The following is a 60,120-nucleotide window of genomic DNA, read 5'->3' on the forward strand; positions in this document are numbered from 1 at the left end:
GAGATAATCATGTTTTTTTGTACAAAAAACATATTCTTAGCAGAAACAGGAAAGATTTAGCGCTGTCAAACTCCATCTATCCTTTTCTAAGTTATTTCTTTTTCTATTTTACAGGCTGGTTTATCACAAGTTATAAACTGCACACTCTCTAGTTACATCTGCACAACAGATTCCATAACTTGAACCCGTATGTAAACAGCCATATCGATGATAAAATCCTACCTCACAAGAAAATGTTTTCCCCTCTGTGCAGCAGGTGTGTGTCCCTGCAGAACTAAGTTGATTTTTTCCACTGAAGAGGATTGTCAGGGAGGTACAGAGAGGGAACAGTAAGCTTCTTAGTAGTGTTTAAGCTGTGACTGCTCTGCTTTTACCTCCATGGTTTATACGTCGCTGCAGCATTACCTGGAAAGTTACATTTACAGTCTAACCCAATACACATTACTGATTCTATATTTAAATATCGCTTGGAATACCTGAAACTGCATGATAAAATATTACTGTACATTGCCTCCTTGTTGTAATAGAAACTGAAAAGATTACAGAGGGAAATCTAAAAGGGGGCACTTTATCAGTGTTATAAGACAACTATAACATATTCTTTCTGCTTTTTGTACAAAGTTGCATGTTCATGTTGTAATCAGATTTGTGTAACCCAATCGAATGTAATCTATTACATTTAGCTCTGATTACCTGCAGTCTTTAGGTTTTGTACTGTCACTAAAATAGCAGAAATTGGACAGTTTCACCTCTGAAGAAAAAGAAAAATGAACATACATCTCCTCCAATACAAATACCACTGATTCAGTGTATTTAACGGCCAGACATTTGGTAGTATAGTTTTTTGCTACTAATAGATTTCTGAGTGTTCCTTATTTTTTACGTGACTGAAAGTATCACATTTTCACAGAATAAATAAATAAATAAATAAATTAATAAAAAAAATCACAAAAACAGAAATAATCTCTCACAAACAGTCCGATAGTGCTGAATTCTTTTATTTTACTTTTACAGATTTGACAATTTATTCCAAGTTTCTTAGTTTCTTAACGGTGAACACATTCACTAAGCACAGCTACCAGAAACTACCAACAGTCCAGTTTGTCAAATGTACACATGGGTCAGAGAGGAAACATTTGGTACCGGCTTCAGCATGTTCACACCAGTACCACAACAGCTGGGGTGATGATACATCCTTTTGTTTTTAACATTTTTTTAAAATGGCACAATCAACGCTAGTGCTGATAAGAACAATGGTAGTTTATAATGTCTACGTCGTATCATACAACCAACTCTCTCCTTAATGTAAAAACGCAGAGTGAAGGACTGACATTTTCTCCTGTTTGAGAGCCCAAGAGAAGCCCAGGGGAACAAGACGCCGCAGCTCTACTCAACAATACGAACCAATGAACATGGCTTTTTTTTCTCTCCTCTGAAACCAGGCCAGCCTTCCCACTCCGCACTCTCAAGTGTCTGAGAAGGCTGGTGCAATTCACAAGAGTGTGTCTTCTTACCTGTGGCTTGCATTAATTGTTTTAATAAAACAGCAAGAAAAAAATATATCACTGATTAAGAAAGTGAAGCGCCCACTCACACAGGGAACGGGGTAGAGGAAGCTTAATGGGCCACAGTTCATTAAAAAAGCGGTGGGAGTCAAAGGAAGAAAGGCTCTTGAATGTGAAGTATTTCGTCTTACAGTCCACATCCAGCTATTATTTATCTGACTTCCTCAGCAATGTCTAAAAAGTGCATTTTGACTGATGGCTAAACAGTGCATCCCATCTGTGACACCAACTGTAGCACAAAAGGACACCTTATCAAAATTAAAAATGATCACATTTAACAATTCATATTCATTTTACAGTGGAAAAAAAAAATACTACACTGACAGAACAAAAAAATGCCACAATGTTGATCATGTGTTTAAGTCATTCAGATAGCAAATCATTCAGATAAGGCTTTGTCCACAATGTGCAGCTAAAATCATGATACACTTCATTAACAATTTTAAACATTCATATAGTTAATTAATTCCTTCAGTTACTGTCTCTCTTGCCACAACCTGCCGATATGTACTCTTTACACAAACCATACTTTAAACTACCCATTAATCCAAACCATATAACAAAAGGCAGATTGATAACGTGGTCCCAATGAGAGCATATGGATATCAAATTATTTTAAAATACAAGTGCAGCACAAAACAACTTACTACACATACTAACTTCTCTTTACTCCACTTACAATTTGTTTTCGTCTGTAGCTTGTTCCTGTCAGAGTGACAGTGATCCGCTCAATGTGGCATTTAATGAGATACTTCACCTTGGTAAAATATTTTTATTTCTCAGCACGTACTGTATTTTCACCAGTACTGCAAAACATTTTGATCTATGGTTCCTCGGTTGGTCGGCTGCTTCAGAAGAATAATTTTTAGACTAAACAAAACATTAAATCAAAAATGGTTCTGAGTCCAGTTTTGGTGACCATTCCCAATCTCCAACATAGGTAAGCACCTTAAAAAAAGAGAAAGAAATATTCTATCAAAGTGAAATATCTGGTTGAAAGGGTAAGGTCATTAGGCAAAAATAAGGTTCTCATGAGGGCAAGAGGCAAATTTGGTTGACTGTTAATACTAATAGCACAACCGGAAGTAAACAAGCAAAGGTGCTAAACACGAGGCAGTGGGGACAATGTTAATGCAGACAAAGGACTTTTTGTAACAACATGAGCAGATTTCCTAACACTTATCCAACAACTCAACCACACCGAAGTTTCTTTTTGTACAAAACAAACAAACCAAACCAAAATAAAACAAACAAACAAACAAACAAAAAACACAATAGCATGCGGGTTAATTTCTGATAATGGTAATGCTGGTAAAGCCAGGCCCATGCAGGTTAGATGAGGGCAGCAGCAGCAATGCATGCTGTACAGTTTTTATACCACGCTGCAGCCATACTGAGTAATGGGTGTGGTGCACTATCACCCTCAGACTTTGAAAGCAAGTAACAAATATGTCTGGATATCTGAACCAAAACAATCTGTACACCAAACAGAAAAGTCAAAAAAATAAATTTAACCCTGCGGTTGCAAGTGAGAGCTCCATATATTCTGTTGTTTTTGGTAATAAAAGCCCATGTTGTGCTTTTTTGGCCACTGAACAGGAAGGCAGAGGTTGGACACGAGAGGAGATGAGAGGATTCGCTCCACAATGCTGCAGTTAGTGTTAGTGTGGGAATAAAGCAGAAAACATTGTTGTAAAGCTGTCAGAGAAACCTTCTCCCTCCACTCTGCTCAGGGATACATGGCTTTACGATATATATAACTTTGATACATATGAAAATGACAATACTGAAATAAATAATTCCACACTGATAATAGTAAAACATTTTCAAAGCTCTGACTGGAGCTGTGACCAGAGAAGACAAGTAGAGAGGAGAAAGAAGCGTTAGGAGTGCAATACTCCCAGTGATACAGCAGTAAGCAGAGTGTAATGTTGTGTGTACATCTGTGTGAATATCTTTGTGCCAGTGTTTGTTGTGACACTCACCTCTGGTCACAGCTGTAAACTGACTGTGGCAAGTCAAACCCTTGGCAGAGTTTGAACCTCGCACCTTGTAAATCTCTGAATCCGTGCTACACTTCATCTGCCAGAAATGCAGGATAAACATGACAAAGCGACATCTCTAAGTTAAGACGTGACCTAACAAATAATCATATGTGCCCAGCACTCCTTAAACTATACTACATCATTTACCTGATATTGACATAAATAGCCTACACAGTGGAACTAAGACTAAAACTGTCCTTACAAAGCTGTTCATTTTGGGAAATGATGGTCCCATCCTTCATTTCGGACATGTATTTCTGCAAAGAGAAAGCTTCTAATCCAAAAAGGGAGGGTGGGGACGGAGGTGAATGCAATAAATAAAATACATGATATATATTATTAATATTTATATATATTTATATATATGTATAAATAATATAGTACAGATGATGAGTTCTGTCTTGGCTTGACTATGTTCAGAGAGTAAAATGACAACATCCAGAACGAAGCCTGGTCCAGGTTTCCTCAACATGGGATGGACAGAGCTAACTTTAGAGCGGTATCACTCATCTGGCTTCATACTGGGACTCAGAATTCACTTTGCCTTTTAAATAGAGACCCAACATATCAAGGTAGACTACAGCTTATCAAGTTGTTCCTCTGTGAGGTCTCAACACATCCTTTTGGGCCTGCTCTCGTGTTTCGGTACCTACATTCTCACTGGAGAACGAGACGATGACAGGGAGAACTATCTTAACAACTAGTTGAAACACAGAGGAGGGAGAGCTGGGGTGACTGGGGTCAAGACCACTAAGACAGACCCATGTGTCGGTGGAGAGCGAATACTGGAGGCATTGATCTGGTCCTGTGGCTTCTCTAAAGGCAGGCATTTATACAAGCGGTGGATGGATGATGGCGTTTTACAGCCAGATTTAAACCAACGGCGGCCACTGTGGGTGCTGTGTGTATCTGTGCGTTTTGTAAGAGACAAGGTGCACGTGAGTGTAGGCGTGCATGTGTACGTTCAGAGGATGTAAGTATTGTACAGATGTATGTTGAAAGTTCAGCATGTGGTGGAGTTTGTGTGTTTAATTTTGCATGTTAAGTGCGACCAGGGATATCTTAAATAACTGGATAACGTGTTTCTTTGAGACTTTTCAATTCATTTTTGGACAAAATTGCTCAAATTGTGTTAATACAAATCCTAATTTTGTAAAGTTTGTGACGCTCAGAATTTCTTTTTATTTCTCTTGTGATGATTGCGTGTGGGAAAAAGTCTTTTTGGGCCTGCAAGTGTCATGTGACTTGCAATTCCAACTGTGGCCACTACATCAAAATCGCTGAAGGGTTCAGAGCCGTCCTGTGGGGCCTCGGGTTTAGACACGGGTGAGGAACCCCAGGTTGAGCGAGCTGGGGATCTGGATGGTTTCCAGGGCAAGGGAGGAAGGGCTGAATGGGAAAGTGACCGGATAAATCATCTTCGTGTCCATCAACAACTGGGGGCTCTCACAACGGTCTCGCAAGCGAGTCTGAAGGGAAGAAAGAGCAAATGAGATGGAAATAGTCAAAAAGCAGTTAAATTTCATTTGCAGAAAAAAAATCTTCATACATAACAATAAGCATTATACCTGCTTTAATCGTTATGCAAGTATACTATATTATACTAATGCAGTTGCCGATTGAGCCGATTGATCTGAAATGTGCGCTATTTTATAACTAATGTGAGTTGGTAAAATGCATGGAAACCAGTGACTGTCTGGAAGGTAGAAAAGTACATTATAGTACAATATAGAACCATATGATCTGTTTAGGAAAATGGTGGTTAGAGTAGAGATGGTCCACCAATTTTTGAAGTTCTTGAAAGTGTTGAAGTGTTGAAGTTACTCAATATCAAATTAAAATGATAAAATTTAGATTAAATTTGTGCTATAAATTGGAAGGTGTAACTTTTTTAAGTGGTGTTTTCCAGGAGCATTCATGTCCTTAATGTTTATACTGGAGGTGCACAAAACAGTAAGTCCAGAAAACAGTGTTGTATTGATACATCTGGAGTAAATTACCTGTATGGTTCGTATGAATGAAACAGACACTCTCTCCTCAAACTCGTTGACTGGAGTGTAAAGGTTCAGGACCTTCACGATCTGAAAGAGACATAACATAGAAAGGTTATTACAACAAAACAAACATTTTAGGTTATGGCTGGGTTTTCTAAGCTTTTAGACAGACAGAGGTTGGTCGGGCTTATCTGAATGTGGTGTAATGAGTGACAGGATGGTTTACCTGAGCAGTGGTGAGGGCCAGGCACATGGAGCAGATGGCCTCGGCATCCTCGTCAGTCTTTTTCTTCACCTGCAGCAGCTGAGCAGCCTGGATCAGAGGCTCCAGAGTCTCCTTGGCTCCGCATGTCATCAGACCTTTGTCTCTGAGCCACTCCTCCAGCTGGCTCACATTGTACCTGCACAAAGACACACATCACAACAAAAATGTTCACAACAACAACAAAAAAAAATCTAAACATAGGGGACAAATACATCAAACAAACCAGCCACACTCCAGAGCTCCCCTCTGAGCAGCGACATCTCCTACCTGATCTGCATGCCTTTGCTCCAGGAGCACATGTCTTTGCGTAGCAGCAGGTTGTTGAGGGTGACGGCTCCGATGATGTAGAACTGCTGCTTCACCACCTGCTTGATGAGCTCGGGGTCGGTGCCGTGCTGGCACATGGTGGAGTGGAAGGCGCTGAGCTGCCGCAGGATGGAGTCCAGGGTGTAGGTGCCCTCGTCAGCGATGCTAGATGTCCGCTTACGGAGACCTGTGGGCTTCACCCCCGACACGCCCTGGATGGTCTCGTGTTCCAGCATGCCAGAGACTGCAGGGTAAGTACACACAGTAAGTACTTGTATCATGCACATAAACAAACACAAAAAAGAGCATTGCTTATTATCATTACCGATACAGATCGATACTACAATAACATTAGCTTGTATGAGCTCACATCCACTCAGACATGAACATGCACACACCTATCATGGGCTGGAGGATGTTCTCCATGCATTTGATCAGCTGCTGGTAGATCTGGATGGCCAGGTCACTGATCACCTGTCTGTACTCTGCCAGGTCGAAGTTGGACAGAGTGTGTTCGTTCTGCCTCTGTGTATTGTACTTCATGAAGGCCTGAGACACACACACACAGGCAGGTACAGGTTCAAAAAAGAAAAAAAGGATAGGAAATATTTTGTCAATCTTTATCCCCAACAATTCAATTAAAACACTACTCCATATCAGCAGTGTATAAACAGTGGCTGGTTTGGAATAATGAGAATTTAACACAAAAAACAATGACTAGATTGACTAGAAGTCTAATGAACCCTTTTTACGAATGTGTACATATTTGAATGAGACAGTTTCTAGGTTTGTGTGTCAGTCTCACCTCGTCTCCGCTGTATTGTTTAAGACAGTGTAAGAAGCGGCAGGTGTTCGCCAGCCAGAAGGAGACCGTCTCAAAGTCATCTCCTCGTTTCTGACAGGAAGAGGAAGAACAAACTGGAGTCAGTAAACCAGCTGGTAATAGTCATACTGTAACTCTATCAGACCCTCTCAAACTCAAACATCCTGCAAATGAATCATTATTGCATTTTATATGAACACCACTGCCACATACCGAACACACAGACACACATACATATACATACCTTCAGGATCTTCTTAATACTGTTGATGGTTGAGGTGAGCAGAGTGCGGACCTTCTGGTCATCGTTGACATAGTCTGCGTGTCTCAGACACATGAACAGGATGTAGGCTGGTAGACCTGGGATCAGATTCACGGCTACACCGCGAGGCTTCAGCTCTGGAGAGACAAGAAGAGGAATGAGTTCAGTAGCAACTGTGAATGAACCCTTCATTTTTTACATCACATTGATTAATTTTTAACTAGAATTACTTCCCCGCAGTTGTATGCCTCCGCCAACCAGTCAAGTTGTAGTTTACATCCACGTCTGTCCAGACTCATATAATATACTGTATGTATTTTGTTTTCTCCTGCCATTTTTAGATGCAAAGCCTCTCTATGAGCTATAGGTGAAACTCACTCACTCACTCACTCAGGATCATGATTAGCTAGGCTCCAACACACTGCACACTACACGTGATTCCAATACGCTTGAAATTCAGAATGAGGCAGGAAGTGAACGGCAGAATGGACGAGATATAGGAAAGCCGTACTGTGCTAATTATTGCTTACTCATTGTGTCGTCCCAGTCAACAGTCAGTGTGTGAAATCTGGAATCGCCTAATTCATTCTTAAATTATGTCTATAACCCTATTTTGACGTCACAATGACCTTTGACCTTTGAGTCAAAAGTGTCACCTATTCAGTGTCCAACCAACTGTGAAATATGGTCACAATCTCCCCTTCTGTTCCTGAGTTATGGTGTTGAATACACCATAACTCAGGAACAGAAGGGGAGATTGTGACCAGAAAAGTGTTTTTCCAGGACATTATGATGTCACAGTGACCTTTGACCTCTGACCACCAAATTCTAATCAGTTCATCCTTGAGTTCATGTGGACGTTTGAGCAAAATTTGAAGAAATTCCTTCCAGGCGTTCCTGAGATATCGTGTTCACGAGAATCGGACGGACAATCCAAAAACAAGGGCTTCACGCCACGGCCATAGCTGGCGTGGAGGCATAATTACTTAAACAACCTCTTTAAAGTTTATAGATATTTGATTATTGATTATATATATTTTTTTGATCTAATTTTCCACCTGTTTAGAATTAGTTCTTACCCAGGATGAGGTTCTTGACCAGTTTGAGCTCATCCTCCTTCTTGTACTCCAGCATCCCTTGGAAATCTTTCTCCCTGCGGGGAATGTTGACAGGGTGAATCGGCTCGTCCACCGTCTGTCCTGGAGAAGTCTGGCCCTCAGTTTGACCCGCTGGGAGACACACAAGACATGACAGTCAGGCAACATACTGTACTGTAGCACTCAAACACACATATATTCAGATTCTCATTCCCCCTCTGCTGATTGATGATTTCTCTCGTACCTCCCATCTCGCCAATCCTCTTGGAGTAAACCTTCAGCTGCTTCTTGAGCTTGCGTATGGTTCGGTCCTGCTTCTCCAGCTGCTCCATCAGATCCTGAAACAGGCCGAGGGATGGCGTGATGGAGAGAAGAGAAAGAAAAGAGAAAATAGTGAGGACAAATGGCCTCTGACTTCTAAGACTGCTTCACACTGTCGCCCTCAAGTGGTGAAAAGGAACACTCCAACACTTTTGTAAATCACTTGTTTGCATTGGGCAAAACGCAAGTCTTGGAAACAAATAAACAGACAAACACACAGGAGGGGTTTTAAATCAACATGAGAGCTTCTGTGCTGATTGTTTTTTCAGAGGAAGAGAAGTTACAGGAGTCGCTGGCTGTTAGAAAAGAGAAAGAGGTGCCGAGCTGCTCCGCTGTGAGTTAGAAGACACTGCTGTGGAGAGTTAGAGCGACACTCAGCGCTATTTCATTCAAAACACACACCTCAAGTTAGTTCGAACACATGCAAACACACACATGCATGCACACACACACACAAACACACACGCCTTGTCTCTACATACAACCATCCGTCGTAAAATGATGACTCGAGCCTCTTGGGACGCTGTGGGGTCATCAGCCATGAGTTCCTGTCAGGTGACACCAGCCGCACAAATGAGTATGCGTGACACAGCACTGAAGTGGCTGTTTCAGATTTTGTATGGGCCAAGTGGAATTGAAACCACCAACCCAAACAGCTTTAGCAACATAATCCACACTTCATTAATGCACATCTGTAGGTCAGAACCATCTGGTAGTTTTTCACAGGAGCGATTCATTACTATTCTTTGGCAGAAATGCTGTATTCTGGATGCAGAGTAGAACAACACAGCACTTCCCTTGAACCTGAAATCAATAATTTTTGTAATATTTTTTTCTTAGATGCCATCTGTATGAAGTACTATGATAAACACTAATCCTGCCATATCTGCACAGTTTGGTCCCCAAAGTCTTCATGCTCTTGAGAAATGATGATCAATTTGTCGGTTCACACAGTCCTGGCTGTCAATGCCAGTTAAGTAATACATCTGAATTCAGGTTATTTTGTTGGTTGTTGACTTTTCACTCTGGGCTTAATGGCTCAATATAAACAACAACAACGTGTGATGATGCAACGAGCATCACTTTCTTTGCTGTAAGTTGAAGGCAATAATATGTGTAACAGATTTTCCTGTTTTATTTTGAAATACTCTCCTCATATGTCTTGTAGTTTTACTTCCTGTCTTTGTTTGCTTTTCTCTCCAGTTTTGATTGTCTGCCCTGTCCTGATTAGTTGCACCTGTGTCTAGTTATGTTTCACCTATGTTTAGTTGTCCTTCCCTCAGTGAGTATTTAGTCAATTTCCCCTTTCTTTGCCTACACGTCAAGTGTTCCAGCCTTAGTTTTCTGTATTCATTCTTTTTCTCTTGACCTCGCCTGGATTTAGGACTTTACCTTGTCGGACTTGTTTACCTGTCTTGGTCTGCTTTATCTGGTTTGACCTGTGCCTGCCTGACTTCCATAAGCCTTTCAGTATTTTTTTTACCTTTGTCATTAAAAATCATATTTATTGCATCAGCTCTGCCTCTGTGTCTGTGTTTGGGTCCTTTTTCCTTGTGTTCCTAAGTTCCCTGCTTGACACCGTAACATATACCCCCCAAAAATCTATCTTGTAGCAGTGAAGGGACAAAAACAACAAAACAAAATACTTTTCATGTTGCTATTCCTGCCACTTTGGTTTCCACTGAGGGACTCTAGTTTCACTACTCTAGTCACACTATCTAGTTTCTTTAAATCTGTTATTGTTGTTATATTAAGTTTTTTATTTAGCCTCAGTCATGTTGTAATAACACTCTTACTTGCATGTATGGGATTCTGCCTGTGTGTGTAGTTGTATGTGTGGGGTCTCACTATTGTGTGTCTGATGTGTAACTGTGCTGAGAGTCTTTGTGATGTATACTTTAAATAAAGTGAATTTGAAGTTACTACTTTCCCTCAGCCTGTGTGTATCTGTGTGTGTGTTGCAGCATACCAGGTTCTCATTGGTGAGCCGTGTGATCTCGTGTTGCAGACTGGCTTCGATTCGGGCCTCTGGAGGCAGCTGGAGGTTTTGGGCCAAGAGCTGCTGCTGACGATTGTTCTCCTCCTTGACATTTTGCAGCTCGCCTCGCAACGCCTCCACCTCGTTATCATAACTTTTCCGCTGAGTCTGCAGCTGGTGCTCCAGTAACCTGGGGGGTGGGGGAGAGACAGAGATGAGACCAGAGGGGGGAGAAAAAGGGAGGAGGAGGAGTAGAGTGCGAAAGACGAAACAAGGATGGGGAGTAGATGGGAGGTGAAGGGATGAGGAAAAAGGAAGATGTATGTGGCAGGTGAGAGGATGTGAGGGAAGATGGAGTGAGGGAGAGGAAAGGTTTGAGGTGTGGGGAAGAAAGAACAGGGAATAATGAGAAAGGGCGTGAATAGGAGAAGGAGAGGAAAATAAATCAGCATTATAGTGTGCGTGAAAAGAGTTGAGGTTTCCACCACAGTGTGGAGACCCAGGACACCAGCATGCTGTGCAGACAATACCAGCAGCCCAGAGCCCAGCCTCTCTGAACACCTCTGCTGAGTCATTTAGCTTCACTTTCTTGAAAAGCTGAACCGAGCCAACATTGTGGTCAGAGGTCAGGCTGAGCAACGGAGCAGGTAGAGCTGATAGGAGGTTCGGTTTCTTGCTTCAGCGGGTGGATGGACCTGCTTCCCAAACTGTTCATGGATCTCTTCACACTAGTTTGGTAACTTCACACTCAGTGTCAGTCAGTTATGTAGGTCATGTGGCAATTAGTTAACCAGCATTCAGTAAGACTTGCACCTATTAATAATACCATAGCAGCAAGAAAATTAAAATGGCTGTCTAAATTCCAGTGCTTCCCTCCATGAAGGAAAAGAGTAAACACATGTAATAGTTTAAGATGAGCACTGACAGTCTTCAGTCATGAGATCTAAGTCAAATAGTGTTTGTGAACAATTCTTAGGGTTTGTTTTAAATATCAGGAATAAAGAACTTTTTCTCACTTTGCTTACATCAGTAAGTAAGCTGTTAATGATCAAACACCACAACAGGCTGTCATTAGTGAGTAAAACAAGGTTAGTAACAGGATGAAGACAAATTCTGCTGCACTATGTTAGAAATAAAGTGGGAAAATCAAACCAAAACCTTGTATAAAATTACTATATATTATGCATCTTTTATTCAATCTAATGAGCCCTGGGGCAATATTCATAAAACATAAAGTAGGCTTAGAGTAGTGCCTATATGGCGGTTAAGGAGAAAATAATGGGTGTGTCAGTCCTAATTTTAAAATGTATATGTTTTTGGTTTATGAATTTGTCACTAAAAGGGCTCCTAAACTTGTAAAAAGTTCTGATTAGCCGAGAGGACTTCTAAGTCACAAGTTACGTGTCCTAAAACTGTCCAGCTGGATAAAATAAATGGAAAGACAGATGTGAGAGAAAACTCAGAGGTTGATAAAGCGTGAGAGAGGAAAGTTAAAAACAGCAGCACACATCCTTTCCTGTGAAAAGGCAAACATATCATGTTCAAAAATCACACTTGTGTTGAAAACACAGTTACACCTGATGGTTTCCTTTAAGCCCTGATTAACCAGCCACAGCTCTCCGTCCTCATTCAGCTTATGGAAGTCTGGAGCGGCAGATCTGACCGACACACAACACAAAGGAACATGAACAACACAATGACAAAAAGAAAAATGTGGGATGGTTGGGTAGGGAGGAAGAGGTGTGCAAGACAACAAGAATATGTCTACCTTCATCTGAGGTTTCTGTACATGTGCAAGGTAAAACCACTGTCCTTTATTCATGGACTGTAGTAAATTTGAAGCATATTATCTGGAGTTTGAGGTGTACTGAATGTCTATTGTCTGTGTGTAGCCTGCTGTGTACTAAATATTCTATACTGTACACTCTTATGTCAGTGTGTGAATAAAGAAGGTCACAAGCTACAAAGGGAGCAACATGGGAGAAACAGAGGGATAAAGGCAGTGATGCACAGTGCAACTCTGATGAGTAACAATGAGAAGTTTCCCTCAACACTTTAATTATATTGGAAAAACATTGTTGCTTAGAAAGCAATATCCAATCAAATATCAAGTGTATATCAAGTGTGTGTTCACTTTGACAGCATTTTGAGGCCAATGAGATGAGCAAAACTGGCTACAGAAGGAAATACATTTTAAATGTATTCCTCGGAAAATTATTTCTGTGCATCATCATTCAATTTCTTAACACTAGAACTGCCAACGGATAAAATTTACCCGCTGCTGTTCTTCCGATTGTATGTAACTTTGTTTAAATGCAACATTCAAGTCTCCCAGTCTTTGACTTTTCCTAAAAGTGTGTTGTGTAGCGCCCCCTATTGTTAAAAATTGTCAAGATGAAGCCAGATTTTAAAAATGGGCATTTATACCTATGAGTGCCAGCGGGTAAAATTTACCCCGATAGAGAACGCAGTCATTTTCATCCTATAAATTTTGCTATTGGCACCTTTTGTCTACTACTATGTGTGACAGAGCTGTGTCAAGTCATAGGATAACCTTCAATTTAGATAAGAGAAAGAATTATGAAGTTTTTGTATGTGTAATTGTTTGGATGCACCCCAGTCCGAAACAAACAAGCAGGAAGAACACCTTAGATTATTATTCTACATTATTATTATTATTATTATTATTATTATGTAAGCCTATAAAAAGTGCAATAGTCAATTATATGCTGCATTTGAATTCAGACTGTGTGTAGAATATAACTACAACAGCGCGGAGTGGATGGCATCAAAAGAGCCTCCACGCGTGGACGTGCCCTTCACAGGTGCAGGAGAAAATTACCTGTATAGTGAATGCAAACACAATAAAACATTCTGTAAATGCATGAAGTGCTGTAATGCTGTTTGTGGGAAGTGCACACCCAAGGTGCTGAATGTCTGGGCAAAGTGTGTTTGAGCAACGTGTCGCAGAAATAATCACAAAATCAATGCATTCTAATAGCGGGTAAATTTTACTCGTTGGCAGTTTTAGGTATACAGCGACACCTGGCGGTTCTAGTGTTAAAAGTGTGCTGTGCATCTCTGCTTTAACAAATAAAAGAAACAAGTGGGCTTTCATGCAGGACTGATGCCAAACTCATTCCATAAAGCTGAGACAGGAGGCCTCCTACAACAGCATCAAACCTCATCACTGCTGAATAGTCAGTGTGTGAGGAAGTCATGTTGTAAATCTATGTGTTAATAAAGGTTAAACTATAACTGAAGATTACATACATACCCTTTTAGCTCAGACATTTCATGCTTTCATGCCACACATTTTGTAAATACTGCATTGTGAATATGGAGGTCTGCAGCATCTCCAAAACCAGACCAGAGCTGTTGAAGCCACTGAAAACATCCTTGTATGTTTGTTTTGAGGGAAAACAGAAACTATTTTGAGTCACCTTCAGTTTAACAGACTCTGCTGTTGTTCATGCTGAACTATTAAAACCCCATGCAGACCTACGAATCCTAAAACTTGACTCCAAAGCCAAACACACATTCCTTGACTTCAAATACAGGTAAACACAGTCTGTTAGAGCATGAGTAAGACCTAAACTGTAGCTAGAGCTACTACATTATTCGACATGCTGTTAGAAAACGCCACGCAAAGCTACCCAAGCTTTCATCTGCACTACAAAGTAGAGTCAGCTGTTTTGGCTTCAGTAATATCAGTCATTTGTGACATTTTCAACCCTGTTTGGCATCAGCGTGGCCATGCATGCTCTGTTCCATGATGCATAGGCCACGTCTCATTGGTTACCTCAGCCTACTCAGGAGATCACTGACTTCCAACGGCTTACGCATGAACCTAGGAGATCTGCATAGGACAAGGCAGCGTTCACAAACACACATTTCTTGCACATATCACGGTAATATTAATAATGGAACAAGAGCTCGGTAAGATACAAAATGTGGACAGAAGATAGATGATGGAGTGAGGGCTCGGAGAGAATTCAACACTGACGAATGTGAAGACACGGAGATTGGGAGGCGTACTGGCTGCAACAAAGTACCTGTTGGTGTCTTTGAGGCCTATGCATGCTTGCTTGAGTTCATCGGCGTCCTTCAGTTTGGACACATCGCCAACATAGACAGACGGCTCGGTCATGGTCTCCTAGAAAAATAAAAAAATAAAAAAAGTACAGAAGAATTAATGAGAAAGAGTAACGGCACATTTAGAGAGTGACCCTGCTGCTTCAACTGCTTGTGAGGATGCATCAGGAACCACATCATCACCACAACTGGGATTTTCAGCAGTCAGCATGTTGACACTGAGCATCAGTGCAGCTGCTGGCTACGGCTGTCCTTTTACTTCTACAGTCATTAGCCAGTCGGAACCGTGGGGCAGAAACAGTGACAGCTGTCGATCTACGGGTAACGTCATGTCACAACAGTGAGCCTTTTCTTCTAGCTTTCAAAAGACAAGAGGTGCTGTTGTCGAGCCAGACAGCACCGACAGGAGAGCGTCAGCTGATAAGTAACCAGGGGTTTGAGGTCACTTGTGATCAAAGTGAGCAGGGTTCATGTGACCGCTGTGTTACAGTTTGATATGAAGACAAGGCTCACTTTCTTAGCCTGAAAGAGCAACACTGGGAGCCAGAATATCTGTACATCTGTGTAGCTACAATATAATGCAGCAGACAAACTGTCACACAGTTTATTTCTTTAGTGAGTCAACAGCAAAATAAATAATTCAACACCTATGTTAACTATGTAAGTACAGACACAAGCCACCACTACCCAGCACTGTGAAGTCAGACCCTTTGGAGTTCAAGCAGTGCTTATGAACTTTGAATATTATGTTCTGAATTAAAATTTTGCGTTCTGAATGTGCATTTCTGAAACCAAGTGCAGTCAACTCTATCGGAAACAAGAAAGAAGAGTATATACTTATTTGAGTTTTTCTCTAAATACAGTTACTGCCATGTGTTAACAGAAATCTACAGACTGCAATTTCAAATTCAACTTGCAGAGGGTCATCCTTGGGGTCTGAACGTATTACAGATGGTGTTCACAAGGACGGATGCAAAATGGCTGCTGTAAAATGGCCACTGAGGAGAACTTTCTGTGACTTGTAGTGAAAAAAATTGTCCATGAATGCATTCACCCAGATAAAGGACAAGACAGATGAGATAATCAAACCACAGCATGAAGAGGACAGAGTCTGTGTGTAAAGCCTCTTATAAGAAGAATGCTGATCTTGTGTCAGTGTAACAGATCAACTGATTTCTCTGTGATTTCATGTCACTGGCTTCAGCGTGTTTGTGCCATCCTTCGGTACCCTGCTGTGGTTCCAGTGAAAGTTGTTAATAATGATAATTTCCATACTTGAATAAAAGGAATAATAGAAAAGTGTACAGTAAAGCCTCATACTTAAAAGTACCCTAATTTTGAGGTACTGAAAGTAAAACTAAGTTTACAGTTAATGGTTTGGAAACCTTGTTTTCTACTCAACTCTCTGGAACCCAATAGCAGCTATTTTTGAGTAGCTGCCAGTGAAAAATAAGAAACCTCCACCACTAAACAACCACCAGCAATACAAGACACCTCATCCACAGCTGTTTTTACATTTTAAGAATACTAGGGGTTTATGTTAAACTAAATATAACAATTTTCTTCGCAGTGGTGGTAAGAGTTGCACTTGTTTTCAAATGAATGCACAGCAAACAAAATGGTCCTCCTGCTTATTTTCATTGAGATGACAGATAAAATTGATTCTGCTGGATCAGATTTCTTACATAAAGAAGTTTTACATACAAGACACACCGTAAACAAAGTGTTAAATACTCATGTATGATGCATTTCTTTAACTGTACCTTCTCATCCTGTGGGAAGGCATGGGTGGAGGAGAGAAGGTGGAGACAGGAGAGTTAGACACACTGAGGGTACAGTGAAAACATTAGCTACATACAGTGTGAACAATAATGTGATTTAATTGTGATCTTGACCCAAAATCAACAACTAACTAGAGCAATTTGTGGAGTTCAATAAAGTAATGTTCAATTCACCACTTGTCTTTTAGACACAAATGACTGATTGAACTGATTTTTAATATTGTTTAAAAGCTAAAAGGAAGACTCAGAGTTTTTCATGAGTACATAAACACAGTATAAGAGTTATTTAGGAAATATTAAAAACAAATAATGGTGGAAATCTGAGATTAGGATCACTGGCAAAATCAACGTGATATTTAGGCCAAGAGAGATTTTACTTTGGGATATTGTGCCACCAATAGACAAACAGAGAAGCAGACATGGGGGGAAAGAAACATAACACACAAATGTAAAAAGGTGGATGCAAGCAATCAGGGTACCATCCACTTAAATCTAGCTTAATTTAGTGAAAGTACAATAGCACCATGTGACCACAGTTCCCAAAAGTTGAATTACATGTGGATGGTTAGAGGCCAAATACTCTGCTTTTCAGGCAGGAGCAGTGTTGATGGATGTCATTTCCCTCTTTGAACACTGAGAAAACAGAGACCGTAAACTGTTTACCTTGTGGTGCATGGCTTCCTTCTGGCTGACAAGCTGGGAGCGCAGGATCAGCACCTCCTCCTTGCGGACCTCCAGCTCCTCACAGGAGGCGTTGAGCTGCTCCAGGAGCACCTTGTAAGCTGGGGAGCCCGGGGCCCCGGCACCTGCTGCTGCGTTACCCAGCAGGCTTTGCCTTATCTCCGCCAGGTTATGTTTCAGCTTCTTGTTCTCTGACTCCAGCTCTTGACGCTGGGATGTGAGAAGAGTCAGTGTCGTGGGGGTCATTGTCATGATAACAAGTAGCAAATGAGCCTTTCTGAAGCTATGGCATGAATTACTGTAAAGAAATAAGTTGTCTGGCTTTGGATCGATTCATTGTCTGGAAACAGTGTGCTAGTGTTTTTGCATTTGTACTTTACTCTCCTGACAGCTTACCTTCAGGGACTCGTACTCCAGCTCTGCCCCACGAGCCTTTTTAAACTCTGCGTCATCCTGAAACAAGGAGAAAAACATGGTGATGAAGAGGTGTTTGGGACTGGGACAAAGTCTGTAATACATGATGCAGTACAGTTTGAAACAGGGCCAAATAAGAACATGGCCTGATGAGAAAAAAGGAGATTTGAAAAATGCAGATAATTCAGCCAAACTTTAGAATATCTATTTTTCCTCTGTTAACCTATATATTAACTATTGAAGCTCTTTAATCATGTGCATAATGATGAAAATACTCCTATTCTATCAAAATAGTCATGAAAAGTGTAAAAATAAAAGGAATTGATTGTACTTACACTGGTCTTACATACTTATATATGTAGATTATGCTATTAGAAAGCTTTTCCTATGCAAGTACAGTATTAGTGTATGTTTACAATCCTTTACCATGGGTTAACACACTAGAATGAGGCTTATATCATTAAGTGTTATATAAATTAATAAAGTGAGATATTTCAGAGCCCAGTGTGGATGTCAGTACCCTGGCTCTAGCCCGCTGGAACTGATCCTCTTTGTTTTCCAGTTCGTTGCGCAGCGACTGCTTTTCTTGCTCCAGTTCTGTGAGACGTTTCTGGAGCTTGAGGGTCAGCGAGGTGTCTATTCCTCGTGTCACATCCTGCATGACAGAGACATGTTAGGACAGAGCATATGCATAAGCACAAATATTTAAATGCCAATGTTTAAGGCCATAAATACTACGATTCCTGACTTGCATTGCAATCAATATTGTGCTTCACTTTAACGTCAGCAATCATTTTGTAACAGTAGAAACAATGTCTCTGGATTTTCCCTCTTATTAAAAGAGGAAAACTTAATGCCAACATTCTTACTTCGGCGGCACGGGAACCTTCTTCCAATTCGGCGTACTCTGAGTTGTAGGTGTACTCTGATTCGTTGCTGCTGTGGGTGGAATCTGTTCTCCTGTGGCCAGGCTTGGAGACGTTCTACAGATGAGAGAGAAAATGATCATTTTAAAAACAATAGACTCAAGTTCTCCTTGCTGCGCCTGTGCAGCTAAGTGTTGAAACCATTTGCTTTCTGCTGTTGTGGTCAAGCAAATCTGATGTTGACAAATATTGAATAATGAATAAGTTCTATTGTTGTCTCAGTGTTTTCAGAACTTTAACAAGTTGAGTAGCGCTAAAATTATGTCTAATTATGCTCACAAATAAGTGAAACCTCTCATAAGTATTGACTGGGTGTGTGTGCATGTGTCCCTCACCGAGGAAGCCATCTCCTCCTTCAGGTCGTCGTATTTCTCCTCGAGGCGAAGGTGTTCTGTCAGGAGATTCTGGTAGCGAGATCGCTCCTCGTTCAGATCCGTCTCCAGCTGCTGAGTCTCCTGTGCAATCGAACGGGCCATTTTCTCTGACGGGACAAAACATAAAAAGGAAGCAGTTAAAAAAAGAAACATACTGTATGGAGACAACTAAAAGTTTCTGTGTGATTGGATGGATGTGTTGCATGTGTTGCAGTAAGTCAGTATGATTTATGTGGTGATGTTTGCATAATGTACCTGTCATCTGCTGACTCTGTTCCTGAATCAACCTGTTCAAGTCGTCCTTCTCTTTCTTCAGCGAGCCATTCTGTTCCTTCAGCTCCGAGACCATCTACACACACACACACACACACACAACAAACAAATGATGTTTAATTACATCTTGTGTAAAGCTGGTGACTGTCAGCATTTGAATGTGAAATGACAACACAACTAAAATGTGACTGATCCATTTATGTAGCACATCTGTCATCTAGCATGTTACTGTAATTCCTCACTCTTAAAAAATGCTGAAAGCAAGTGCTTCTCATTTAGAATAACCTCCATTTTATTATTATTTGAAGACAAAAGAAGACAAAACACTAGACAAAAACACTGAAAGAAAACACACAGTTCAGTGGCTATGACACTAGCACACTACTCTATCTTCTGTGCTCACCTGCCTCAGGGCAACACTGCCCTCTGAGCCCACCACGTGCCCATTTCCCCCTGGTTCGCTCTGGCTCCTAAATTGAGGAAAAACGGTTTTCCTCTGATGCCAATATGCATGTTTATGCATAAAATGTGTTTTGTGATATATATATATTTCCAGGAAACTATGGGAGATTGTACTCATTAGGAGCAATTTCTATGGAACTTAAACTAATACTAGGACTTTTGACAGCCACAGTTTCACTAAAAATGGAAACCTAAGTGGAGGAGAGAAGACGGAGGAGGTTTTAAGGAGAATAAATAAGCCACTTGTTTTTTGTAATTCAGCCACTGCAAAAAAAGAATTTTCCTTGAAATTCAAAACCTCCAGATGGTTCAAATATGCAACCAACATCTAAGGAAACATGTCCGATCTACAAACAAAGAATAGGGAAGGAGAGAAAAAGACATATACTATAGTACGGGAGACAGACGGAGGGACATATATACACACTGTGCACAGGGAGATGGAGGATCAGAACAACTACAGGAAAATGGACAGGATGGATGGACATGATTCCTAACTTACTTTCTCCATTTCGTCCCTGTAGGTTTGCGCCCAGTCCTCGATGGTCTTCTTCTCCTTCTGTGTGACACTCAGCTCCTTCCTCAGCCTCTCCAGCTCCTCCAGCAGCGAGGACACCTGGTTGGTTTTGTTCTTGGCCTCCTCCTCCACCCCACGCAGACGGCTCAGCTCGCCGCGCATCCGCTCGCTCTCCGCCGTGTAGGAACTCTCCAGACCAACTAGCCTCTCATTGATTGCCCGGTTGTCCTTGGTCTGGAGGCATAGGACAGATCATAAAACAGGGAAATTAATCAATACACGAGGAAATAAAAACAAAAATGGGAAAAAAATGGGAAACTCACCTGCTCGTCGATTTTCCTCTGCAGCTGCATGATCTTGTTCTCCATGCCTTTGTTGAGCTTCTTGAAGTGCTCCACTGAGCGAGCCTCGATCTTCAGCTTCTTCAGCTCGCGCCTGGCCCTCATCCTGCGGATGCAGCACTGCAGGTAGACTATGGAGACAAGGCAGTGCTTGTACCAGCACCGAGCCAACCAGCCACGAACGCGCTTCTGAATGATCACCGCCTTGTGCTCCCGCAGTAACTACAGACAAGACACAGAAACAGTAAAGGAGTGGCAGAGAGAGACGAGAGCACATGTGGATATTACACAGAGGCAAATATTTTCAGATTTTACTATAAGCTAAATATTCCTTTCTGTAGGCTAATATTAAACATAACATAATAATAACATAATAACATAATAATAGAAGGACTGGTTAGGATGAATATATTTTTGCAGTGTTTTGTGACATGTGTCTTACCGCCTGGTACTTCTGCCGGGCCATGTAAGCTCTGAGGATCGTCTGCATGACCAGAGCGGCAGCCTGCTTCTGCTTGTAGCGTTTCCTCTCCACGTACATCCTCTGGTACTTCTGGATGATGATGGCCGCCTGAGTGCGACGCATGAACTTGGCCAAGCTGAGGAGAGCCGAGATATACATGTCTCAACTAACACGTATTTATAATTTTAATATTACATTAAACTTTAGGTATTTCAGCCTTTGACATCTTTGCATGCGATTGTTCTGTTTGAATGGCTGAAAGGAAGCAAATATCAGGTTCAACTGACTCACCAGCGAGCCTGGTATCCTCTGGTGAACCTCTGGATGGTGATGGCAGCACTGCGCTTGTGCAGATACTTCTTGCGTGCCAGCCAGCAGCGGATGGTTTTCTGGATACGAATGCAGGCAGCACGCAACTTGTCTGCCCTCAACTTCTCCAGGTAAGCAACCTGGCCGGCCCTGAAGAAGATCTTGGTCTTACCAAACTGGTATTTATCCTGGTCCTGAAGGAAGACAGGAGCCGGGATCAGGGGTAAGACAGTGATTAGATGGACAGACAGGCCTACTGTGTAAGCACAAAGAAAATGCAAAGCCTAACTTTTGATCCATTTCAGTGCCATTTAAAACAAAAAGTTTGAAATTGAGGCAAAGTAAAAAGCCAGATAGTCTGACCTGCACTAGTTTCTCCAGGACGTTCTTGCAGGTCAACTTCTTGTCAGGTAACACGTCCTTCTGCTTCATCAGGACTCTGTAACGGCTGAAGAACTCCTGGTAGGTCCACCTGAGACACACACACACACACACACACACACACACACACAAAACACACACAGTCAGAAAAATGTGCCATGATCTAATCATTTTATTCATTACTGCTTGTTGAGTAAAGTTATTTTAACCAAAGTAAAATTGCAAAGAGATTAACAGCTTGTGGAGAAAAAAAGCTGAGAACTACCAAACAATTCAATACATGTGTTTATACTGTAAAGTGACTCATCCTGCCTGACAGAGTAATCAACAACTGTAGGAGGAGGCCAGAAAACACAGTCTCCTCTACATGGAGAAAGCTAATCACTTGTACAACTTGAGTGATGGTAGATAATAAAACTGGCTTGTTTCACTAGATCAGATCAGATCAAGCCTACACTGAGCTGACGAGCTGCAATGCTGTAAGGTCCATATATTCACATTGTATGTACAGCAGACTCTCAGTTGCAGAGTACATTTGCATTTGCCTTGTGCATTGTAATCTTGAACATTCTTTAAAGGATACACAACAAATACTAAACACATGCGAGTTTATGAGAATCAGTAGCAGTGTTGCAAGGATGCAACAGCACCTGGATGGGAAACCTGCAGCAGAGATGCGGATAGTTTCCAGGACGCCACATGCTCTGAGCTGCTGCACCGCACGTTTGGGATCAAACCTGCCAATAACAAATAACTACAGTCAACATGAATTACGCCCGAGCTAAGATGGTGGTTTGAGCACAGTGCATAATTTATTGACGGCAACAATGTTAAAGGCAGGAAACTGAGAATATGATGTATAGAATACGGAGAAAAGAGAAAACCATCATACTGTCCCACAATAACAATTTACTTGAAAACATGCAGAGTAGTTTTTCATAAACAGAGAAGAGGGAGACTCACGAGAAGGCCATTTTGAAGTCATTGGGTTTGATGCAGCGTACATAGTGTGGAGTGGTTGCATTCAAAGTCTCCATCAGCATATGCAGAGAGTTACGAAACTACAAGAGAGGACCATCATCATCATCATCATCATCATCCTCCTTTCTTTTGTAGGTTCAATCTGAGGCTGAGTGCATGTGTAAAATGCAGCTTTGGATAATCATCATTGCAATCACATGCCTTTGTTAGTAGCAATATAATCAATATAAAAACAATTAAGCAGAGATAATGTACTTAAAATCTATAGAATGGATTAAGAAATAATTGATATGATGAATATGATTTAGATGTGGGTAAACAGAACCCACAGTATATTTTTTCAGTATAGTATATTTTTGATGTCTACCAAAATACACTGGATCACTTGATCTCACTTTGTGCTATTAGCGTGGACTGAGCGTCTGTGTAAACACTGAGTGTGCAGGCATGTAACTGCATCAGACCACATAACAAAACACTGGAGAAAGAGATCAACCTGGCAGCCGACGGTCTTCTTGTGCTCCTTGCTGCTCTTGTCTCGGCTCTTGTCAGGTTTGATGCTGAGGCGGGTCCGGCCTCCGGTGCCAGGGACCTGACCAGTGGGACTGGTAGCTTTCTCCTCATCCTGGAAGAGCTCCACCAGCAGGTCAAACTGGGAACAGCATCCCATTTACAGTCACAAACAGAACAGCTGATGGTAGCATTAAGCACTGCAGGCAATATTGATTTACTGAGAAATAAGGTGACGACATTTCAAGCATTTCACTCTGGATATACTATAAATTAAGCGTCAGTGCAACCACAATGCATATTTAAAATTGTAGTTTCAAACAGTCCCTTCATACTGTGCATGGCATGCTTATGGATTTCTCTTACCTATTGCACACAGCCTTACAAAGCATAATGACAGCTTTAATTGGAGTATTTGCCACAAGCTTTAATAATTTGACTTGAGTGTTAAAAACCACGATGTTAATGATTTAATTTTTATATTCAGAAAATTCAACATACAAGTCTAGTAATCAAGTGTAGGGTCAGTGTGACATGAGAGCTAATTAATCTCAACATTTTCACACAAAGACAGATCGTTTAAGTACATGAGTGAGTAGATGTTCTTTGATTTGTTGTTTAGCGTTTGTTAACCTCATTCACAGTCAGAGTTGTTAAAATGTTATGAAAAGCCAATAGAAATAATGAAAGGTTATGTTTTGTCATATATGACAATAGGCAGTGGCCATATATGACATAGATTTTGCCATGGTGTTAAGACATAAATAGTATCATGTACAATGTATGCGCTTTAGTAAAGCACACACACATCAGTCATGTTCCATATAACGCTGAGGTTATATGAGGAGGATGCTGTGTTATATGTGTAGCTTCAGGTCCTCCTGCTGAGCTCAGAGCGTTGCCATGCTGCTTCTCTCGCCAGCGTAAGCAGGACAGCCACGGCTGCAAAGGCTTTACGTGCTGCTCGCTCTCAGCATCACTCTGAAAACATAAAAAATACCCTCCTTCCTTTGTCCCTTATTTCCCTTTTCTCCTTCCAGAGTGCCTTTAGTGCTCCCCATGCAGCAAACAAAGGCGCGCACACACACACACACACACACACACACACACACACACACACACACACACACACACAAACTTCAATCTCCTCAGTGCTATTAGAGTGATAATAACTCCGTGCCAGAGAGAGAGAGACAGGGAAGGAGGAAAGAATAGGGGGGAAAAAACAGGAGCTAAAGGAAGAGCTACAGGCGGACCGGCGTTGTAAGAACGCCTCTGTTTACCTTCTGCTGGCAGGGAAGGGTTGTCATGATGAGGACAGAACCAAACATACATCGACAACATATGGAGACACAGTGACAAAAAAACACAATGACATTAAAAGGAAATGTTAAAGGAAACCCAAAGGTCAAGTTCAAAATCATTATTACTCCCATCAAAAAACTATGATACACATCTACGATTCAAACCGAAAAGTAAGTAATACCAGGCAGATTAATGATGAAGCTGAAGAGGATGGAAGGAACATGATGGGGATGATGATTTTCCCCCCGAACACTTTGGGATGCATTTCCACTGAATTCCAAGCCTGCATGAAGTATAAAGCATGTCTGTGGCTGGAAGACCGCCACACAGTGGGATTTTATATGCTGTAATTTTGATCACAGTCCTGGATTGCAATGCATCATGGGAAATCTCTGCATCAGACATTTCTCAAGTGCACTGTATTGATTAGGCTTCCAAGCAGGCGTTGGCATGAATGCGAGACTCCTGTGCATCTCGCAGGTCCCAATGCAGCTTTGAGCAATGCAGGTACTGTGGAGCCATTATAATGCTGGCATATTTAACTGTATACACTTGAAATGAAGTTCCTGCTTTATACAACCTAAGTTTTCTTTTCAAAGCTTTTGACCAATTGCTAAGATCTGGGATTGGACCGACTTCCTGGTTCAACTTTGACTCACTGTACTTGCCGTAGTTGTGCACATAGAAAGATTTCATGTGCAATGAAGGATTATGAGCAACATTTTCAGGTGTGCTCACTTTGGGTTTAGATAATTTGGCTAAACCTGTATGATCGTCTGACTGCGCGTTTCTTGCCCCAATTCATCGCCCTGTTCCCAGATCTCAGTAATTACTTTGGTGAGTACAATTTTATCAATACTGAAAGAAATGACGGTCAAAATTTAAAAAAAAAACAAGACCCAAGTTTTAATAAACCAGAAGTTTTAGAAAACGGCCTGCAGTCCGTCCCCTGAGATGGTATGAAGTGTGTCAGGGTGCTTTTCTGAGGAGGCACGCATCATCCTGAGGCCTTCCTCTGTTCATCTATGGGTAATCACAAAAAAAAAAAAAAACAGAGGTGCCTCCATGCCTCATAGCGAGGATATTCTACCTCCTGATTTTGTATTTTGCATGTTAATGTGAATGTGTTACATGGCAATTCCATGAAAACACTTTGCTGCTAAATGTTTATAAAATAAGTTGAGGATTTAAAACAAGGTCTTGCGGTAGAAGTGAGTGAGTACCAGACGAATAAATTAGATAGCGTCTGGCTTTCTTCCTGTTTAATTGACATTTTACAGATGTGCTCCTTATGGTACTGTTTGGGCAAACAATCTAACTAGAATACACGCACACACACTCAAGTAAACACACACACACAGAATGATGGGATAAGCTTGGCAAAGAAATAAAATTAATTAGCCTAATTAGACTAATTCTCATTAAGAGCTCATTACCATTTAATCCCAGTTCTTTAAGTCTCACTGATTTCCATGGCAACATTCAGACTATACGTCCATGAGTATGTGTGCGTGTGTGTGTGTGTGTTAAGTGATTGTGTTAGAGGTTAGAGCAGACAGTATTTCAAACCTTACCCAATTCTGCTATTGTTGAAGTCTATAAGAAAACAGTGGAAAGTCACTGTGAGCATTTTGGACAAACACACTAGATCAAAGCCTGTGTCTACGTGCGCAACCAAACAAGTAGTGAAGATTTAAAGGTCTAGGCCCCTTTTGACCCAACCGGGTTTTACACACTGATCCTAAACCAAGACTAAAACACACACACACACACACACACACACACACACACACACACACACAAACACACACGTATGTGATGTTAATTCTGACGTGATCTGACTAATTTAGGCTTAATAGCACATGTGTATGTGTGTGCAATAGGTGCAGAGGGTGGCTTTCCAGTTCAATAGTATTTTGCTCCCAAATTAAATAATGATCATTTGAAAAACAATGACATCAACCCTTAAAGAATTATTGATGGCAATTTTTAGTAATTATTGATAGTACGGTTTTAAAGATAGTTGTGATGTCCCTGTTTGATAAAACTGGTAAATGTTGCTGTAAAAGATCCTTTTGTGTGCAGTGTGCTGCTGCACAAGGATACATTCGTAACACTACCGTTATTATATAAACACTGCATATATTTAGTTTTAGTCATGCTTTTCTTTAAATATGTTAATATTTAATATTAATTAAATATGTATTTGGACAAGCTAGAAAGTGCAATATGTAGCAAAATATTTATGAACCAATCATATTTATCCTCTGTGGGTCATGTTTAACCAATGACCCAACTTACTGTGTGTGTGTGTGTGTGTGTGTGTGTGTGTGTGTTCAGCTTAGTCTGTTATGTGTAAATAAAACCTAAACCTCTCTGACCATAAATCTCCTGGATGGAGCATTTGTCTTCACTTCTGGCGTCAACACTATCTCCACATGGCCAGTGGAGGGCGCTGCTTCCCTGAGCCTTCAGGTGGGACTTTTGGTCAGTAAACAATAGACCAGGTGCCACAGCTCTCCATGAGCCGCAGGCTTCTTGGCTTTGATCTCAGTGGATGCTTCACAGCACTTTGAGTAGTACACTGATGTGTTCAAATGGCTCTCAGCACATAAATATTCTGCTTTTGACTGATTGTATATACTGTAATGTAGATGTGTCTCCTCACCTTGCTGGCCTTCAGCACATTGATCTGTTCTTCATTCACTGTGTCCTTGTTCTTCTCCAGGAAACCTTCACACTGGTATTCCACCTGCTCAACAAGCACAGCACAGTTTGCGTTACAGTAACTGTGAGAGCATCTCACTGGGATTTTTAAAAGGTTTCAATTTTATTTTCAAGGTTTAAATTTATTTCTTATGAGAAATTATTGGTTTACATTTTTGTATTCCTAATCACAATCCTGCTGGTGTTAACAAATAATCGGACCCAAAGAAACCTGTGTATTCACACTGTCCCAATTTTTAGGGTACATTTATATGGTAAATGTTTTCATCTCTTGGTTTTAAGTAAACTGAGTTGGCTAGTGACAGCTCCAAGGCCAACAGTAAAGTCTTCACAGTAGCTCATATACAGTCCAAACACCTGATGCAAGGTTCTTTAAATACATCTTTGCATATGTTTGGTCAGAAATGGTTCCAAGGATCCCATTTTATTTCATGGGAAAGCCTGCGTTAGTCCTTGACCCGTTTATCTGTAACCTTATAGTGAGGATCTAAAAACAGACATGAAAAAGAACACTGCGTCATACAGCACCTCATTACAGGACATTAAAACTATTACACTATAGTGAATTACAAACACACACACGCTAAACACTTTACAAAACTGCTTTTTTAGTGTAAAAACAATTATATTAAAAAAAATCATCTGTCTTCCAGCCATCCTAAAAATATCTCACACCAGCACTGCAGTAGCAACTGCAGCCAATCTGCTCCTAAATGTTGTCTGTTGAGCTAAAAAGGCACAATGTAAACACAAAACACTAATGCTTCAAATCGATATCTGCCATGTCATTACTTTTCTAGCTGAGTAAGTAACAAAATTTTAATTCCAAATTGCCCAAATACTGAATTTAAAACTAACACTATGCAGATATGTAGCAAACGTAACGCCAGTCGAGCCCACCTTGTCAGCAAAATGTTGGATGATGAAGGCGCGGTTGGACATGCGTGGCTTCTCGAAGAGGGAGCAGGTCTTTAGGTGAGTGTTGTAGAGTTTCTGAGCCCACGAATCATCCGAACCTTTAGGCATCTGGTATAGAAACGGAGAAGACACAGTGGAAACAATCAGTAAGAAAACATGTATGTAACCATGAGAGACAAGGAAACTGAACATTTCAAGTATTTTAAGGTATTGCAGAGTTATTTTATTGGATTGAATTACATTTCACTAGTGTTTCGTTTTTTCTAGTTACACAGTGTATGAGGACATTTCTTTTTCTAATATTTCTTTGCTAAGAAGTCAAACCAAATGTCCATTTTGTGTTTGTGTTACTCTGCAATGTGGACCACCTCAAATGTCAACAGCTTGTAAAATGACCTTGCAGTGGTTAAGAGCCACAGAGAGATTAGTTAGCATTGTTAGTGATCTGGCTGAGCTATGAAAGTGTGTAGATGGTACAGATAGGAGCTCTGTCTCTGCATAAGACACTAAAAGCGGACGCATTCAGCACGGCTGCAACCAGAATATTAACTCAAATATTTCATATGCATTTAACCAAAGCTCAGCCCAACATTACTATCAGTTTTGTGTAAGTTGTGTGAAGCATTTACAACAAAATAAAACCATACAACTGAAAAAGCTATGTGTCCCATTAAGTTTCATTGTGTACGCTGGAGAGAAAGAAGAAGAACAGAGTAGCTTTCATGCCTGTGGTCATCGTTTCATATTGGGTTTCCTTACTGCAGGTGAACTCTGATGTGAACTATACGTGTAGGTGCTGGAGACTCGGGTCTAGTGCATGGTGGGAGGCAGTGACAGGTCGAATGTGGGTGTGAACGGACGGATGGTTCTCACCGAGATATTCAAGCACAACCCACAAGCCTCTGCTCAATATGCAGCATGGACTCACTTCACTTCTCCTGCTTGTTTACATTTATGAGAACGTTTTTATTCCACCAACAGTATTTATAAGTCATCAAGTCTTATGTAACTGTATATTCGTAGTTTATGATGAGTCTACCTATTTTTTTAGACTGCATCAAATAAAAGACAACTGTGACAGAGGAGTAAAATCTTGTTCGGTCTGTCATGTGTGTCATTGCTCTCTGCATTAAGTGTCTTTCAATCGTGGTCACTTACCAGAATAGCTAAATGTAATATAAATGATTTGCAATATTATTCAGTGGACTAGATGAAAAGCACCTTGCACTCCTCGTCCAGCAGGTCCAGGACGCCCATCTTGGCTTCTATGAGGTTGATGCAGGGCTGATTGTCATAGAAGTCAATCAGAGTCCAGGGGATCTGCTCCTTCATGTACTCCTCCTGCTCCAGTTTGAACACATGCTGTCCACACACACACACACACACACACACACACACACCATCAAACAAACAGGTAGGGATTAAGCTGTGCACTTGCATCAGACAATAAAAAAATACTATTTCACATTTGTAAATATAATGTACAATCCAACAGGTAAAACACATGCTGCTCACCATGTTGAACTGTTGCTGGAGTTTCTCATTAGCGTAGTTGATACAGAACTGCTCAAAGCTGTTGATCTCAAATGTCTCAAACCTTGAGAGGAAGAACAACCAGAGGAGGAGTCAACCCACTGGATGACATCTATTACAAGGCTAACTTGCTCAGTTTCTGTTGCCTTTGTTTCACACATTTCTTGAAATTACTTCCTATGGGTGACTACAGTACATTTGTGGAACAGATTTACTTCACTACTGTATTTAGCCATGGTGTACACTATTAACAAATTCAGAAAAATTTGACAAATTAATGATATTTAAAAGCTCAGATTGGCTAGTTAGCAAATGCACAGACGTACCCGTAGATGTCGAGGACCCCAATGAAGGAGTGCTGTTTGACATTGGTGATTAGGGCTTTGTTAACATGCTCCACAATCCAGTTGAAGAGCTTGGCATAGATATGTTTGGACAGTGCGTCACGGGCGTTGGTGGCCTGCATGCGGGGGAGGGGCTTGATATACGTCTCAGTGGCTGTCTTCAGCTTCCTGTGGCACAGCCACTGAGACATGTCCTGGTAGGTCACGCCTACCAACTCGCAGAACGCTGTCAGGTGGCGATTGTTGGGCTACAGGAAAAAGAAATGTATTAGACAAGCATATTAGATAATTGGCTGTGATTGGCCCGACCAGACCCAGGATGGGTGGAAATCTGTTTGAATGGGAGAGGGGCAAGACGTACCTGCCAGAGCAAATGAAACATGAGCTCGGCAGATTCGTCTGGTTCCCAGGGTAATGATTTGTGTGTCAGGTAACGTTAAATAACTTGCCCACGGGCATTCAGCTTACTTTCTAGTTTGCCAAGATATGCTGTTGTTGTGACGTTAGCTATAGCAGCAGGAGAGTTGTGAGTATCGCTGTGTGCAGCTGGTTTGCTGGCTCTGGAAAACGGTCTCATCCTCTCTGGCTGTTAGCTTCACAGCAGCAACTGTAGGGACAGTTTGCTAACCCACAACCTAGCTAACGTTAGTTACATTACTTACTGTGTCGTTGTTCGCTCTATGTAATGGTATTGGTCATGGTATTGGACTTCTCCTGAATAGCAGTGAATACGGACACAGTCAAAGTGAATGAGTGCATAATGTCGCTGTTTATAAGTCCTTATATAGATCAACTAACACATTCCCAATTAATACAAAAGTCCATAGTCTATTAAGAAACTGTTTTCAGATAGCCAAAAATATTAGAGGTCATCATATTAAGCCTTTTAAACACAGAGAACTTAGTATTGTGCCTTTCCAGTGTTGAGCTTTTGAAAAGCAAAAATCTTGAGGACTTTTGACCATAAATTATGCATCTTATGTATTCCACTTTTTAACTCTTTCTATTTTTATTTCACTTATTTTTTATAATTATTATTTAGTGGGTTTTATTTCCCATCTTATGTTATGCATTCCTTATTTTTATTTTACATCAAGTATGGCATATCATTCTAGGTCTATTTTCATGTGAAGATGCATATTCTATTCTCATCTTATTTTATATTACTAATGGCATTCTATCCCTGTTTTTATGTTAATCTTGTGTTTTTTTTATGTGAAGCACTCGGTGCATATTCTTTGCTGTAAAACACTTTGAGCTGCATTTCTTGCATGAAAGGAGCTATAAAAATAAAGTTTATTATTATTATAAAAACATTTCAAATTGCTCGTGAGTCTTGTTTATAACAGAAAAAAAGGAACAGATTGGACATGAATGCAACACTTCTCATGAAACTATTTGTAAGCACAGCCTAAATTAAATCTGTACATAGGTATGATTGAGGACTGACATATATTGAAATATGCCTGCCATATGAAAATCACATAACGACAGACATAAAGTTGTGAATATCTTGCATATCTCGCATTCTGTTTGAACACGTCTCACTGCCAACCAGTACTGCAGTATAAATATTATCCTCACAGGAATGACGCTGCTGTCTGAGTCTCTGTCCTTTATCTCTACGTTTCCCAGATGAAGAATAGCAGCCAAAACCTGGAACAACCCCATCTGATAGGACTCATTAATACCTGCACAGAAATAACACACACACACACACACACACACACAGACAGGTTATTAGTGAGTCTTAACTCACACTATACTATGCCCATCCTTAACTATTATTAAACTATCCCCAAATTCAAATAGCTGGAAAAAAATATCTACAAAGTGTTCCTAATTATTCTATACATTGATTCAGTTAATAGATACATTTGACTGTTGGGTTACAGATTTGAATATGTATTTGTTTTTATATGTGAGGGTATGCATGTTACCGAGCAGTGTGAAGGCATTGCGAGTGGTGCAAAGCTCCTTAGTGTCATCCACGCCGTCGATTACGGGGCTGCGGCCCTGCCTGGTGTACAAGAAGTCGTTTGCACTGCCTGAGTGGAGAAACAGAGAAAGTTAATGAAGTCAGAAAATATGAGGTGTGTGCAGTTTTACATTGTGCAACTTGGGTACAACTGTGCTATCAAAACATCCTCCTTTATCATGCAGAGCTGCATCAGAAAGTATCATCTGATTTAAGAAATGGAACAGTTATATTTATTTTGGCCACAAGGAAAACACTTGTTTCTGATTGGCTAGGTGGAGCTGTCTGTTAAAATCATCACCATCATCATGACACCTAAGAAACAATGGTCAGATCATTCTCAGTCAGTGCTCAGTGTAGCCTTGCAAGTAACCATATTGTAACGCTGAACTGTCAAGTACAATAAGTATACGCACTATGGTGACTAAAAGAAGTTCAGATGTCAGACGTTTTTCTAAGTGGTCAAAGCACTGCAAGGTTTCCCAATACAGAAAATAGAACACTAAATTATTTTTCTACGGTTCATTCATTGTCCCTTATTTAAGTGTGGGTGGAAATGTTCTTTATCAGTACATATGAGAAATCAAATTCTCAAACCTCGACTCAATCAAAGTGATATGAATTCTGAAAACAGTCTACCTTCACTCTCAGATCAACAGACAGACAACATGTCAGGATTTTGGTGGTTCAGCGTTTTTAGAAAAGAGTGAAATCAAGAACACTTCTGTGTAAGAACAATGTTAGTTCAACTTTCCCACAATCAGTTTCTTTATACACACTTTACACTGAATTAAGGCATGGCCTGTTGCCTGGCAACGAGAGGCACTGACATGGCTGACAACCACTCCATTTACTGAGCCAGGAAGTCAGCAGGAGAGGAAAAGACAGCAGCTGTGAGTGAGTGAGTGAGTGAGTGAGAGCGAGCGAGCGAGCGAGCGAGCAAGAGCCAACTGAGTGGCTGTAAGTGACAGTGCCAGCAGTGTGTGTGTGTGTGTCCCATGACTAGGACGAGCAGGTGCAGGTCCACAGTGTGAGCGCTTTGTATGTGAGCCTGTTCAACCACAGAGTCAATGAGTTTGATATGTCTAAACTTACATAAAATGCGATTTCTGGCAGTGCTCCTTAGACACCTCACTGTGGTTTATTATTATTTGGCTATATATGGCTTCTAGTCTAGGCCCAGTGCAGGATCAGCTCCAGTAGATGTTGCAGTTCAAAATGGTTTTGGATAAATCAATTGGGAAAACTGGCAATTAAACCTTAATTATTTTTTTGTTTGGCTGAGCCATTGAGTCACTGAGCTGATGGATTTTCAGTGTTTTCAGTTTCCCTACTGTGGAGAGCCACTGCTGCTAACACAATGCTCAGTTAATCTGTGTTCACTGCTGATTTTGAATTGCTGTAGCTAATGTATTCGCCAAGTGCTCAAGGTCAGACAATATATAAATAAATATTCATGTGTCTCTACATGAAAGTGACGAGTTGTTCCTTCTGGTGCAAGAAAGTGAGCAGATTTCAAGCTACTGTTTTTGTAGTTGCTTATGGTGTGAATGTACAGTTAAAGCTAACAGTCAACTGCGCAGCTCTGTGTGTGTGGACGCATGCACACGTGCACGAGACTTACTCAGCTTCAGAGTCTTGAACTCAGGCAGATGGGATGATGCACAGAGCTGATAGAAGATATGATAATTTCTCTCCTCGTCCGCCTGGAAGAAAGGATGAAAATGACATAATGTGAGGGGAATGCTGCATGTACACCTATAGCATACATCACATGAATGGTATTGATCAACACACGTATTCAGTCCTAATCACAAGCCTTTTTCAACCTACATTAGTGCAGGGAAAATCAACTGTGTCTGCATTAATGTATGATCACATGTGCTTTACAATTATACAGTTTGACAGTTTAACATCTGGAAGCTTCACTGGAGCAGTTGGTGATTTAGTGCCTTGCTCAAGGGCATGTCAACAGATATTATTGAGTCAGATGAGATTGTTAGGGCTGCATCTAACGATTATTTTTTAATCAATTAATCTAACGATTATTTCTTCAATTAGTCGATTAATCTAACAACTAATTTATCGATTATTCTAAAGATTTTTATTTTATTACTTGATTGATACAACAATTAATTTACCCAAAATAAATATCAAAAACTTGTCAAAACTTTCTTCAATCATTTTCTCTTAAAAACAAATAAATGTAACAAGAAACAAAGTATGTACTGCAGGGCATTATTCTGCGACAAAAAATATATTTGTCTACTGAAAATATTATAATATTTGAAAGAATAAATGAATACATTACCCTATTTCTAGAAGGTTATTTCTTATGTTACCATTTTAATTCTACTTAATTCACCACCTTATTTTAGTGTTTACTCACAAACTACTTTACTTTAATCTGCTCACCTTGCTTTTCCTTCAGTTCTCTTTTCCCCATGAACACACGCACACACCTACACCTCTCTTCTCTGTACATACACACACACACGCCGGCTTGCCCCGCCTGCCTCTTTCTGTTTCTTTCTCCCCGTATGTGTCTGCACTGTTGACTTTCTTCATCAGCACTATGTTTTATAAAGTCACCCAAAAAACACAACTCCCGTTTTGGATTCCATTTTCACAACAGCATGATGTCGCCTATTGAATCGATCGAAACCAACGTGGTACCGAATGACATCGGCACCAACAGATGCTTTTACTAAACAACAGCATAAGTAGGAGACACACACTCTCTCTGTCTCTCTACAGAGCATATGCGACTATCAGTAGACCGCAAGGGAGGTGTAGAGTGCGGGGAGATTGTGGGTAGCAAGTTTTAATACTGCACAATATGCAAATCAACGTATTTCCGATTACATCGATGAATCGTCCCAGCCTTAAAGAATATTACATGTGTATTTACTACACGCACAACACAAGATGTGGCCCACCTGTACATGTATTCCCATACCCATAAAGAGGTACTACCTGATAGATCATACAGTAAATGGGCATAAATAATACAACTGGCCAAAAACTGCATACAGACAGAAGTGCTTGTACAGTGAGCAACATCTGGAGCTACTGATTCATTTCCAGTGAAAATAAACAACTCAAAAGGTTAAAAGGATGTCAGCAGTGGGCTGTAAAGCTGGAAACAAAACAGTTACCTGTGTCCTACATTGGTGCTACTACACCCAAACATAGAATTCAAACACACACACCTATAAATGGGTGGTACTGGAGCCAAGCATGTGAAAAATGTGAGGAGGAAAGTAATCACGTTTTTCCGCCAACATCCTCATTCCCCAACAGTGCTGTCTATAAGAGCAGAGTGTGTGTGTGTATGTACATGAGCGCACTCATGTGTATATGTGTGTGCAGAGTTAAACTATCCTTGTTCTTTATCTAGACGCTGCCCTCGTGGCTCCACCAGTGAGCAAATACACCTGCTGAATATACAATAAAGTTATAAACTTTATCTAGACAGAACTTGGACACAAGTGTACAAACCAGAAAATATAAAGTTATAAGATTATGAAAAAGCACAAAAAACTGGTTTTGAGCTTTTATGCTTGTTAAATATGTGCACTCATTTGGCTTCTCTAAGACTTTGTGGGGGCTGTAAAGAGAGAGAAAGAGGTATCCAAAAAGAGATTTAAGCAAGAAAAGGACATAAATTCATCATTCTATCATTACTTGGGGAAGAATGTCTTTGACAGTGAAGAGAGAGAGAGAGAAAGAGAGGGAAGAGGAAAGGAGTGCCGTGCTGTCACCAGTGTGACAGATGGATCGTTGGGTATGGGGTTTACTTTGTTTCCTTCTACTTGTCTTTGTGGAGAAGGAATAATAAATAATAATAAAACTTTATTTATAGAGCACTTATCAAAACAAAGTACAAAGTGCTTCACAACAAGAGAAATAAAATACCACAGTGAATGATGTCCCCCTTAGTTTTCATCCTGGACTCAGGAACAGACAGGAGACCCCTGCCCGAAGATCTCAAACTATGTGAAGGTTCATAAGGGATTACAAAATCAAAATATAATCTGGAGCCAGGCCATGAAGAGCCTTAAAAGTAATTAATAAGATCTTAAAATCAATTCTAAAAACAAACAGGGAGCCACTGTCAGAATCAGAAATACTGTATTGATCCCCGAGGGGAAACTCTTTTGTTACAGCAGCTCACTATCACGTCAGTGCACACAGGAATAGAAGCAAAAAATATAATACACTATAATACAGGTCAGAAAATAAATTAAGTACCAAGTGGGTATAAGTATAAAATTAAAATAAGTGTAAGTACAAAGTGGGTTTACCAGTTGATGATAATAATATGGTATAAAGTAATAGTGCATGAACTGTCAAGTTAAGTGTAGCTTATTAAGATTATAATGAGACAGAGGATATTGCACAGCAGTAATTATATATAAAGAGGCTAAAACAAGTGTGATGCCGTCGTACTTCTTGGTCCTGGTTGAAAGCCTAGCAGCTGAGTTCTGTACAGTCTGCAGTCATGTCAAAGTTTTTTGATTAAGACAAGTGAACAGCCTGTTACAATAATCAAGGCATGAGAGGAAGTTATTGCTGCATACTTCTTCTGCTCGAAAGGTTACAGTTAGGGTGGTTGAGTCCTACTAAACAGACTGCTTTGGTGTGTGTGTGTGTGTGTGTGTGTGTGTGTGTGTCTGGTTGACTACACTTCTTCATACTTGTAAGGACTTCAAGCATAAAAAGAGCACTAGAATATTAATATTGCCTTTATTTGATAGTTATTGTAGAGACAGAGACAAGAAATGCAGAGAGAAGGGGGGCATGCTGCAAAACACGTTAGAAATAGAGTGTGTGTGGTGTAGTGTAAATACATTACTGCTGACAGGCTTTGAGGACTCATATAGCTCCAACAAATGCAATAACAAATTGAAGAGGATACTTAACAGACCCTTCAGGAAATTCTCTTTCGTCTATAACCCCGCAAGACGCAAGAGTGTAAGGTCAGCTAAAGAACTGTGTGTAATCATGAACAACACGTTCAAGAATATGTTCAAGGACACTTCAGCAGGAACAAAATCTGCTATCAGGAACCCAGGCTGAAGGACACAATAATGCCACTGTGACTTTAAGCTGTGCTTTGAAAAGACTGACAAACTCCACAAAAGTGGTTACTGCATGAACCTTATATAAGCTTAATATGCTGTGTGTCAAGTCTATTCAAGAGTGGAGTTCAGAATAAAATGTAGAATTGTTCAAAGGTTAACTTTGTGCATGTATCTGTGATAGCAGAGGCAGGGTAAAAGACTGAAACGAGTGCAAGTCAATGAAATATCCACACAAGTAGAACAAAAACACCTCGTGTGAGCGTTCATGCAAACTTGAATGTGCGTTTGTGTGCTCACCTGAAACACCACTCGTGATTTCTCCAGCAGATATGTTCTCATGTTTGCGCCGATAATACGGAAGCGGTTGTCGAAGCCGATCTCGATGTATTTCCCAAAGCGACTGCTGTTGTCATTTCGGGTGGTCTTTGCATTTCCAATGGCCTGGGTGACAGAAGAAAAAGAAAAGGAAAAAAATAGATGCAACATATTATAGTGATAGTGTTTAAAATGAATTCAACAGCATATTTTTATTTAAACGCCATTTGGCTTGAAATTTACTGTGCACAAACGGTAGTTCCAATTGTCCCAGGAAACCACAACAGGCGACTGCTTTGGACAGAGCCAGGCTAGCCTTTTCTTTAAGGCTATTTATTGTCTATTTACCATACAGACATGAGAGTGATATCAATCCTGTCATGCAAATCTCAAAAGTACTATACACCTGATTCTCACACTAGTACCCCAGAACCTCTCATACTGTGGCTTACAACCAGAAATAAGCTTAAGATTATTTGTGGTTGGTCCACACTTGACAAATCAGTAGTATGTTTTAATGGACTTCTGTCCTTCCACAGACAAGAGTTGTACAGTAGTTCAGCAGGAAATATCCATCAGCAAACAAATAATATGCAGTCAGCAGCCTTAGTTCAATATACAGGTCTGATCAATGACCCTAGTAGGAATTGTCAGTAGACGGGTGGGGCTACATACAAACACACACACACACACACACACCCCGGCTACACAACCAGCTGGCTTAAATTGTGTGTGAGCACAGAGGGTTCTTGCTGAGTTGGCTGCCAGCTGAGGCGATCTACTGGACCAATTCCAAAACTTTTTGTCCCTCTTAGTCATTTAGACCCCAAAATATGTAAAGATAGGGTCCAGGTTTAAAAATACCAGAATTACCCTTTAAGGCCAAACACATAGCCTTTCACTGCAGACAAGGAGTCCTTCAGCAGAGCAGGTATTCCAATCTCTGCCTGCATCAGCCAAACACATATAAACACCATGCGCAAAGACTCTCCCTCTCACGCACGCACACACAGGTTTTGTAATATTGAAAAGCTGATGCAACTATCTACTCTGCATCCAGGCTTAGAGGCTGAAGTGACATCACTGCGACGAAAGAAAGCTTTCTATTCATTCTTTCAGCTCGTCACTGATTGGTTCGAGGTGAAAGTGGTGGCTGGGAGGACGAGAGTAATGTTAACAGTGCGGATGGAAAGAACAGAGCGGGTGGGGGATGGGAGGGAGGGTGGGGGTAGTGGCATATGGGCACAGGAGAGCTCTCCAACCCCTCCTGTCCTTATGACTCCATAGGAAGAAATACAACACACACACAGTGAAGGATAAGACCTGTGTAATCACAGCTCCAGGCCAGAAAGCCACAGATTGTGGTGGAGAAACTGAAGGGAAGGGAGTAAGTAAATGCCAGTGGAGATGAAAGCAAAGGAGCGAGACAAGAGGAGAGGAGAAGGACAAACGGCATGACATTCAGCCCATATCATTCACAAATCAACTAAGCTTGTGAGTATACCGTAGAGCAGGCCTATTCAACTGGCGGCCCGCAGGCCACATGCAGCCCAGAAGCAACCTCTGAGTGGCCCAGCATACATAAATCGGATGTATGACAAAATATGTAAACTACATATATAGTGTATGGAAGTAGCTAACGAGTGAGCCATCTTGCTTCCTTCTCATCTCTGTTGAGAGTTACACATGCGCAGTACCGATCGGCAGGATGTTTACGGATGTAGCGACACCGCCAATCATATGTTTCGCAAATCAACGTTTTCTCATGTGAGTTCCAACCAGGCTTAGTAGCTTTTCAAAACGTCTGGCTATTGACAGTCACAAGGGAAGTGGGAAGTGCTCTAATGAAAATATGTCTCTGTCAATCCTGAAACGTAAATGAAAACCGTCAGTTTAACCGTGCCTGGACTGGACAAGTATTTGTTTATTTTACCGCCATCTCCAAATGCCTGCTATTTTTTCTTACATTCATTTGCATTTGTTTAAAATTTGTCATTACCAAAAACTAAAAAAAAAAGGTTTTAAAATGTCTGGCCCATCTACATTACCTGGTTTTAAAATCTGGCCCAATTTAATTTGTAATTGAATAGCCCTGCCGCAGAGTAATTGAGCCAAGGAAATGAGCGTCTATACACAAACTGCCAGGAAAAATGACGCAAGACTTTCACTTTGAAGACAAATTCACAGCTACAGAACAGAGCTTTTTCCAGCGCTTCACACCCACAACACATTTCATGTAAGTGTTTTGACCTGTAATTTTAAGTACAAGGGCCGTACAAAGTTGCATCAAGTGAGTGGAAAAATCAGTAAATCTAGATGGTGATTCTGCATCCACTGAGTTATTTAAAAACAGCAGCACAAATTAGAAAGAGATGCTCACAAAAAGCTTAAAACTAAAATATTCATCATTGTATATTTTAAGAAATGTTCTGGTTTTCTTTAAGTGTCAGTAGTAAACAGCTTCTTTTTAAAGCATTGAAAGCAATCCAAGGTCTTTCTCAGCAGACAGCCTCCAGTCCTTACCTCCATGATGGGGTTGGAAGCCAAGACTTTCTGCTCTACGTTGGCCTCGCTGGTGGAGCCGCTGACCGTAGCAAAGTATCTCATGGCGTATTTGGCTGACACCGTCTTTCCTGCTCCGGACTCCCCACTCACAATGATTGACTGGTTCCTCTCATCCCTGACAGATTGAACGGGGAAAAAACAACAACATAAGGACACTGCATATATCACGTGTTATTGTACGTGTGAGACAGATAGGATTGAGGCATGTTGAAAATTGTCACCAGTCAAGAGAAGCTAAGTATTGACTCTGACTGACAAAGTTTTGTTAGAAGGGTGTTTTTAGTGTTACTTTAGTCAATGATGATGAAGATAGACAGTTCCAATGCCTGCAGGCAGAGCAGGTGTTAACACACCTTATAACCCCGTGTTCCTCTGCATGTTTTAATATATAGCGGCAGGCTGCCCTCCTCGTTGTCCCAAGAACTGAGACAAATTCCTGAGGCAACACTGCCTCCTCCTACTGTGCCACCTTTCTTTGGAATAAACTCCCAGCTGCTGGTAGAGAAGCTGGCTCTGTTAAGATCTCTCTTTTTTTTTGCAATTGGTATTTTTCCACTTATGGCTCCTATTGCATCCCTAGCCCTTTGAGGAGTTAGGATATTTGCTTAAATTTTCTCTTTATATATACACTTTAGTATAGATTATGAATAGGATTAATTGTACAGCTCTACTCTGCATGTAAGGTCCTCTCACATGGAGTAGTGCAACTGTATGCCAACAGTGCTACAGTGTGTCACACTGGACATACTGAAGGGTCACTGCTGAGTGCTGCCAGCTTCAACTAAAAACTGCCCTGTGTGAGAGGAGAAGGGAGGGAGATCTGAGTGCTGATTAAAGTTGGTATACAGTACTCTTAGTATATATGTGTATGCTAGTGAACCAGAGAGAGAGAGAGAGAGAGAGAGAGAGAGAGAGAGAGAGAGAGAGAGAGAGAGAGAGAGAGAGAGAGAGAGAGAGAGTGTGTGTGTGTGTGTGTGTGTGTGTGTGTGTGTGTGTGTGTGTGTGTGTGTGTGTGTGCACGCGCAATTTAAAGAGCAAGGAAGAGAGAGGTTGGGACGGTGAGACCCCCATGAGCCTATTTCTGGTTCAGCTTTGACCTACAAACCCCGAAGAGAGAGGGAGGGCTGAGCAACAAGGACGCCAGAACCAAGGCTACTCAGGTAACATACGCACACGCACGCATGCGCACACACACACACACACACACACACACACCTGGCCATCTGTTTGTAAGCCTCCTCTGCCACGGCAAAGATATGTGGGTCCATGTCTCCCATGTTCTGACCGCTGTAGGCATTGATGATGTCTGCTCCGTAGATTGGCAGTGTCTCATACGGGTTGATGGCCACCAGAACGATTCCTACGACCCAGAACACAGAAGGAAAGTATGAGCACACCTGAAGCTGAACTGGGCCACATTAAACAGGTAACACACTGAGATGCTTCTTTCCAAACTGAGAGGGTATGAATACAGTATATGCTGCATATTGTTCATTATTTGTTGTTCATCATCAAAACTGAAGGTGCTTATTTAATAAAACACAGCATTGCAAACAAAAGAAAACAAGACCCTGAGCCCACATTGTTCTTAATAAAATGGACAAATATGTGCATATGGCTGAAATACAATGTGTAGCATTTTCCTAATTTCATATTTGTAGCAAAAACAAAACTTTTAAATATAGTAAAAGTGGTGATTGGAGGGTTTCAAGAATAAAGTGACTATTTGACTGAGAAAAAACAAGATGATCATTAAATGAAACACATCTCATACAGTGTGTTTATGCTCTTGAATGCAGATTTGCTGCAAACAATGCTTTACTATACAATAGTACTAAATATAATACGTAATTATATAATATATATCTTTACAGCTAATAAGGGACACGTTTTATCATTGAGTGTAAAGACAGTGGATAAGCATAGTATAGAGCATTTACAATGTTGGATGGAGACATTACACAATGCTTGACTGACAGTATAAATACAATAGAGGTTGTTGAAGGTCACAGACAGTAAGGCAGTGCTTAACTAATAAACTATAAAACCGTCCACTTTGAAACACTATTCAGCTGAGTAGCATGCCATAATAAGTGCAAAAAGATTAATACGGTTTCTATTGTTTTCAGTGACACAATAAACACAATGGGAATCAATGACAATCTCACCTGTTTACTGTAGTGGATCATTTGAAATTTCAAACATTTTAATTTTACAGATGAATTGTAAAATGTTCTTATGTTGTTTGATCACACAGTTGTGACAGACGAGTACAGGCAGGTGCAAAGGAAAAGGACTCTCTTTCAACTGTTGACTCACTCATTGCTGTATCACTAGTTTTTTCTTTACCATTCCTTGAATATTGGATTTTGTACCAAGCGGTGACAACATACAGCAGGGCTTCATTAGACAGTTAAAGTGCCACCTACCACAATAAGTATAGATGAGCTTGGAGTCGATGAAGCGGACTTTGAGGTTATGCAGCACAGCCGGCTCATGGAGGTAGCTGAGTGCTGTGAGGTCATTCTCGCCCACCAGGATGTCGGGGTTTCGCAGGTAAGGCAGGTTCTTCGTCTTGGGGTCCAGTTTGTGCTCAATGTTCTGAAGATGACCAGGAAAACAGAGCAGAGTTACAAGAGAGATACAGTACATTATTTTGTGCTAAGCACGATACAACACTTCATACATTTAAAGAAAAGATGGTGGATCAGCATAAATCTGACCGTGACCGTGTTAAGACCCTATTACTTATTCATTTACATGCTACATATTAAGATGGCAGTGTATCATGATTTGTACCTGTGGCTTCCACAGATCATATATTACAATATAAGAACTCACATGAAGACCAACTCAGTCCAAAGGCTGATGGATGTTTGAGGTGTCCTGATTTATGATTTTTACACCTGCCAGCCAATAAGATGCAAGTACTTTCTGTGGCCATGTTAAAAATACAACTGTAATGTACTGATTTTCATCTTTGATCAGTCATCCTTACTATGCCAACAGACTACATTCTATGTTTATACTCACCAAATGATGAGAGAGAAACATGCCAATTTTTATTGCTAAAAGCCAAAAGTGAAAAGGTTTCTTCCCCGAACATTAGGTTCAATCAAGTCCTGCGATGAAGTCCATTGAGAGATTTCTTCTGGATGAACATCTGTAAGCTCCTTTACATGTTTGGCTGCTGCAGTTTTTCAGGTCTGGCTGTCTGAGGCTGACTAACAGTGGATAGCCCATCGTTTAAATAAATAATCAGTAACAGATGTCCTCTCCCACGAAAAGTATTCATACAATATTTCATACACATATTGTCAGAAATGTCATGAGACAGGCTACTGATTTGCCATGGCTCTGGAGCAAAACTGCCAGTCACTCAAAGCTGTATATTTTTTGTATTATTCTTTTTTTCAGTTTTGTGTGGAAACTTCCGCTTCATGCACATTTTTTATATCCCTATTAAATAGGGATATAAAAAATGTAAATGGATCTCTTTCTATTTCTGATGATTGTTTGATAAGTATGTTTAATTCTGTTACAAGTCTTTTAGCAAACAACATCAGGAATGAATTAGATAATCAGCTTGCTTGACTGACTAATCAGGTGTATTATTTTGATGATCTTCAACAGCAGCTATCTAGCCTATAAAGGCTGAGCACTCAGAGAGAGCGTAACTCCACGCTCAAGGCTCCACAATCATCTACATGTGTTATTTTATTAATAGAAACCCAATTTTATTGAAAACTGTTGGAGACATTTAACTGCCAGCACCAAAAACATACAGTAACCACCCTGATAGTACTGGCTACATTTACATATGATCACAATAATTGTTAGGAGCAATATGGAAAATGGTCTTGCCAGTAGCATGCATTCATTAACAGGAGTGCTTTTTAATGATTGCTAGAAGTAAGAAATGTGTGCTGGTAGCTGTTTGTATTCAATGCTGAGGAATCAAATTTACTGCTATACATTTAAAATGCTCCTTGGGGCATCTTTGCAAGCTGGTCTCATTTGTGGAGAGTGCTAATGGTAAAACCAATAGCCACTAATCTAGCACTTTGAAGTGTCTTTGAGGCAGAAAGAGAGACAGAGAATGCAACAAAAAGAGCTGAGAGGAGATATAATACAAAGAGGGAGAGACTGATTCCTCCCCATCTTGCTCTTCCATTCATCCTCACCGTTCCATCCTCCAGCATGAGCTGCAGGGAGGCATCGCCATGTTTGTAGTCCTTGTTCAGCTCAGCAGACTTCCACACCTCCTCTGCATCGGGGATCCACACCCGAGCACGCTGAGAGAGAGAGAAAGAAGAAAAGTTAGATAAAGACATGTCACAGCACTTCAGGAATAACAACTTATGCCAAGAGCCAAGGTCGCTACCATCCAAAACCCATCTTTTTCAAGACTTTAATGCCTTCTTTACATTTTGGTTTAGTATACATGCTGGCAGTGTTAGGGTCAATATCAAAGCCATATCTTTTGAAAATTCAACATTTCTATTTGACATATTCTGAAGTGATAAACCCATTTTTATTATTATTATTTGAAGATACAATTGAACTAAAACCCTTTTAAACAAGAGGGATAACAGGAGCGTTCACTTCATTTCTACTAATAGTGTGACCTCAGAGAAAACACTGGGTTTTCTGTTTTCACAGTCATGAGCACATGGTTCATAATGGTCAGTTAAGTTGTAGAAACAAACTGTTGAACAAATAGCTGAAGAATGCTGTTGTGCATATTGTGTGGTCATGATATGCGCGCGTTTGTTTCACTATCCCTGTGGGCAACAGTCATTGACATAATGCTTTCCCTAGCCCCCTAACCTTAACCTAATTGTAACCTGTACCCTAAAACCAAGTCTTAACACTCAAAAAGCAGTCTCTACCCATGGGGACCTCAATGATTGTCCCCACGGTGACAAGTCCCCATTGGTTGGTGTGCATTCAGGTTAAAGTCCCCACTGGGATATTAGAACATGAAGCACACATACACAGTTCACTATAAAACTGTTTCAGGCCTTACAGACTTGTGACTGGAGGCAATCAGCTGATCACAGACATGTGGAAAAACAGTGATGAACACTGGCAGTCACATGACTGAGGAATCCAGATCACAACGCTCACACACGTAACACATGCACGCTTTAACACGCACGGACACACACGGAGGCCTTACTTCTAATGGTTTGCCAGATGCCTGTGCAGTGACCGGCGGATTGAGAAAACCACACACTGACCTTAAAAACCCAGACAGACAAGGCCTGCAGTGAGTGAATGTGTGTGTGCAGGCTGCTGGAGTGAAGACATAAGTCAGTAGTCAAACGACACTGAAGTTGTTTTTCTTACAGTACATTTGACATTACACAAGAGGAAAGATGAGAGGAAATTCAGTTAAGAGGTTTAAGAGGTTCAACGGAACAGACTCTAGAGGGGTTTGTATTCCAGTAGCATGTGTTTTATCCACTTCACCTGATATTGATACAAGAGTGTTAGTTTTGTGCAGAATCCATCACCACATGTAAATTAATCAACGGCGATAAGGGTGAAAATATAAATAAATGCTAAATGGTCTGTACATGTATAGCGCCTTTCTTCTGATTACTTAAAGCGCTTCACACACTACATATCACATTCAGCCCATTCACACACATTCATACACTGATGGCATGCTAACTGCTCATCAGTTCAAAGAAACTAACTTTAACTAACTATCACACACACACACGCACACACACACACACACACACCGAAGGCACAGCCCTCAGGAGCAATTTAGGGTTCAGTGTCTTGCCCAAGGACACTAAGCCACACGTAAATTATTACTTTCAAAAAGAAAGCAGATAAGATATACTCATCTTTTTGGCTTTGTTAAAGCAATATTCTAGACTAAAAGGAAACCCACATTCACGCACGTACCTCCACAAATCACTGCAGGATTTTCACTTTGCTGAGCCTCATTTATTTCAAATACTAGAAAATTATGAACACATACAGTGAAGTACTAATACAGGAATATCTGAATGACACTTTCTTGATGAGGACTTGGGCAACTGAAGCACATGATGATGAGCGTTGAGAATCTTTCTGGAAGTCCAACATCGATTTCATGGTTTCGTTACATAAACCGCTGATGACAATTTCATAGAGGCGAGAGAGAAAGACCTCATTGTAGAAGGGAACTGTAGAGAAATGGATTAATTTGACCCGCTGCATCACTACCGATCATCTGAATCATGACATCATGGTCACACACACATCTTCGCCCTCCCTCCTTCTGTCTGTCTGTCTCTCTCTCGCTCTTTGTATTAAGAAGAGTAGTTGTGTAAAATGGCAGCTACAGGCTCTCAGGAGAAAAAACACAGAAATAAAAGAGAAAGTGTTTAGTCTTTTTTTGTCATGCTGATTAATTTGTAACTTTTTAAAACGGAGCACCATCAACGAAATATATCATATCTATTTGTCATTTGTGAATGCAGAGCCTTACTGGATATGTTATTTACTCCTTCTCTCTCTCCACCCCTGCAGGAACACCAAACAGTGTGATCGGTGTGGTCGGGTAGTGTGCCATTTAGGTTTACCATTAAGTCACAGTTACAAAAGAAGCAATGCAATCTGTCTAAGTCAGAGGACAAAGTTAATAAATACAACACAACCAAATCAGAAAAACTGAAAAAGAAATGAAGGACTAAGGAACTATACAGGGAACAAGTAAATGATAAACTAACATACGATCATTTAAAGTGGGAATGTTGAGGCAAGAGGTGTGTGTTGTAATGTTGATAGTGTTTGTGGAGAGAATGACAGTGTACTAGAGCCCAACCAATACAGATATAATGATATTTGAGAGTTAAATAAAATCTGACAATTAAAAAAAAAAAAACTCAGAACAAAAACAAACATTTTTGAAATCCCACTACACAGTATGTACTGACATTTTACAGTTAAAACTAAACTTGTTAGTGCCATGTTGGATTGTGTAATGGCGACAATGTTTCTAAATTACCTTAAACATGTCTTTGGCATTCAGAATTTCTTGTTAATTATCAGCTGGCGCATGAACACGTTGATATGAATATATCTGTGATAAGCTTATATCAGCTGATAAATTGGCCGGTATTGGCTAATTTTATCTGTCAGACTCTACTGCATACATGTGGTTTTCAGAAAGAGAGATAATGTGTACTGCGTTGCTATTATGTGTGCAGTCAAAGAAAGAAAGAGATAAGCATAAAGTGAGACAGACAGATGGAAAGAGGGAGATACACAAAGTATGTCTATGTGTGTGTGCATACTGAGTTACAGATCAAACAGCAGCTAAAAAGGGGAGACCCTTATAACAACCAGTATGACCAAACCACAGGTCACAACCTCACACAAACTCTCACAACTATATGTATCTGTGAGGTCAAACATCCCTGTTTTACTCCTAATTAGAAACATCTTTTTCTCCCAATTATGATGGATTAAATGAAAACAACTGAATCACCATTTTAAATGTTTGCAATTTCTGTAATAAGCAGTGTCATTTGCAAATAAACAATCTGTGCAATAAACAACAACAGTAATACCAACTGTCTCATTAACACTGACATATTATTGGCACAATCAGCCCGTTGAATAGTTTATATACCTTCTGTGGCAATGTTCAGAAATTTTGTCATTACAACATCTGCCTGCCAAAAACTGACAGATTTATCATAGCTGCTGTCACTTTCAGTAGTAAGTTATGATCGTGTGTCCATCAAATGGTGCATCAAAATATTACCCAATGCATGTCTTTGGTTTCTTGAAAAAAAGAATGAAAGTACGAATTAGGGCAACATTAACTGACACTAAAGAAAATTAACAACTTGCACATTATTATTCAATTCAGGAAACCCATTCTGTTGCTCTCAGTTTTCATCTTCTTTTTTGTGACCATTTAAAAAACAGTGGCCTGCAGGTGGTTTAGTCATTACAAACTCCTGCTGTGCAGCCAAACATTGTTCAAACCGACAGATATTTAATTCAAACTGTTGTGGAGTTCCCAAAGTATTTAAAGATATCAAATAAGTCAGGTTTAACTTTAGGTTTAAAATGTGTACAAAATGATGCACAACACATCTAGAATATTTTGATCTGACAGACTGATGCAGCCATTAATAAATGGATTATCAAAATAAAATTGTTACTGTCTGACAGTGTGGAATAAAATGCTTTTAGCAAACTTAAAGCTATTTAAGGAGAAACAAAATGGGACAACTCTATGCTAAGGGGTTAAATTTACAATCATAGGCAAACATAGCCTCTGTACCTGCCTCTCTCTATCACTACCCATTCCACCATTTCATTAGTCGTTTCACCTTTTTGGTCCCCACAGGAGACAGTCCCAGCAGCCAGCCTCCTAGCAACGGAGGGGAGGGGGGGGGGGGGGTGTAGAGACATAGAGGGAGAGACGGAGGAGGAGGAGGACAGAGGCTAAAAATAGCAGCAGCGGGTTTTGAGCAGCATCACACCTCACAGAGACATCACTGCACTACTGAGCACACTTCCGGATTCTCATAATTATACACACGCACCTGTTTCACACATCAGTAGGTGTCAAGCAAGCATGATTATCCTGAATTAGTTAACGCTGAAATATACTTCCAGTCTGCATATTTATTTTCTTTCTCTTTCCTCTTGAACCAAAACAAAAACACACACATACAGACCTGTGTGTGTGTTTTGGTCCAAGAGGAAAGAGGAATGAAAAGACCGACAGACAGCAATATAATGCAGCTGCAGAGGCCATGAAGCATATTTATAGACCAACAAATTCCCCCTGGATTCAGAAAACAGAGGAGAGATAAAGGATGAAAGTCAACAACACACAGAGACATTTACATGTTTCAAGGACATTATCCTCCAAAATGAAACACAAGCTGGAAAAGAGGAGCGTCTGAAGGCTGGGGAGAAAAATGTGATGAGTCAGAGTGCCGTCTCTCTGTCTGTCTCACAGAAAGATGGATGATGGCCAGGCTTGTGTGTTATGGGCGGCACACGAAGAGGAGAGGGGTGCCAAAAGAGGAGGGAAAAAAAACGTCAGAGCATCTGTGACATCAGAAATCACATTACTAAAGTGTCTCTGCATTGAGCTCGCCCCACATATGCCACATGCATGAGTGTACACACTGTCTATGAACTCAGGCAGCCAATGACAGACTCAATTTTATCTGTAGGTCTGTATTTCCTGTTCTTTTTCTTTACCTCAGGACACTGGGTGTGTGATCACACTGATGCGAGGGTCACATGCTTTCTATGTGATAAATGTGTGTTGTTTTTAAATGTGCAAAACGCAAGGAGGGTTGAGAGCTCAGAGATAGCAATAAAACAAACAAAAAACATTTGAAAATACCAGTTGTATTATGTTCAGTAGATCAGAATTACAACACAGAGAGCATGCATACAAACAATGCAACACCTTCAACTTCCATCTTGTATCCAGTTAGTAGCAGATGTTCTCATTTGAAATGAATGGTGTCATATTCAATGTGATCTCACCCTGACCACGTTTAATGAAGACCCCGTCAAGTGACTTTCTATTGGGGGTTTTTTATTGGTTATTACACTAGATTAAAGAGGCATTACAGAAATTTAATATTGGACTACATATGGTTGTGGGATTCACAAGAGACAGATTAAGACTGAAGCAGCAGTGGCCGAGACTTTTAGTCCTTAGTATGGGTCAAGCTCCAAAAACACTGGATCCTGCATTTCCCATAATGCAACTCGATAGTCGTTCTCAACCTCCACAAACCCAGTTTGTAACACAGGTTTTCTGTTAGACATTTGTAGGCTCCAAGCCCAAGCTGACATCACTATGATATCATCAGGGTTATTTTTGTAAAACTTGTCAAAGCTCCTCCAGAGCCTCAGAGGGCTGGGACTCCTCATGATGAGTAAACTGAATGTATAAAATCGATGGAGTGCCCCTTTATTGTGAACAGAGAGTTATTATTTATGGTAATTACCCTCACTGACTGTAAGAAAATAATTATGTCACTACACTTCTGGCATCTCATCAACACATTTGAATTCAAACAATACTTTGTTTGCATTGTTTTACACTGAACATGCTTACATGAAAACCAGTGCATTGCTACTAGAACACTGATGTTGCTAAATCAGTGTTGTCCTCCAGTTTGATTGACATAATGCATGTTTATTGTATTGAATTGGTAAATAGTACACCAGTTGTCCATGGGAATCCATTATGACTTGAATACTATCCTAATATCTGGTAGATATTAGGTATGCATTGTTGTAATTTTGAGTGGTAGTTAAAAGTAATTGTTAAATTATCCTGCATTTTGACAGATAATATTATCTCTATCATATCACTAGATCTATCTATCTATCTATCTATCTATCTATCTATCTATCTATCTATCTATCTATCTATCTATCTATCTATGTTTTAGTAGCAATGCACTGGTTTTCTGACACATCAAGTATGTACACTTTCCCTCACAGTGGCTGTCAGCAGGTGACTTCACAGCAGGGGAAAGCTGCTCTTGAAGGTACAGGGCAGGGCAGATGCTAATCCTGGTTTAACTGAGACAAAGGATCAGGACCTGATTAGGCTAACTCAGGGTTTAACACCAGCTAATCTTATTCTGGTCAACTACACCAAGATTTCATTACATTCACATATGGCTACTACACCTGCAACAACTGCTAACACAATGGCAAAAGCTTCTACTTGTCTTAATTCTTGTCCTGAAACATACATATAGACAGAAGACAGAACAGTAATAATGTATGCATCTAAAAGGAGACATTTAAGCAGGAGGAAAATAATTGTTATGGATGTGTCTACATTAATTAATTAATTTATTAATTAATTAATTAATTAAAGATGCAAGACTAAAACAGATTCCACCCAAAACTGTGCACCACAACATGTAGCTACGTAATATGAAGAAAGGTGACTAGATGTTTTCATCGTTTAAACTGCCATGAAAGTCACATTCATTTCAGCTGTAAATCTAACCCCCCTTTGCTCTTTATTCTTCTGCAACCCCTCTGTGAGGACATTAGAGCAGACTGAGGTTTGGAGGTCACAGAGATGAGGGCATTGGGAGAGTGTGTGTGTGTACAGTATACTGTAGAGCATGTGCTGTATGTATGTATATGTGTGTGTGTGTGTGTGTGTGTGTGTGTGTGTGTGTGTGTGTGTGTGTGTGTGTGTGTGTGTGTGTGTGTGTGTAGGGCTGTACCTGCGGGGCGGGGCATCCATGAGAAGTGTTTACAAATCTGCACAAAGTCAACAGCAGATTAGAGAGACTTTACCTTGGTAATACTGAGCTCTGAGCTTTCACTCTTGGACTGGCGTTGCTTTGGCCTGCTGTGACTCCTCTGAACCCTCCCAGGGTTTTCTCCAGCTTACACTCACAGTGCCAGGGCCTAAGTGAACACTTATTAGACATCTTAGATGGAAATCATTTCCAATTTGAACCTGCTGATGTATGTGATTTCTGCAAGATTTCCAAAAGTGAGTTGCTCTTTGCATTAGGACTATTGTTATTGTTATTTTTGCATAAAGTCTACAAAATGATTTCTTAATCATATAGCCTATGATCTGTATTATTATCTCAGACAAACGTTATTGGACAGCGGGCCCTTGCTACAACACTGAGACTGTATGTGAATGCGATAATACAATATGCAGGGCTCGACAGTAACGGTTGTCACTGGCAAACATTAACTCTTGGCCTTTGGTTGCCATCAGTGGCAACTGGAGATGAGAATCAAGAACTGGTTCCTGTTCATAATCAGTTCTAAATTGTCCAATCCATCGGAATCGTACGCCTTGTATGATCTTATCAATTCCGTTTATCGATGCCAGCATGCCGATCGCGATTCTCTCCTCTCCTGTCTGCTCCCTGTGTTTCACCAAGGGTGGGGCTGAGCACACAGATGGAGCGAAGTGGACACAGGTGAAGTAAACATTATTCGAGTTGACGGCAACTCGTAACGCTGCAGTGTTTTGTCGGGAGATGCAGTGACTTCAACCAATGGTGAATAAGAAAAGTATAAATAATATGTAATTTGTTAAACTACGAGTAAAGGAAATGTCCGCTAGCCACTAAGCTAATTTATGCTGTGTATAATGCCATAAGCTTAAGCTAATAATGATGACTAGCAAAAAACAATTGTCTATGAACCTTGACAGTAATTACCCACCCAAACCAATCAACCTAGGGGATGGAAACACTGTACTCCATTTCTACATTGTGTTCAGACCATAGACTGTAGGTTCAGACTCAGAGATTATAAAACTGATGCTGAAAACCAGTGTAGGCCTACTTTTTTTCCACATAGAAAATTAATCAGGAATCAATAAATCCATAAAGAATCGGACAGATAAGCAGAAGCGATAATGGCATTGGTATCAATACAATCTATCAGTTCCCATCCCTAGTGGCAACCACTTTTTAACATAAAAAAATAGGGACAGCAAACAGCGCACCCCAAAATGAATATATTTTTAATATTTGTCGCATATTGCTGTTACAGTTGGAACCGGAACCAGACAATGCTGCACATGCTTTGGTGAGTTTACTTGCATGCGCACAGGCATCTGTTTTAGAGACAATGGCGAAGCAAATTAAGTTGTTTGACTGTGGAGTGAAAAGTTCGACTAACCCGCCAACATCACAAACGAAAGCTGGTATTTTGTATCAGATAAAACACAAACTATAAAGAATTTTGTTCAGTTACTGTAATAAAGCTTTTAAATATTCTTTTATGTCACATTTTCATTATTAAGCTGACGTATAATTGCACAGTATCTTAATTACTAAAAATATAAGGTGCCTAAAAATGGCAACCGTATTTTCAGTTTCAGCAACTAAAAGCTAATGCCTGGTTGCCAGTCTGGTAACCACTTTTAAAAGATGGTGTTGAGCCCTGATATGGTAATCCAGTTGGACCAGTCGAATATTGCTCAATCAAATATTACAACTACAAAAATCATCATGGCTGATACATTATCCATGTAGCTAAACTCTCCTCAAATAAAATCACAATCCTCTGCTCTGTTGTGAAGAACTAACTAGTCTAGTGAGTGAAATAATCTTTTTACTTTATGGAAGAATGAGAGGAATTAAGAGAGGGATTCATCATAAAAGTGAATCAAGTGGAAATGGATTAAAACCTTAAAACATTTTACAATTCAGTCTGGCAGAGACAACTACCTAGACAGCTGCAGGGGTATGCGAAAAGTGTTTTGCTCACATATTCTCAGTAAAGCCGTCAATGGAGTCCCAGACTGCAGAAGCCTTGTCACATGATGCCTCTCATGTGAGAATCTGCTGTTTTTCTGCTCAGCTGGGCAGACGCAGCATGATGCCAAGATATAGAGACCTCAGTGCTGGTGGAGAGTTTGGTTGGACATAAGCTGTGCTAGTCTCACTACACCGAATGGTGTTCCTTAACTAGACTCTTGGCACAACTAGCGTGCCAATGTCCAGTGATTGCCAAAGATCCGAGTCACTTAATAAGAGGCTGTGACGCTGCCCAGCACCTAATCACATTAGTTTAGTCAGTGCTGACTCTTGGAGTAGTGTAGCTCACTTCTGTACGTTATGTCAGGGTAGGAGAATCAGTGCCTGAACAGTGTAAATTAGGAAAAGATATACAAAGAATAAAAAGGAAAATAAGCCATGCTAAGCTAACCAGCTCTTTGTGGACACTATTTTCTTGGTTTTCTAAAACTTTCCTTCCCTTGCTGCTACATGCAACATGCAACATGCTACAGCAAACAGTGAACCTGCGGGAAAATTATTTCTATTGCCTTTAGATCTATCGGACACGAACATGCTGCTGGATTAACATTCAATAGGAGAACATACTGCTTTTCCATCTAACCATCTAGGTTGCGTCCTAACCCGCAAAGCCAGACATGCAGTTTTGTGTCTACAAAAGTTGGGACAAACTACAAACAACTTCCACTGATTAAATTTTGACAATCTGAAACAACGATTTTGCTGTTATTCGGATACCAAAACTCAACTCAGGTTAAATCTGATTTGTTGCTACTCTGGAGTTATTACTGCCCTGGTAATTTCAGTGACACAACTTGATTCTACAGAGATGAATCTAGAAGAAGGGTGTGCCAGGACTGGGGCTCCATGCTGCACAAGGGAGAGGCGATATACCAAATTCAAGACCAGAACTTACACATCACTTATCTAAAGAACCATATATAACTAAAAAGAGAAAGTAGCTTCTTTATTTGGCTACATATCTACTTAATCAAAGAATGGAGGGATAGGACAAGAATTGAAAGCTTAAAAGAAGCAAGGACTTACTTGGACAAACATATACTCCAACTCCCGGTTCATGTTGTCTCTTTATCAAGTCTATAGCTCATGCTGTGAGTCTGCTGGTTTTCTGGATGCCTCCAGCCACACGAGCCACAAGACCAGACACTAGCTGATCGAGCACTGAGCTCCAGAACTCGCTGGTGGATGAAATCTTCCCATTGTGTCTGCAGACACGAGCAGCAGTTCCTTGCCCTGTGACAGATGACTGGCCATCCCTGCTGTCTATCAAACAACCTCGATCACATGAGTTGTGAGGCAGACAGACTCTCAGAGCGAGAAAATAGGACTTTCCCACAAACCATTGACATGGCTCCAAAAAACAACTGTCTGACAGATGAGCAGTAAACCTGAGTCTTGTACGCTGGATTGAAAGTGCCCTCTTGTTTTAGGTGGAGCACAATTTATTAATATCCAAACATTAATCAAAATTTTTGTTCCTAAACCTAATATTTGTTTATGTCTGTAACAATGACACATTTCATTTACTTTAGGATACCAGTTGAAAATTTCAATAAACTGAATGATGAAATAAGATGCTAAAGGTTTGTTCCCCAAATCAACACAAGAAATAACTGCTGCACCGTCACACTATACATAATAGTTCAGTATTTTAGCCATAAACATGCGGCCCTCCTCTGTGCATCTTCCCTTGGTGTGTTTGTCTGTGTTGGACAGGACTGCGATGACTACATGCCAGAGCATATACAACATGACTGCGCAATTATCTTAACCAGGTTATCTCAGTAATCCAGTACACATGCTCTCAATTAGAATTGTGGAGAAAAAAATTAACCAGTGACATTAGGTAATGTAAAACTCGCCACCGGATGCAGTTGAGGTGACACCTATAGCACACAAAGCATGACTGTTCTGTTCCATGAAACATTTGCCAATTCACACTAAACACAAAGTACAGCTGAGCCTCATGGGATTGTCATTAGTTTTGCAGGTATTGGGTCATAAAGCAAAGTATTGGACAAATTAAAAATTTTGACCTTTCGTTATTACAATTCATCCTGAGGGGAAACATGAATGTCTGTACAAAATTTTGTGACAACCCATCAAGTAGATGTTGAGATATTTTACAGGATAAGCGAAAAGTTACACCTACTGGTGGCGCTCGAGGAAAAGTCAAAAGATCATCAAAGCCATTAGGATTCCTCCTCCAGGCACCATGAATATCTGTACCACATTTCAGGGCAATCCATCCAATAGTTGTTGAGATATTTCAGTCTGGACCGAAGTAGCAGACCGACCAAGTGACCAATATTGCCATCCATGGAGCCTTGCTGCTGCTCTCATGGCTAAAAATTAGGGATAGGGATAAATTAAAGGTGGTGTTTAAATGTACATTAAACCACAGAATACCACTGCTGTACTGCTCTCTATGGGTTGAAAAAGTCAAGCATGCTGTGCTTTTGGCAGCAGCCAAACAAGTGATGTAACAGCAGGTGTTTTCCTTTCCATCGACTGTTAGCACTCGCTCCCTTACATCACTGCGTGGTGTGTGTGACCATATGTGCAACATGCTTAAAAGTTTCAACCAACCGCTGTTTTCTGACCCAAGAGATTCAATTCTGAGTTAGTCTCCAATCCCTGTACAACATGCAGCTCTTTTAGCTCAGGATCCAGTCAGTCTGACTAGAACCTTTAGAGGTGGGACAAATACTGTATGATCATGCATTCACTGCCCAATTACTGCAACAATATATAAAAATACTTGCTGATACACTGGCACCAACTGCAACTGCAGTGCATTGTTGTGTGATACTGAGGCAGACATGTATCTTTGCTTTCTGGCAGTTAAGCCTTTTGCAAGCAGTAGCACGCCTGTGTGTGCGTGTGTATGTGTGTGTGCGCGAGTTAAGAGGCAAAGACTCCATGCAGTTTGTCACATACTGTTTTATCACAGAGGTCTGTGGAGTGAACCTGACAGCACCACGTACCGCAATGAACATAAAGTATACATCGTATAAATGATTCCAGATATATTAAAAAACCTGTTACCCAAAGATCTTTATTGGTATAAAGGTAATATAATAATAATCGTAATATTATCACATACTTTAAAAGTGTCTGTATTGTACTACTGTCATTATCATGGGCAAGAAGTCATTACAGTAATTTATCGCGCCTTAACCTGGTGAGCATAGTCCATTACAGACTCACTGCCAGTTCCTGCGGAGGACTGACAGCCAATCACAACCGAGCTAAACTCACTGACACAGACAAATCAAGGCTGTCTGAACTGCAATCAGAGGCAACACATCTTTATATGACTTTTCTACTCAGTAAGCTTGTTATGAAAAATTAAATCTGCAGAGGCAATGGTTTTCTTTTCAGTTTAAGATCATGAATCGATGTCTAATCGAGTCTAGTAACTATAAAAATAAAGTACATGCACTTGTGGTACAACAAAACACTCCTTCAAATGCAGCATGTATTTCTGAAACTCAAGGTTGTGTGTTGAACAGCTTTTCCATCTCTGAGTCATCTAACGGAGCCTCGCTTCCATTCACCACCTCTTACTAGTTTTGATCCCAATTTGATTTTTTTTGCAGATTAATGTTTACAACTGTAGCTTCATCCTTCTCCTCCAACCTACAAAATGGGCCTTCACCTCTCTTTATACCGGCGGTCAGGTCAGACAGGAGCCAAACGTAGATTGGAGCAGAATCTGATGCTGTGTGTGTATTTGTGTGTGCATGTGTATGTTTGTGCATGTTAACCAAGCAGCTCAGATCCCCTCAATAAGCTTCTATAAGGCTGACTCATACACACAAAGGGCAGAGTGTTTTCCACTCCTGTGTTGGAAAAGTAAATCACAGAGAGGGGTCTGACATCAGAGGCTGACTTCTAAAACAGACTGTACCATTCAAGGTAGAAACAAACTTTGTGTTCCCCAGCTTCACTGACACGTACATTCAAAGTTCCCCCTATTCCTTTGCAATTAAAACCATTCAACACCAAACAAGACTCTTATGGAATAAGACAGCCAAATTGACGGCTGGCTACAAGCCAAATCCTGCTGGCGGAGGAAAGACATTTAGCACCCTCAGCCAAAATCTACTTGCATTTTGCTGGTGACTCGCTGTAATTTCACAACTAGGTGCTACGTAAGCAGACCCAACGCACATTATTTTTGCTAAAAGCGAGTGAAAGCAGGCAGCAACCCTTTGTCTCAAACTTATAATGCAACCAAGGCTGCAACTAATGGTTGTTTTTTATTAGAGATTCATCTAATCATCACACTACACGTCAGACCAGCATGTTTTATGTGGTTTCAAACCCATTTTCATTCATTTAAAGCCAGCACCACCATTAGGAAGACAGCAAAAATCAATCTAGTCTGTAGGAAGAATATCCTGAAAATTGAAAGGCATGACACTGAACATGCAACCAGAAGAGTTAACATATAAACATATAAATATACACTTCTTTTACCTTCGTGTACAGCTCTGAAAAGTCTCTCGATTAATCAATTAATTGTTTGGTCTATAAAATGTCAGAAAATAGCAAAACAAAACTGCCTAAAGTCCAAGATGATGTCTTCAAATTTCATGTTTTGTCTGACCAACAATCCAAGACTGAAAAATATTTAATTTACTATTATAGATGACTAAGAAAATCGGCACATATTCACATTTAAGAAGCTGGAAACCAGTGAATTTTTTGCTTAATCGATAAATAGTTGCCAGTCAATTTTCTGTAGCTCAATTAATTGAATAATTGTTTCAGCACTAAATGCAACACTCGACTGGTGCCTTTTTGTTTGCCTCTCCTTACAGATCAGAGGTCAGGGTCAGCTACAGAACTGCTTCCCAGGAGCGGGCAGGGACTCAAACATTTCAGCAAAGTGTCCGTTGGCTGACACAGGGTTCAAATTTGTGTCATCTGGTTCAAAGACACGGCCTTTCACCACTTGTCTACGCTAATCTAGAGCACTTGAGACAACAGAGGCTGGAAAAAACTTCTATCGACATGACAGATCCAATTGAAAGTAGACTGGTTCAAATAACAGATACACAGCAGTGCGGCTGCTTAGTACAGATTTAAATAGGAATTTCAATAGCAATCATCATCATCACACACACTGTCATGTTTCCCCTTCCCCACAACCTTATTCAAGCTGAACACACCAGCTTTCAAAGTAGGGGGATGGGTGAGTCATCTCCCTCTCCCTCTCCCTCACTCACACACACACACACACACACACACCACTTTCTTGTCTTGGATTCACATTTGAAATAATAGAAATACAGCAGCACTTATGACCTTGTGAGTTTTCAGTGTAACAGGCCTCCCAGGCAGCAGTGTCATATTCTGTTCAGTGAGCATTTGGGGGCTATAAAGCTACACGGAGGCTGCAGGGCCTCTACGAGTCTAAACATCCTGGAAGCTAAAAGGATGCTAAACTGTCCGGATGCGGCGCTCATCGAAGCATCCCAGCGGTACCCAACCTGCATGACTCGGCGCACATCCCAAAAGAACCGTGTCATGAGCCTCAGGCACGCGCCAACAACAAAATTAAACACTAGCACAAGGCCATGTAGATGCGCAGGTTTGAGCTAACGCCAAATATTATGGTTTAAAATGGTAAAACCAGCGGCTCCATCATGGCTGGCACCGCCTTTGCATCATCCCAGCCCCCCTAGCCTCCAGTGGAGGGATGACGCAAAATATGAAGGCCCGGGAGAAGAAGATATCTCGTTTTGGTTAACAAACAAGGTGACAAATGACAAAACAAAGAAGAATAAAACAGATTTTGTATGATGTAGGCTACCTGTATGAAAAAGGACGACTATAGGGACAAAAGCGACTCTGCTGCATCTGTTGTCTTTTTGTCAGCTGCACCCATTTCAGCGCTGAACTCACATCTATATTTAAACACATCCCACTGCGTGTCAAACAGCATGTTTTATGTGGTTTCAAAACCATTTTCATTCATTTAAAGCCACCGCCACGCTCGCTATCAGAAAGACACATTTTTTTTTCCATAGCGAAAATCACACTGTCAGCATGTTTATAGGGAGGACCTCCTGAAAATGATAAAGCTTTCTGCATACCGCTGAACCTGCGACTAGATTTAGCAGACGTGCTAGCAGCCAGCTATATACATATTAAACATACACTTGTTTTACCTTTGTGTACAGCTCCGACGCTGCCATGACGGTCACTCGCTATGTCCTTTCTCCAATCTGGGCTAAAACTCCGGCAGGTCTGCGCGCTGCATCAGACTCGGTGTGTGTTTACATGTAGCGGAGGAGGAAACCTTTGTTGCTGCAGGGACTCAAGGGGAAGATGTGTCTCTTATCGCCATGATAACGTGAAAAGCTTGAGGCGGCTGCTGCTGCTGCTGAGGTTTCGGTGTCTCACTTTGCATTCTGGGTATGATGGATGAAATGATTCAACGAAGAGGGCTGCTGCCGCGTGGAAAACTGCGCCCCCTGACGGCCAAGGTTTGAAAATACACCAACAAAAACCGTTTTTTGTTTTTTTTGTTTTTTTTGTTCTTACGCCAAAAAAAGTAGCTCCTGAAAAAAACTAACTGGATAGAAAGGACAACTCTATATCATATTTTGTCTTTTTCCTTTAGCAACATGGCTCCAACATGGATATGAATCACATTATGTAAATTGTAAATATATTGTGTTTTCTCTGAAAGATCATTGCTGCAAACTCCACCCTCTATTAAATAAATACAATTATTAAACTGTAATTTGTGTGGGACCCCCAACCATCATTATTAGCAATATTTTATTTATTTATCAGTTATTTCAGTTTTAACAAGAATATAATTTTAATATCCTATAATTACAATATATAT

The 60,120-nt window shown here is 40.5% G+C and overlaps 2 protein-coding genes across 12 annotated transcripts in view; both read right to left on the reverse strand.

The window, feature by feature from the left end:
* Positions 1-335, reverse strand: part of gnb5b (guanine nucleotide binding protein (G protein), beta 5b) — a 12,613-nt gene extending 12,278 nt beyond the window's left edge. The window contains exon 1 of the mRNA XM_044204183.1: positions 223-335. The gene's annotated coding sequence lies outside the window, so the exon portion shown is untranslated. The remainder of the gene's footprint in view (positions 1-222) is intronic.
* A 647-nt stretch (positions 336-982) lies between these two features.
* Positions 983-59,694, reverse strand: myo5aa (myosin VAa). Of its 11 annotated transcripts, none has more exons than XM_044193882.1 (43): positions 59,435-59,694; positions 44,121-44,231; positions 42,366-42,537; positions 41,152-41,296; positions 39,895-40,051; positions 37,354-37,497; positions 33,594-33,675; positions 31,932-32,039; positions 31,576-31,682; positions 29,974-30,239; positions 29,630-29,711; positions 29,336-29,476; positions 28,097-28,222; positions 27,138-27,221; positions 24,448-24,450; positions 23,151-23,306; positions 22,637-22,734; positions 22,324-22,410; positions 21,656-21,764; positions 21,275-21,486; positions 20,963-21,119; positions 20,503-20,742; positions 20,165-20,413; positions 19,183-19,276; positions 18,889-19,034; positions 18,497-18,610; positions 18,148-18,282; positions 17,610-17,666; positions 17,196-17,423; positions 16,515-16,523; positions 14,712-14,812; positions 12,234-12,314; positions 10,648-10,846; positions 9,161-9,226; positions 8,602-8,695; positions 8,340-8,489; positions 7,243-7,397; positions 6,981-7,070; positions 6,574-6,724; positions 6,137-6,419; positions 5,831-6,005; positions 5,611-5,691; positions 983-5,079 (listed from the first exon to the last, which is right to left on the reverse strand). In XM_044193882.1, exons 1-43 carry the CDS (start codon positions 59,459-59,461, stop codon positions 4,927-4,929), a joined length of 5,625 nt encoding a protein of 1,874 aa, XP_044049817.1. In that variant the 5' UTR covers positions 59,462-59,694; the 3' UTR covers positions 983-4,926. The 11 variants fall into 11 exon arrangements, with proteins under 11 accessions (XP_044049817.1, XP_044049800.1, XP_044049809.1 ...); XM_044193865.1 differs by lacking the exon at positions 59,435-59,694 and adding an exon at positions 54,279-54,419; XM_044193874.1 differs by lacking the exons at positions 24,448-24,450; positions 59,435-59,694 and adding an exon at positions 54,279-54,419.
* Between the last annotated feature and the right edge of the window lie 426 nt (positions 59,695-60,120).

This window comes from Siniperca chuatsi, linkage group LG1 (assembly GCF_020085105.1).
Source record: "Siniperca chuatsi isolate FFG_IHB_CAS linkage group LG1, ASM2008510v1, whole genome shotgun sequence".
In the NCBI taxonomy this organism is placed as follows: Eukaryota; Metazoa; Chordata; class Actinopteri; order Centrarchiformes; family Sinipercidae; genus Siniperca; species Siniperca chuatsi.

Bases quoted from the DNA above. Each gene is read 5' to 3' on its own strand.
- myo5aa (XM_044193865.1), bottom strand. From the start codon at position 54,311: ATGAACCGGGAGTTGGAGTATATGTTTGTCCAA. The intron at 29,712-29,973 runs GTACGTCTGTGC...CTTCCTCTCAAG, and splicing joins GGGGTCCTCGACATCTACGG to GTTTGAGACATTTGAGATCA. The intron at 9,227-10,647 runs GTATGCTGCAAC...GTCACCTGACAG, and splicing joins GGCTCACCAATGAGAACCTG to GAACTCATGGCTGATGACCC.